At 39.6% G+C, this 72,089-nt stretch overlaps 1 long non-coding RNA gene across 4 annotated transcripts; it reads left to right on the forward strand.

The window, feature by feature from the left end:
• Positions 1-2,848: 2,848 nt before the first annotated feature.
• On the forward strand, positions 2,849-46,393 carry LOC103877070. Of its 4 annotated transcripts, XR_004178315.1 has the most exons (8): positions 2,849-2,970; positions 6,541-6,589; positions 7,110-7,211; positions 11,540-11,634; positions 14,782-14,919; positions 20,408-20,459; positions 21,594-21,625; positions 45,931-46,393. It is a non-coding gene; the product is annotated as an uncharacterized LOC103877070 (long non-coding RNA). The 4 variants fall into 4 exon arrangements; XR_004178313.1 differs by lacking the exon at positions 45,931-46,393 and having other exon boundaries at positions 21,594-22,017; XR_002516752.2 differs by lacking the exons at positions 20,408-20,459; positions 21,594-21,625 and having other exon boundaries at positions 2,854-2,970.
• The last annotated feature ends 25,696 nt before the right edge of the window (positions 46,394-72,089 follow it).

A 72,089-nucleotide genomic window follows, 5' to 3' on the forward strand; every position in this document is an offset into this window, starting at 1 on the left:
CTCAATTGTATCTTCAAACTCTTCTATTGCTTTTAAAAAATATGGCTATCCTTTTTGATGTCAGTTTTTTTGGTGGATTTTTAAATTTTATTTTGAAGACTTTAGAGCAATAACTAGTGATCCTAAGCTGTCCATTCATATTTAAGAATAAAGTGTTAAAAAACTAGGAAACTATTCCAAGTAATTTTAAAATGCAATACTTTGACCATACAACTGTAGTGGGGTATACTCCAAAGACAAAAAACTATTCCTAAATATATTTAAATAGTTTTCAGTAATCATATTGTTTGTAGAAATTGATATTGTTATTCTAAGTTGTAGAGTATGTATTACTACATAAAACAAATGAATAATTACATAAAATTCAAATTCTGTCATCCTCAGTGTTGTTGAAATCAGAATTTTCATCATGGGAGAAAGGGCACAATAGAAGAGATTAAATAATAAAAGCTGTAGTCTGAATTTAAATTGAAGCATCATTTTAAATTTGTCATGTATTTTATCTCTTTTAAAAAAATAAATCTTAGCCTTATCTACTGAAAAAGTAGAGAAATGATGACCGATCTAGTAGCAGTAAGTATCCCTAGCAGCCAAACGATAGTCTTATAATACCATTTCCCATTAAAAGCAGCCAGAGTTATTTAGAGAAATGACTGATTCCCGGCCCAGAACAAATTGTCCTACAGACAGCAAGAAAAACTATAAATGACTAATGGCATCATGTCAAAAGGACTCAGGAGCCCACTTTAAAAGGCCCTTATAGCCAAAGATGGGACAATTGAGCATAAAAAGGAAAATAAATGCAATGAATTGAGACACATTAGATATTTTTAAAATCATGAGCTCATAAGCATATCAAAGAAATCTAATTGATCAACATAAGAGAACACACTGGGGAACCAACTCATTATTTTTAAAAGCAGTAAATAAAAAGGAATCAAATAATTTATGGGGATGTTTATCTGTAAAAGTAGTTTACCTAATAAATAAAGACAAAATAATAGAGTTACAATATAGCAGTTTTGCAAAATAAATGAATCTAGGTATTGAGCATCAGTGGCTGCTAACACCATTCAAAAAAGACTCAATGAAACACCATGTACCTTCTGATGAGAGAATCCGACACCATCTAAGAAGTAGTTTGCCACACAAAAAAATCTGAATCTGATCAGCCTTCATTTCCCACTCTCAACTTAAAAGAAATACAGAGGACAGAGGTGCATGTTAAACTTGGCATGAACATTACTTCCAGTTTAGCCCTGAAAATCCTATGTCTCAGAAAACCCCTAATCCTAGGCAAACCTGTGGGGTTGTCACTCCATCTGGAAAAGTCATCAGGAAAACCCAGAATATGGGAAAGCCTGTCAGTGGGGTGGGCACAAAGATCTTGATTTTAGTTGATTTCTTCTGCTCTCAGTCCCAAGCTTCACCCCAGTAATTGGGCCCGAGTCTTTCTAGAGTTTGGCGAGACAAGCAGCCTGCTGCTTTAGGCTATTTTTGTCCTCAGGCACTCACACAAAGTTGTGCATTTTCTGGTCATCCTTCCATCTACTTTTTCTCTTTGGTTTTTAAAATTGTCATAAAATATACATAACAGAAAATTGATCATTTTAACAGTTTTAAAGAGTACATTTCAGTGACGTTAAGTACATTCACATTGTCGTGCAACAATTACCACTATCCATCTCCAGATCTTTTCACTATCTGCAATGGAAACTCTATACCCATTGAACAATAACTCCTCATTATCCTTTGGCCCCACGCTGGCAACCACAATTTCACTTTTTGTCTCTTTAGATTTGACTACTTTAGGTACTTCATAGAAGTAGAGTTATACAGTATTTGTCTTTTTGTGACTGGCTTTTTTCACTCAGCCTGATGTCTTCAAGGTTCAACTATATTTTAGTATGTATCAGAACTTCATTTCTTTTTGTGGCTGAATAATATTGCATATATATTTGCATATATATATGCTGTGTTGCTCTTCATACAGTGCATATGTAATATTGCATATGTATGCATATATATATATATGCTGTGTTGCTCTTTGTACAGTGACTAACAACAGAAAATCTATCAATATGTTACTACATCATATTGTTTGTGCCTAAACATTCATTACTAAGTACACATGTTAAAGGATGTTAAAAGATGTAAAAAGGATGTTTTCTTTTGTGGACTTTTAATTAAGATCTCAAACCCGGGGAAAATAGGTATTGAGTATCCCCTCATTCAAAAGCAAGTTACTTGACTATCTCGGCAGGACTTGCACAGAGAATGACCCGAAACTAATCTGTCTTTATACCTCCTATTGCCTCCAGGCTATGTAAGAACAAGCTAAGGATTTCCCAAGAGGTCCAGAGGGAGTTGGAGTGCTGGGACATTCCCCAACCACAGGGGAGATGAGAGCTTTTCAAAGAGTCCAAAGAGGTCTGTTCTGACAGCATAGAGACTGAGCCTGACTTCTAGTGGATAAGAGTGTGTGTTTCCTGTGGGACAGACAGGTGAGGACTCTGGGTTATCCTGGAGCAAGAGCCACTGGAAGCCAGGGCTTGACAGAGGAGTCATTGGTGGCCAATGAGGAGATACTGTCCATAACAGGGAGCTGCAGTTGGAGGTCTACAGCTGGGAATCTGCAACCCTGGAGAAGCCAAAGGCAGAGTCAGTGGGGAAGATGGGTAGAAGATCAAGGAAGGGAGAAATAATGAAGGAATTATCACAGTCCCTTTCCCTATTGCTGGTCTCAAAACATGATTCACAGCAGAGCTTAGGAACGGGGGAAGTTTTGGATTGGGTAAAAGACTGAAGTTTGGGTATATGGTATTGAAGTTTTAGAATTTTGAACTAATGGAAAAGTTCTGGAATTTGCCTGAGGTTCCATCCAGTGCCACAGAAGGAAGATTAAAGAGAGTCATTTTGCCAGAGGATGGTGAAAAATACAGTGGCATTCTGTTTACACACTTAGTTCAGGTCAGTTACATATATTAGTACTATTTCTTATTCATGGGTTTTCATCTATGTCCTATTATCTGTCTCTTCATCTATATGCCAGAAGTATATTGTGATGTCCATTGTAACTTTCAATGATGCTTTAATATTTGGCAGATTAAAAAAATAGTTTCCATTTGGTAAGGGTGTACTGTATACAGGATCATACATTATCTCATACAACCCTCACCACACACATGCAAGGTTACTATTTTCCCCATTTTAAAGCTGAGGCTTAAGGAACTTAAGATCACAAAGCCATTATGTGGCTGTCAGATCCTTAACCTACACTCTTGACATTGGACTGTGCCCAACCTGCTATGCCCCCTTATTAATCTTTTGTCAAGAACTTCATAGATACCCTTGTCTAGTTCTCCCTATTACCTTAGTATTAGTTTGTCAATGTATTTGGCTGAATGAGTAATTACCTGATCAAGTATATTCTCTTTCCAGGTTCTCTCTGCCAGAGGAGATTCTTCTAAGGGACAGTTATTTTTTTACATAGTAGTCAATCCAGATAGGCAGATTGTCACACTAGTAGGGAAAAATGCCCCATGTATTTTCCTACCTTAGTCTCTTCATTAGTTCCTTCCTCCCTGGGTTGTTTCCTTATAACATTTGCCCTCTAAAGTGTACCGTGTTTTTTCCTCAACTCTTCAGTGCTTATATTATTTTCCCTACATTAAACATTTGGAATTAACCATTCCCTTACCCTCCCACTTCCACTTCTTCAAATTACCCCTTTCTTTAAAGCCTAATTCATGTTTCAAATGCTCCACCATTATCCTAGTCAATAGCAGGCATCTTTTCAGTCTGAATTTATTGTGTGCTGCTTGATAATGTTATGAGCCTTCCTGTGATTTCACGTTTGCTATGAAAAGCATGGCTCTATCTCAAGGGTTCTTAGTAAGAACTGATGAGGGTGGGCAAACCTGTTCTATGGGGTGGTGATGGAATGGGGTGGAATGGACAGATCAACTTGTGTAATAGGTGTGGCCTGACAGCTAACTCTCCAAATTGTCAACAGTGAAGTGTGCTGCCAACCTGAGCCTGATTCTAGCCAGCATCTATCCCCAGGGCTAAATGGTCATGCCTTTCACACCCAATGCAGTCGCTCAATGCAGTCAGTGCAACTTGAACATGTTTCAATGTACTGAAAAATTAAATCTCCCAATCTCTCCCTTGATTCCAGGATGGAGGTAACCGGGCTGTCAGGCATTTAAAAATAAACCTCAAGTGTCTTTCCTCTGTCAAGTGTTGACCTAGAACTGAGATAGGGAAGACAAGCACCATGCCTTCATAGGGCTTATGACACCAGTGGAAGGAGAAAGAAAAGTAAGAAGTCAGAAGTTCATGATTGCAGTCATAGACTCACAGCCCAAGGACATCTTTCTGAGTCAATGGAGAGATGTAGAAGAACATTTAGAGCAAGAGTTCTCAACTGGGGGTAATTCTGACCTCTAAAGGACATTTGGTAATGTCTAAAGACACTTTTAATTGTCATAAGTGTGGGACTGGGGACTGCTAATGGTGTCTAGTGAGTAGAGGCTAGGGATGCTGCCAAACATCCCAAATGCACAGTATCAGGGAAAACCAGCCCTCGATATTTCAATGTGGGTTCTTTTCTATTTCTCTAAGTGTTGGCTGGTCTGAGAAATAAAGGGAAAGAGTACAAAAGAGAGAAATTTTAAAGCTGGGTGTCTGGGGCAGACATCACATGTTGGCAGGTTCTGTGATGTCCCTTGAGCCACAAAACCAGCAAGTTTTTATTAGTGATTTTTAAAGGGGAGGGAGTGTACAAATAGGATGTGGGTCACAGAGATCATATGCTTCACAAAGCAATAAAATATCACAAGGCAAATGGGGGCAGAGTGAGATCATAGGATCAGGGTGAAATTAAAATTGCTAATGAAGTTTCATGTCCCACTGGGCATGCATTTTCATTGATAACATCTTATAAGGAGACAGGGTTTGAGAGCAGACAACTGATCTGACTAAAATTTATTAGGCAGGAATTTCCTCATCCTTATAGGCCTGGGAGCGCTAAGGGAGACCGGGGCTTATTTCAACCCTTATCTGCAACTGTATAAGACAGACTCTCCCACAGCAGCCATTTTAGAGACCTATCCCTGGGAATGCATTCTCTTTCTCAGGGCTAAGAAAAAGAATTCAGCGATATTTCTCCTATTCACTCTTGTAAGAAGAGAAATATGGCTCTGTTCTGCCCAACTCCCAGGCACTCAGACCTAATGGTTATCTCCATTGTTCCCTGAACATTGCTGTTATCCTGTTCTTTTTTCAAGGTGCCCAGATTTCACATTGTTTAAACACACATGCTTTACGAAAAATTTGTGCACTTAATGCAATCATCACAGGGTCCTGAGGCAACATACATCCTTCTCAGTTTATGAAGATGACAGGATTAAGAGATTAAAGTAAAGATAGGCATAGGAAATCACAAGAGTATTGATTGGGGAAGTGATAAATGTCCATGAAATTGTCACAATTTATGTTCAGAGATTGCAGTAAAGACAGGTGTAAGAAATTATGAAAGTATTAATTTGGGGAACTAATAAATGTCCAAGAAATCTTCACAATTTATGTCCTTCTGCCACTGCTTCAGCTGGTCCCTCCATTCAGGGTCCCTGACTTCCTGCAACATCTCTCCTTTTCTTTTTATATAAATGTGCCATAGTGATGAAGGCTTGTTTGTTCTCTCGATTTTGACACAGGATTCTCTTACTGGTCCAGCACACTAAAGACAAGCCAATTAAACAGAGAAACATAATTCCAAAATTTACTACAGTGGAGCCCACAATAGACATAATCCAAGTTGTGGGGTTTAGTACAGAAAGATTTTCTGCCACCTGATCTAATGCCTCAGCTCCAGGCACAATGGATAAATGAGCTTGAGAGGCTTCAAAAATTTGTTTCTTTAATTTAGTTAGGTCCAATGATAAATTATCTTCCTTACCCAGAAGGTGTCCTTTGACCACTTCCCATGAATGATCAGTCTCATTATAGGAATACAGGGTGATACAGAAATCCGAAGTATTCCAATCACACTGCATTTGCATGTGATGTTCAAGACTTACTACCTGATCTCCAAGCCAAATAACAGACTGTCTTAAATTATTAATTTAGATTAGCCAATTTTTTATCAATGCCTTGTTGAGAATTCCACATTTGGGTAGAATTGGCTTGCCAATCATTAACAAAATGAACCATTTGAATAGATTGATGTAACGCCATTCCAGCAGTGGTGACCATTGCAGTGACTGTAATTAGACCCATGATCACAGTGATTAAAGTGAAAACAAATCTCTTAGATCTTTTTAGAATTCGCTGTAACACTTCTTTAATTAAATGTATTGAGGGGGAGGATTCCAAAGATCTGGGCAAAGTTACCAGAATCCAGATTCCTTCTTGAGCTCGAACCAACATTACACTTTTCCTGGAGTCAAAATGGGAGTTAATACAAGTGTATAAATGACAATTAATGCATTGGACTGTTTGATTGTTCATCCAAATTTTGATATTTCCCACTAACAGCATGTAAGGAGGCTTAACACAACTCTGCATGGGAATAATCAGGTTGGAGGTAAGCAAAGCAGAATATCTGGATTTATGTTGATACCGAGGGAGAGGGACGGTATCAGGGACAACAGACAGAATAGTTTCCACTTCCCATACTCACAGTCCAGATATGGCAATAGCCAATTTCCAAAGTTCTGGGTGTTCTGGGCTCAGAATGGGGATTATCATACGAGGTCTCGGGGGGGTAATGCCTTTATCTTCCCATTTTAAGGGAAAGAATGAGCTGAACCTCCTATGCAAAGTAGAATGATGATTCTCATTCTCCCAATAAGAAATAATATAAGTAGCCTCCAGGCATTCCCTTCCACTACAGGAGCAATTGTTTTTTAAATAGCCCTTTGGTGCCCAGTCTATTACTAAACCATATGAGTCATTTTTTAGTATTACTGCATGTGAGTTAACACAATCTTCCCAAATTAAAGTTTTAGATGTGCCCTCAAAATTTTTAGGGCATGGTTTTCCTGCAGGTTTATATTGAAAATATGGGGTATCTCCTATTACTCCCCCTTTCATTTGTTTTAAAGGAGAAAAGGAGAGGCCGGAGACCAAATGTCCCGGTTCCTTTGTAGCTGATCTCTCCAGAAGATAAGCAGCCCAGACTTGAGTTTCTAGATGGATATAACCAGGTACATGTCCAAGGCACAGAGGGGGGTATTCATAACTCATGGTAACATTAAATGCAGTGCCTTTTTCTCCTGGTTGAGCAGGGCAATGATCATCTGTAGCTCCAGGCATCCACACACTATCGTTAGTGTAGATTTCCACAGAAGTATCCATCCAGGTGAGAGGTCGAGTAAGTGGAGGAAAAGGCATATAAACCCAATAAGAATAATTTTGTGTAGCAGGTAAATCAGTGTGAGAGGAAACTGGTGAGACAGAAAGTATGAGGAGGAGAATCATTAAATAAAACCTAGTGTAAGCAAGATTCAGTGCTGAAGGAGGAAGAGAAGAACAGAGGGATGTTATCTTCAGGCTAATAGAAATGGTGAGATTTTTAGGTTTGTAAGGAGAAAAAGAAAGGTAATCAGGAGAAATGGAATTAGTTAGATGGGTCTCCATTGCCATCAGGGAGAATTGAATCAGACTCATTGTGATTTGGTGTGCCAGCTTCTAAGGAGTTGGCACAGATCTCACCACATCTGAGGATGGTCTCTGACACGGACGTCTTTTCTCTGTGGTTTTCATTGTCATTGTTCACCCAAAGCTTGAGTCTCCTGGTGGCTACCCAGACAGGGGATTGATGATCTCCTGGTGAAACACAAGCATATCCTCTTCCCAATGTTATAATTGTGCCAGGTTCCCAGGTATTGGTTTGGGAGTTTTTCCATAACACTGGTTTGCCTTCGTTTAGGGAGAATTTTTTGCCTGTATGATGGTGTTCGGCTGCAGTTAGATTATTATCTTTAGGAACATTTAAAAAATTTAAACAGTGCCAAATGCAATTGGGAGTAGGGGTAGTTAAATTATGTTTTTGTTTTTCAGACTCTTTGGACAATTGGGTTTTTAAAGTGTGATTGGCCTGTTCCACCATAGCCTGTCCCTGAGGATTGTAAGGGATTCCAGTAATATGGGAAATTCCCCACTGTTGCATAAATAAATAAAAAACTTTACTAACATATCCAGAATGAGGAAGAAAACACCACTCCATTATGTTGAACCACTAGGCCAGTAGGGGAGTGAAATGAAGTGAAAACCAGAAGCTGAAAAGGCTGAAATGGCTGTACTCTAGATAACTGGGTGGTCTGGATTCTTTTCTCTATGAATTCCAGTTCTAGTGAAGCCTCAGGGGTCAAAGTCCTGGGACTGGGACTGCGGAGATTGGAATCTCCCTGCAGCGTGGAAACAAGTTAGACAGTACATAGGTCCGGAATACCTAAAGTAGGTCTTAAATAGTTAATGTTACCCAAAAGTTTTTGGAAGTCATTTAAAGTTTTCAAAGAATCTTTCCTAATTTGAACTTTTTGAGGTTGAATACATTATCGACCACCATTCCTAAATATTGAACAGGAGTGGTCTCTTGAATTTTATTCTGAGCTATGTGTGATCCAGCCTCTGTAACAATGTGGCTCAAAATTTGCTAACAGTCAATTAATTCTTTATCAGTGGGGGCAGCGATTAAAATATCGTCAATATAAATTAACTTTCAATTCAGTTTAAAGGTAGCAAAGATTGTGCACCCACTCTATGTCAGACACTCAGTGCTTGTAGTCAGATGGGTGGAGTTGGATAGAAAGATGCTTTCAAGGAAGCTACACTTTAGCACAGAAAGCAAACTCACAACTGTCTATAATACAAGTCACAGTTAAATAGAACTAAGTGGAAGGGCTAGTTACATATTGTGAGAAGGAAAAAGAAGTTGTAATTAATTCTGTCTGGTGGAAGCAGACAGGAGGTGGAGGTGGCATGGAAATTGGAGAAGCTTCACATTGGCGGTTGTAGCATAGCTGGGTCTTGCAATATAGATTTAGAAGGGAGGTTAGGAATGGCATTTCAGCGTTAAAAAACAGCATAGACTTAGATTCAGAAAATGTTTTGTTATTAATAATTTCACTTAGAGTTCTCAAGGGGTAATGTTTTCCTAAATTCTTGTCACACTGAAAGACAAGAGTCTCACTCTTTTGTAATTATGCAGTTTGCAAAATTAGAAATGAACATTTCAAAAACTAAAGAACCAATATAAAAAGAATAAAAAAAAATATCATCAATATAATGAAGAACATAGGCCTGGGGAAATTGGGCTCTAACTGGTGAAAGCACTCGCCCAACATAAAACTGGCAGATTGTAGGGCTATTTAGCATTCCCTGAGGAAGTACTTTCCATTGATAATGAGCTGCAGGCTCCTGATTATTGATAGATGGTACAGTAAAAGCAAATTTTTCACAATCTGATTTATGTAAAGCAATATGAAAAAATAATCTTTAAGATCAATAACTATGAGAGGCCAGTTTTTAGGTATTAAAGCAGGGGCAGGCCTGCCAGGTTGGATAGCCCCCATAGGTTTAATTACAGCGTTAAGAGCCCTTAAATTGGTTACCATCCACCACTTGCCTGATTTCTTTTTTACTAGAAACACAGGAGAATTCCTGGGGGAAAGAGAAGGTTCCACATTTCCAAGTTGTAACTGTTCAGAAACCAAGTGGGTTAAAGCCTCCAGTTTTTCTTTAGAAAGCCGCCACTGCTGAATCCAAATGAGTATGTCAGATTTCCATTGTAAAGGGATAGGAACAGGGGGCGTGGCAGCGGCTGCCATTAAAAAGGATAACCTAAACCAGCCCTGCCTTCTTTTACAGTAATTGGGAGGGGTTTAGTAATCCCTTCATGTTTTGGATGGAGACTGAGTCCAGGAACAAACCCCATGTTTCCCATCATATGCTGACTGGGAGCACTATAAGAGTTATGTGGAATATTAATTTCAGCCCCCCATTGTGCCAGTAAATCTCCATCCCAAGATTAATGGGAATTGGCATTATATAGGGCTGAATTGTACCCTTTTGACCATCAGGGCCGGTGCAAGGCAAGATAAAGGTGCTCTCATAAACTTCCTCGGCTTTTCCAACACCTACTAGTCCCATGTTAGTGGGATGTTTAAGCTAGGAGGAAGGCCATAAACTAGAGTAAATAATAGAAACATCAGCCCCAGTATCTACTAGACCCTCAAACTTTTTTCCTTGAATGTGTATGGTGCAGGTGGGCCGTTGTTTAGAAATTACATTAATCCAATAAGCGGCCTTTTCACTGCCTGAGCCCATCCCAGGGCCACGTGTCTTGTCTCCTTTGTTTAAAACGATAGTAGGTAGTAAAAGCAATTGAGCAATTGACTCACTGGCCAGAATGGAGACAGGAACCTTGGCAGACACGATTAATTTAACCTCATCAATGGAATCAGAATTAATGAGATCAGTATGAATGATGATACCTTTAGCAGAGGTGGATCCCCTACCTAACACCAAGCCCACCGAACCTTGAGGTAAAGGGCCAGTGACCTACGTGGGGACAAAGGGCAGTAACTTCAGTGATGAATTACAGAACAGTTTCATTTAGCTCATTCCACCAAGAAAAAGCATCCCAGCAGGCTCTGGAGAAATGTATGTACCTTAATTTAAATTAGTGGATAATTTCAGATCAGCTATTTTACATATCTAGCTGCTTCTCCTTCCCTCTGTAGGCCACCTCTTGCCCTTTCTCTTCCTAGATCTGGCTCTCAAAGCTAAATATTCTAGAAGTTAAACATTGAAGTAGAAATCAGTGGACATGATTCATATCCCTACCCTCTCAACAGATGCCTAGCCTTGTTCCTTTTTGACAGAGCCTTGTTTTCACAATTGTCATGTTATCTCATGGAGGAAGTTGTTACCTCCTCCCATGATAGTTACATGACCATGGAGAACCCTAGAAGTCAGACAGACTTTACAATCCAAAGAAAATTACTCCTTGGTGGCAGGATTTTAGGCACCACAAAGGCAACTGTGGACAGAGAAAGCCTCTGACTGGCCCTAAAAATCACATCATATCTATAAATAAATAATGATGCCATTGCTTGATCATTAACTTCCCGTGGGACATTGGCCATGAAACTTCATCTTTTTGTGTCTCTATTTCTCCCTTCCTGATGATACTTGCTTTCCATTTGCCAATCCATAACTGGCAAGGAGATCATCGAATGCAGTGGGCAAAGGCAGAATTGCTCTCTTTTTCATAGTATTTGTTGTAATTCCACACATGGTGACTAAATTCCTGGAGCAGAGACCCTGGTGCACACTGAATTGGCCTCATTATATGATGAGCAAGATCTTCTATCACTGTTACTCCTTACCGTTGTGAAGACTTCTTTTATGTCAACTTTTAGTCAACTTAGCATTGTGATAGAAAACAGCTAAACTACTACAGTTTTCTAAGTTCAAATCAAGATTTCACTCACCCCCAACATCTTACTAAAACCTGGGTTTCCTATAGGGAAGGATAAATTGCCCACAAAGTTATGACTACCAGAATTGGGACTCTGTTCTGTGAAGTGGAAATAAATGTGGAGACCATTTTTTCATCCTGGAGTAAGTAGGAAAAAAGCAACAGTTATTTTCACTTTCTTTTGGCACACTTGGTTTGGCCTAAAACCATCAACTGTAGAGGTATATTGGTCTTGAAAAGAAAAAACAACCAAGGTGTACAGAAAAGGAAGTGCCTGCTTGCATAGTGGAGTTAGAGAAGGTTTCCCAGAGGGGCCATTTTACCCAGTCATTGAATGCTGGAAAAGTAGAACTTTTATAGACATACAAGTATCAGAGGCATGTGAACCAGAACAACTCCATCTTGAATAGGAGCTGGGCAAAATGAGGCTGAAACCTACTGGGCTGCATTCCCAGACAGTTAAGGCATTCTAAGTCACAGGATGAGATAGGAGGTCGGCACAAGATACAGGTCATAAAGATGTTGCTGATAAAACACGTTGCCGTAAAGAAGCTGACTAAATCCTACCAAAACCAAGATGGCCAGGAGAGTGACCTCTGGTCATCGTCACTGCTACACTTCCACCAGTGCCATGACAGTTTACAAATGCCATGGCGATGTCAGGAAGTTACCCTATATGGTCTAAAAAAGGGAGGCATGAATAATCCACCCCCTATTTAGCATATCATCAAGAAATAACCATAACAATAGGCAACCAGCAGCCCTCGGGTATGCTGTTTATGGAGTAGCCATTCTTTCATTCCTTTGCTTTCTTAATGAACTTGCTTTCACTTTGCACTGCGGACTCGCCCTGAATTCTTTCTTGTGCGAGATCCAAGAACCCTCTCTAGGGGTCTGGATAGGGACCCCTTTCCTGTAACATATTTCTCTTTCCTGTAACACTAAGAATAACAAAACATTACAGTTGTTTCTGTAATAAACAGCCAACAAACATTAACAGCTTAAAATGGTAAAGGTTTATTTCTTTATACTGTGTGTCCTTTCTGGGTTTGCAGGCACACTGTGTATTATTGTCATTCAGGAACCAAGGTTCAAAGTTGCTTGTTACCATGCCAGAGACAAAATTAAATATATCAAAACATACTGGCCCCAAAAGTGACACACAACACCTCTACTCAACTTCCGCTGGGGAACACAAGGCACATGGCCATGCCTAACTTCAAGTGGATGGGAGAGTCATTCTTCCATGTTCCCAGAGGGTAGGAAGCAGAATATTTGTGAATAGCCTTAATAACTATCCTGAGGCATGTGGCTAAGAAGAAAGGCATAAAAGAGCCTGGCATGTTTGAGGCATAGTGAAAACATGAAATCTTAGGTTGGAAACTACCAGCGAAAAATGTTGTATGCCATACAGTTTGGAATTTGTTCTGAAGGTGTGAAAAGTTTTTTTTTAAAAAGAACGTTAAGCATTTAACGTATTATATTTGTATTATATTTGTTTGAGGTAGCTGATAATCAGATTAAATCAGATTCCAGCACAATGATCCCCCTTGCCGCCACATGTGGAGAAATTCACAGATAACCTTGATGGGCTCCTCCATATGGGCTCCTAGGAAGAAAGAGTGAGCCACGGTTCATGATGGAGCAGCACTAATTTGCTTTCCTGATTTTATAACAGGAAAAGCAAAGTATTAGGCAGTATGAACTGATCATTTTGCATTGCAGCATACTTCTTAAAGTTCATTCAGGTACCATAGGCATTACCACGCGTTATGCTAGGAGCACTGCCTCATGGCCAGTAAACTGAAATGTTATTTCCAGACTCTGGTAAAAAGTGAGATTAGCAAATGTATTTACAATTTGCAATCCTAGCCCTTCACCCAGGAGCTGTGTTGAAACAACCTGAATCTAAGGGCATAATTACAGAGGACTCGGATTTATAGTTTGAGGCTTTTTGCCTGAGTACTTTCCCCAATTCACCCACTACTCTGAGCACAGAAATCCACAAATTTCCTGTCCTGAGGTGTCAGAGGGCAAAGGTCACAGTATCAGAGCAACCAGAATGTTTGAAAGTGTGTTGGTTTCCTATGGCTGCTGTAACAAGTGGCCATAAACTAGGTGGATTGCAACAGCAGAAATTTATTCTCTCACAGTTCTGGCTGCCAGCAGCCTGAAATCAGGGAGTCAGCAGAGTCATGCTCCCTCTGGAGGCTCTAGGGAAAATCCATTCCTTGCCTTTTTAAGTTTCTGGTGACTCTAGGCATTCTTTGGCTTGCAAATGTATCACTACACTCCCTGCTTCCAAAATCACATCGCCTCCTACTCTTCTGTATGTCTTCTTTTCTGTTTCTCTGTCCCAACACTCTCTTTGTCTTTCTCTTATTAGAATACATGTGATTGCATTTAGGGCACACCCAGATAATCCAGGATAAATTCCTGCTCTCAAGATTCTTAATCACATTTTTGCCCCATTCATTTCATTTATTCATTTTGAAGGTAACATTCATAGGTTGCAGGGATTAAGATGCAGAAACATATCTTGGTGGGTGCAGGGGGCTACCATTAAAGCTACTGCATAGTGGAAATCCTGGGAGGAAGGGTTCTTCAGAGGGATTGAGCCCCAAGATATGCATTTAAAATATGCACAAAACTTTGGCTAGTTGTCAAACTATACTATAAGGGTGGGACCTAAGACAGCCTGATCAAAAAGCAGCAGCTGAAAACTGAAAAAAACCGAGTGGAGATTCCAGCTGCTGCCAATGGAAAGAGAGCCCATTTGGAGTTTGATTCTACTTAAGTTAACTCTCTGCTAGAAAAAAAAAAAAATCATGCTCCAGAGAAATAACAGAATCTAAAGCCTCTATGGAGGAGGTGGCTTCAGGTGAAAATTGTATAACCATAAGCAATTACAAAGCTTTACCTGGCAGCCTGGCAAGGGGGAAAAGTTGCCCTCCCCTGCCCCATGCCAGACTTGATGCATAGTTAGTACATTGCAGTCTCTGAAGGAAGTTGAGACTCCTTCAGAGACTGAAGACTCTGAAGTAGAGGACTCTAGCACCCTCTCCGCCAACCCGAGTTAGCCATGCTCTCGTGCATATCTACATTTCCAGCCAAGCCACCTCTGTTCAGCAGCCTCCTTATGGGTAGGGTTGGGTAGAGTTCATCTTAGATACCATGCAGGCACCTCTGCCAAGATCTCCTTACCCTTGAGGGCAATTTTCACCACTCTGACTCAGTCTTTTTCATGCTTATCTTTTTCCTGTTTCTCTCATTCCATTCCCCGAGTCCAGAAAATGGCAGGAACCTTTTGTTTCCCAGCTGCAGTGATCCATCTGACCCTTACTTGGTGCCACTCCATGAGGAAAAATGGAGCATTGAGAGAACTGGTACTACTCTTCTCCTTTTGGCCTCTTGCTTAGACTAACACAGTAAGTGAATAAAGGCTTGATTGTTGCTTTTGGTTTGGCTGTTTTCTTAATTGATCATCTTGACACCTCATAGCTCTTAACATCTACTCTATATATTCATAATGTACAGTTTTCAATTAAAAAATGAGACATGTAGAAACATGAAAATGATGGTGATACTCAAGAAGAAGGAAGACAAGGATGAGGAGAAAAATACAAATGAGACCCAACATTGTCTAAATGCTGTAATTAGCAGACAAGGACTTTAATGCAGCTGTTATAAATATGGTCAAGGACTTAAAGGAAAATATATGTAAAATTAATAAGCAAATGGAGAATATCCATAGCAAAAAAAAAAACTATATTAAAGAACAAATTTGAATTCTAGAACTGAAAAAATAAAATTATTGAAATAAAAATTTATTGACAACTATAGATTGAAAATAGCAAAAGAATCAGTGAATTTGAAAATAGATCAATAGAAATGATCTAATCTGAAGAATAGAGAAAAAATGATGGAATTAAAATGAACAGTCTCTCAGAGAACTATCAAACCATTTATCAAGCAGCTTAATGTATATGCAATTGGAGTCCTGGAAACAGAAGAGATAAAAAATTGAGCAGAAAAAATACTTGAAGAAATACTGAATGAAACTTATGACAGAAATCAATTAAAGATCCAAAATACTCCCACAAACCCCAATAAATATAAATGCAAAGAAAATCACATGAAGACATATCACAGTCATACGGATAAAATGGAAAGATAAAAAAGAAATTTTGAAAGCAACCAGAGAAACAATGATGTATTACACACAGTGGAAAATGGATGCAGATCTTGGTTGGCTTCTTATCAGAAACGATAAAGAATTGAAAACAATCAGTGCTTTCCTGGCAAAACCTATGCTATGACTCATATCTCAGTCATATTATAAGCTATAGCTAATAGATAGAAATCTGCTCTAATCACCCACACAAAGTGTCATTATAGAGACTAGGGCCAGGTTTCTTACTCATTATGGAAATATTAGAACAAATGAGCAATCTCTTAAGGGTGGACAATAAAATTCTAGGCTTGGAAAGGGACATAGTAGTTCCAGTCCATTTCTAGATAGGTAAATCTAAAGAGAGATGTAATCCAGAGGACTAAATGGGAGTAAACATAGAAATGTAGTGCACTGATGGAATAAAAGACAGGCAGATAATGAAGACACTGTGTAACCCAGATGTGCCCAAGTTATCTAGCCTTCTGCACTCATCCTCCTTTTAATATTCAAATAAAACAACTTAAATCCCATTCCAAGAGTGTTTGTGAACTCATGGTCAGCTTTTCTTCCAAATTCCTGCTGCTCTTACTGAATCATTGGCATTTATTCGCTATCTCACCTGCAACAGCCGCTATCCTCTCTCCTTCTCTCATAACTTCAAGGGTGGAACCGATCCCTTTTTTATTCATATACCTAAGTGCCACTAACTCAAGGCTATTGTAAGAAACAGCTTTACTCAAGATAATAGAGAATAAATTTTACACAAACTGGTAAAACTGAAAGTAATCAAAGCTTATACAAAAGGTGCAAGAACAAACAACAAACATCCACAACTCTTCCAGATTTACCAATTTACCAATCGTTAACATCTTGTCACATTAGCTTTGTCTCTTTTATTCTCTCTCTCTCTCTCTCTCTCACACACACACACACACACACACACACACACACAGACACACTTTTGGAATCATGTGGGAGTAAATTGCAGACATCAGGACATTTCATCCTAGGCATTTCAGCATATATAAAATAAGGCTGTCTCTTAACTACAATACAACTATTAAACTCAGGAAATATAATATTGATATAACAGTATTATTTAATATAGAGCTTATATTTATATTTTGCCTGCTGTTCCAATAAGGCCTTTGTACACATTTTTAAAAAATTCAAGATACAATCAGAATTATGCATTGCATTTAGTTGTTATGTCTCCTTAGTCTCCTTTAATTTGAAACAGTACTTTTCCTTTTTAATAACTTGATTTTTTTGAGGAGCATTGGCCATTCGTTTTGTAGAATGTCCCTCCATTTGGGTTTGTCTGATTGTTTTCTTAGAATGAGATTCAGGCTATACATTCTTGGTAGTCATACAATATAAGTTGTATTGTGTCCTGTTGGGGATCTTAGGTATATTCATATTTGAGAACCGCTGCCAACTAGCTCAAATTGCAGGCAACTTTTAAAATAACGCTTTTAATATTTGTGCTAAAGAAAACAACTATTAAGATTTCACTGGCCGGGCATGGTGGCTCACGCCTGTAATCTCAGCAGTTTGGGAGGTCAAGGTGGGTGAATCACGATGTCAGGAGATTGAGACCATCCTGGCTAACACAGTGAAACCCCGTCTCTACTAAAAATATAAAAAATTAGCCTGGCATGATGGCGGGTACCTGTAGTCCCAGCTACTCGGGAGGCTGAGGCAGGAGAATGGTGTGAACCTGGGAGGCAGAACTTGTAGGTAGTGAGCCGAGATTGTGCCACTGCACTCCAGTCTGGGTGACAGAGTGAGACTCTGCCTCAAAAAAAAAAAAAAAAATTTCACCATAAGCAGAGATTTATTCTAGACCCTTCATATATTATCTCATTTAAGTTTCATAATAATGCTTTACTATTATTCCATCTTCAAAAATGAGAAAACAGTCTCAGAGAAGTATAAGCCTACAAGCAGCAGAGATGGGAGTCAAACCCAGGTCCATATAACTCCAGAGTCAATGCTCAATTCATATTGTTTGGCTCTATGTCTCCACTCAAATTTCATGTCAAATTGTAATTCACAATATTGGTGGGGGGGCCTGGTGGGAGGTGGTTGACCATGAGGGTAGACTCCCTCCTTGCTATTCTCATGATAGTGAATGAGCTCTCACAAGATCTGGTTGTTTGAAAGTGTGTAGCACTTCCTCCTTCTCTCTCTCTCTCCCCACTACTTCAGCCATGTAAGACATGCCTGCTTCCCCTTCACCTTCTATCATGATTGTAAGTTTCCTGAGGCCTCCCCAGCCTTGCTTCCTGTACAGCCTATGGAACTGTGAGCCAATTAAACTTCTTTTCTTTATAACTTACCCAGTCTCAGGTATTCTTTATAGCAATGCTAGAACAGAAAATTGGTACCTGTAGTGGGACATTGCTATAAAAATACCTGAAAATGTGGAAGCAGCTTCAGAATTTGGTAATGGGCAGATGTTGAAACTCTTTGGAGAGCTCAGAAGAAGGTAGGAAGATGAGAGAAAGTTTGGAACTTCCTGCAGACTTGTTGACTGATTGTGACCAAAATGCTGATAATGATAGCGACAGTGAAGTCCAGGCTGATGTGGTCTCAGATGGAGATGAGGAACTTATGGAGAACTAAGTAAAGGTCACTGTTGCTATGCTTTAGCAAAGAGACTGGCAGTATTGTGTCCCTGCTTTAGGAATCCATGGAACTTTGAAGTTGAGAGAGATGATTTAGGGTATCTGGTGAAAGAAATTGTTAAGCAGCAAAGTGTTCAAGAAGTGGCCTGGCTACTTCTAACAGCATATGTTCATATGCTATGCATGAACAAAGAGATGATTTTAAAATGGAACTTCTATTTAATAGAGAAGTAAAGTATAAAAGTTTGGAAAATTTGCAGCCTGACTATGTGGTAGAAAAGAAAACCCCAAATTCAAGCCAGCTACAGAAATTTACATAAGTAAAGAGGAGCTGAATGTTAACAGCCAAGACAATGGGGAAAATGTCTCAAAGGCATTTTAGAGACCTTCTAGCTAGCCCCTCCCATCACAAGCCTGGAGACCTAGGAGGGAAAAATAGCTCCCTGGGCTGGGCCCGGGGTCCCACTGTCCTGTACAACCTCAGGACACCACTCCTTTTGTTCCAGCCACTCTAGCTGCAGCCATGGCTAAAAGGGTCCCAGATGTGTTTCAGGTCACTGCTCCAGAGGGTGCAAGCTGTGAGCCTTGGTGGTTTCCATATGATGTTAAGCCTGTGGGTACACAGAGGGCAAGATATGAGGCTTAGTGGCCTCTGCCTAGATTTTGGAGGATGTACAAAAACACCTGGATGTCCAGGCAGAAGTCTGCTGCAGGGGTGGAGCCCTCGTGGCGAGCCTCTACTAGGGCAGTACAGAGGAGAGATGTGGGTTTGAAGTCTCCACACAGAGTCCCCACTGGAACACTGCCCAGTGGAACTGTGAGTGAGGAGAGGACCACTGTTCTCCAGAATACAGGTGGTAGAGCTACTGACAGCTTGCACTGTGCACCTGGAAAAGCTACAGACACTCAACACGAGTCTATGAAAGCAGCTGTGGGGGCTGTACACTGCAGTCACAGGGGCAGAGCTACCCAAGGCCTTGCAAGTCCACCCCTTGCATCAGTGTTGCCTGGATGTGAGACATGAAGTCAAAGGAGATTGTTTTGGAACTCTGAGATTTAATGATTGACCTGCTGGATTTTGGACTTGCATGAAGCCTGTGGACCCTTTGCTTTGGCCAATTTCTCCCTTTTGGAATGGCAGCATTTACTCAATGCCTGTACCTTGATTGTATCTTGGAAGTGATCAACTTGTTTTTTACAGGCTCATAGGTGGAAGGGACTTGCCTTGTCTCAGATGAGCCTTTGGACTTGAACTTTTGAGTTAGTGCTGGAATGAGTTAAGACTTTGAGGGATGGTTGGGAAGACATAATTGTGTTTTGAAATGTGAGAAGAACTTGAGAATTGAGAGGGGCCATGGGTGGAATGATATGTTTGGGCTCTGTGTTCCCACCTAAATCTCATGTCAAATTGTAATTCTCAGTGTTGGAGGAATGGCCTGGTAGGAGGTGATTGAATCATGGAAGTGGACATCCCCCCTGCTGTTCTCATGATAGTGAGTGGTTCTCATGAGATCTGGTTGTTTAAAATTGTACATAACTTTCCCCTTCTCTCTCTCTTCCTCCTGTTCCAGCCATGTAAGATGTGCCTGCTTCTTCTTCACCTTCTGCCATGATTGCAAATTTCCTGAGGCCTCCCCAGTCATGCTTTCTGTACAGCCTGTAGAATTGTGAGCCAATTAAATCTATTTTCTTTATAAATTACCCTGTCTCAGGTAGTTCATTCTAGCAATGTGAGGACAGAATAATACATCAATCCACTCCTCTGTACCAAAGTAAGGTCATCCTGGAAATCTACCTTAAAACCAGTTAGGAGAGGATGAGTCACGGTCTACCTTGGGGGCAGAGCTAGAAGGAATAAAGCAGGAACATAGGTTGAGCAGAGCTTCTTTGCTGGGCACAAGTGCCCTTGAGTGAAGTGGAACAAAGAGGTTCCTAAAAGCCCCAAGTAAAAGTAACCAAGCAAGGCCCGGCCTTACTAGAGACATATTCATGTATAGTGGGAGTACTTGGAACTTCTGCTCCTAGGCATAGGCAAAAGTCTGTCTGTGCCACTCACCAATACATGAACAAGAATTTCAAATATGCTTAACAGGTGACTTTTTTTGCTTTCAGGAGAACAATGGGTCAACCTATAGGTGACTGAATAAACCATTAAAACAGCCAGGTAAAATCAGAATATAATACAGTGGCCTACAACATAAAAGACTGGGCTGGTCAAGACAGGTCTAGTTAATGTAAATGTCTACTAAGACCTCCCTCTCCAGTAATCAGATGCTTGCTTATGGAAAGGCGATCACAATGATCAATGTAGACAAGCTTTGACTAGGTTAAGATATTAGGAGAAGTAGAAGAGGCAATGTATAGGCTTCTTGGGATCCTAACTAAAAGACACTGGGACCAAGCCTTCAAAGAAACAATGTCAAGCTGGGAAAAAGAGGCCTCAGAATTGTGGAAGTCAAAAGACTAAAAATGCAGTACCAGCTGTTTACAGTAGGCCCACTGCCATCTCAAACCTACAGTAGGGCTTGAGCAGGCACATTGGCTTCAGGATCTGATTTTTATGATGGAGATGGCAAGAATAGGGTTGTAGCCTCTAAGATTAGGCCTACAAGTCACCTTAACAAGAGTAGTTGCTCTAATAATTGATTCTTTACGATAGACCAACAACTTGGGGATTCAATTATTCATTAAACAAATGTTTATCATGCACCTATTCTGTTAGGCAATTTTAGGTGCTGGAGATACATCAATAAAAAATAAGACAAATCTTATTGCTCTTATGTTGCTCATATTCCAGTGGAAAGAAAGAAAAAAATTATGATAAATAAATAAATTATGTTATATTAGCAAGTAATAATTAGTATGGAAAAAACAAACAATTGTAAGTGTGGAAGGAGTATGGAAATTTTAAATGGGATAGTCAGGGTAGGCTTCACTTAGAAGGTGACATTTGAGCAAAGAGTTTAATGATAAGGAAACATTGTGAATATCTTGGGAAAGAGTTTTGCAGGCAGAGATAACAGCCAGTGAAAAGACCCTGAGGCAAGAACGTGCTTTGGGCACAAGGCCTAGTTCATGCATCCAAACAAGAGGTTGGAGCAGTTTATTTCCTCTCTTTGAGGTCGGGATAGATTTTGGGAACTGATATGAACAGAGCCAGCAAGGCAGGAGTCAATATCCAGTAGCTATAAGGAGAAGTGGGGAATGCAGAGGCTGAGACTAGGACTGGACCTGAGAACAGTAGTATGAACTCTGCCACTTCTCACTCAAACTATTGTCTCCTTTTCTCTTTTTCCAGGATCTTCTTTCTGCCTAATCAACATGTTATTTGTAAGCATGAAATCTGACTTTATGAACTCTGTGATAATGTACAATGTTTTCAAATTGTTTCACTAAAGGAGTAATTATAAAGCCTTAATTGCTTATCTTTTATATCAAAACATTGAAATAACATTTAAATAGATCAAAGTGTTTACAGAAAGATGCAAATTGACTTTATCACAAGAATGTGCTAGAATCTGGACTTTGCCTTGGTATATAAGTCAGGCTGCCTGTTCAGTGCTACCTTAACTCCTGAAAAATAGGGACTCCTGCTCAAACTGAGGCTGTACATATCACAAACACCAATGAATGTGGTAAATAACACGTAATACTTTTGGCAACTAGTCAGTGCTTGTTCATTGTTACCCATAACTCAACATTTGCTCTTGTGGTAACACCACTCAGGCCCCAAGGAAATGCTTCAGTACATTTCTTGTTCTATGTGCTCAAAGTACAAAGTAACTGTTTCAATAATACTGTAAGGTTTATGGGTTATGCTGCTGTTGATATTGGACACAAATGGCTTTGAAGTCAAGAGAACTGGAGCAGTGAAAGTGGCTAGTTAAGTGAAAGGATAAATTAATTGACTTATCAAATCTCTGCTCTCAGATAGCATGCATACAATGATTTCTTGTGCAACGAACTATCATTTCTCTATAATGCTGAGTGTCTACATTTTTGCTTCTGTTTGATTTCATGTTTTCAGAGTTTCTCATATATTAGTATGAAATCCCAACAAATGCAAATGGCAGCTGAGGAATATTTTATAATATCAAATAATTCACATCACTTAAATTTTTATATATGTAGGTCTATACATAACTTTTGTAGTGCATAACACAAATTTTTACTTTGACAATTAGATGGATATGGTATATGATAATTGTGAATTCTTTCATGTAAAAAAGTTTGATAAGATTAATTTCAAAAAGTAAAATAAAAGTTGATATTCACCAGTTGTAGTTGTATTTCTTATATTTTAGGAGAAAATTTAATCTGAGAGCACATAATATAGTTTTAATTAATTTTTTACATTTGCTTTAATTAAGATTTTTAACTAAAATTTACACAGATTTTTAGAGTTCAAATATATGTCTCAGCTTTACATTCTCAAATCATTGCTATCAATAGAACAGGATTTTTCCAGAATGGAGACAAAAAAAAATGAATGTAATGAAATACATACATAGTAAATTTTAAATTATGTATGTCTTAATATTGTTGTTTATCCAAACATTGCCAGACTATTCACAGGCACCCAGATGCAGCAATAACTAAATGTAATCACTTTTGATATTTGATTCATTTAAATTAAAATCATAACTTTATACGTATTTTTTGATTTTATCTTTATGAAGATACATTTGTCAAGATTAGAAGTAACATTTTATTCAATGATTGGTTTATAACTTTTACATATTTAAACAAAATATATGTTCCTCCATTTGTACTCTTGCCCTCGGCCTTTGAAATATTAGGACAGCTTCTCCACTGGCCTTCTATCTACAGGATTTTTCAGTATGATGATATGAAGCCCAGGGCTCCACATATAATTTTTGAAGAGATCATCACAAACAAGTCACACTCTGGGTGTGAAATATACATTATTTAGATCCCAGAAGAATCAGATTTGGGGATTCCTTCACCTAATGGTAGCTTGTTAGAACAGTGGCTCTGTAATGAAAAGGGGTGAGGACCTGGTGTTACAAGTCTCAGGTCTATGTCCCAGCCTCATTAGTTACTTCCTTTGTGATCTTAGACACAATAACTCACTTAGAACATCAATTTCTTCATCTACATGGTAATCAAGTGCTACTAAATAAGATGACATGTAAAAGCACACAGAACAGAAGAAAATATTGCATTTTGATAGTTGGATTAATAGCCAATCCCAGAAGCAATTTGTGGCAAACACTGTGTGTGCTTGTTTACCTGATGGGCATTTTCTGGCTCTTTGCCCTGTAGTGCTAAAACAGGAAAGAATATTTCAAACACACACAAAAGGGTAAAAAATAGTAGAATAAGTTTTGAATGACTTACCTATACTCCTCTAGTCCTCTCCTTTCCTATGGAGAATTTTGAAGCAAATTTCAGATGTTGTGTTATTAAATTAATAAGTATACTTTTTTATTTCAGGAAGTCTTTTTACTACATAAGAATTAACATATTTTAGAGTTTGCCTTTGGCATAGATCTTAGGTCTGACATTTGGCAGTTTTTCAAAAGTCTTTCTTTCTTTCTTCTCATCAGAGACTCTAGAAATGAATTGAGCAGAGAGTTAATAGATTATCACCTATGTCACCTGAACACATAGCACTAGTGTCAGTGCTCTTTGGGCATTCCGTAATTTCTAGTAATTGTCACTCTAGCATTATTTCTTCATGCTAAGCATTGTCAACAGAAACGCCAATAGAGTCAATTTCTATACCTGCTGGGTTATTAAACATTTTATATGTGGTTGATTTCTCTCTAATTACTAGCAGTAAAACTCCTATTAAAATAGAAAGCTTATTTGTATGCATGTTGTTTCACAAACTGCAGGGTACAGAACAAATTAAGACACTCTCTTCTGCTTCCCAGAGAGCTAGTGCATTAGCTTCTTACTGCTGCTGTAACAAACTGTCACAAATACAGTGGCTTGAAACAACACAAATTTATTATCTTATGGTACAGAAGGTCAGAGTTTAAAGTGGGTTGGCAGGACTGGGATCCTTCTGGTAGGTCTAGAGGAGAATCTGTTTACTTGGCTTTTCTAGAAGCCACATACATTTCTTGGCTGTTGGCCTCTTCCTCCATCATCAAAGCAGCAGCATAGCATCTTCTGTCTCTGTTTCTGTTTATCACATTGCCTTCTGTCTTTTATCTTCCTTCCTCCCTTTTATGAGGACCCTGGTGGTTACATTGAACCCACTCAGATAATCCAGAATAATCTCTTCATCTCAAGATATTTGATTTAATCACACCTACAAAGCTCTTTTCTTTTCTTTTTCCTTTTTTTTTCTTGAGACAGAGTCTCTCTCTATCCCCAAGGCTGGAGTGCAGTGGTGTGATCTCCACTCACTACAGCCTCCATCTCCCAGGTTCAAGCGATTCTCATGCCTCAGCCTCCCGAATAGCTGGGACTACAGGCGTGCACCACCACACCTGGCTAATTTTTGTATTTTTAGTAGTGACAGGGTTTCCCCATGCTGGCCAGGCTGGTCTGGAACTCCTGACCTCAGGTGATCCATCCACCTCAGCCTCCCAAAGTGCTGGGATTACAGGCATAAGCCACTGCATCTGGCCTTCTTTTCTTTTAAATGTAAGAAAACATTTCATAGATTTTGGGGATTTGAGTATAGACATCTTTGGGAGACCATTATTCAGCCTACCACACTCAGCCAGCTTAGGGATAGAGAAAAAGTGAAAAGGAAGGATAAAGCAAGCAAGAAAAACAGAGGGAGGCAGCTGGTGGAGAGATGACCACAGGTTTGCAGCAAGTTGGTGCAGAGAAGCAAGAGAAGCATCCCTAGGTGTCTGACTTGTAGAAAAGTGCTATGGCTTGAATGTGTCTCCTAAAAGTTTTTGTGTTGGAAACATAAGCCCTCTACCTTATGAATAGTTTAACAAATTAATGAGGGCTCTTCCCTCGTGAATAAATTAATGTCACTATCACAGAAGTGGGTTCCTTGTTGAGAGAGTAGCTTTGTTTCAAAAGTGGGCTCTGACTTTCTTGTTCTTGCCCTCTTGTCATATGATGCCCTGTGCCATGTTATGACACAGCAAGAAGGCCCTCATCAGATGCCAGTGCTATGCTTTTGGACTCCCCAGCCTCCATAACTGTACACTAAATACATTTCTTTTCTTTATATGCTATCCCATCTGTGGTATTCTATTATAGCAACAGAAAATGGACTAAGACAGAAGGTACTCTTCAACAGCTGACAAATTAGTGGATGGAACCTTCTATCTACAACCTGCTGAAAGCTTTAGAAAAGTGAAAAAATCACAGAGAAATGCAGGAATAAGGACTGTTTCGGTGTTTTTTTTCCTGTGGGTACATATATTCTTAATATTTATAAATGTGCCTTTTAACGATGAATAATTTTTATAATATTTGTTTATTCTGAGTGTATGCAAACATTTAGACCCTAAGAACCCTAAAATAAAAATAAAAATATTAGCCAGGTGTATTAGTCTTCTAGGGCTGTCATAACAAAATAGCACAGACTGGGTAACTTAAATGAGAGAAATTTATTTCTCACAGTTCTAGAGGCTGGAAGTTCAAGATCAAGGTGTCAGTTTTGGTTTCTCCTGAGGTCTCTCCCCTTGGCTTGCAAATAGCTGCTTTCTTGCTATGTCCTCATATGGTCTTTTCTTTGATGTCTCTTCCCTTTTTTTTTTTTTTTTAAAGGGACACCATTCCCATTGGATTAAAGCCCCACCTACATGATCTCATTTAACATGAATTATCTCAAGGGCCTTTTCTCCAAACACAGCTACTTTGGGAGTTAGGCTTCAACCTATATATTTGAGAGGAACACAATTATTCTGTAACATCAGGAATCAGCATGTGCTGGATAAGACAATCTTCCAGATACTATGTTTGGTACTGAGAGTACATATCAGATAACATTGTAGTAAGTACAGTTTGAAAGAGACAATTACTAAAATGGAACAAATAAAGTGAAGGCCTAACTACAAACCATCCAGCAATGCCTGCCTCCATAGTTGGAGTGCTCTGAGCAGAAAGAAACACAAGTGCAAAGGTCCTGAGAAGGAGAAGATGCTTAGTAGAGTTGAGGAGCAGAGAGAAGATCTCTCTAACTGGACATGGGACAAGAGGGAGGAGGGTAGGAAGGTAATTTTTTATTAATAGGGAAAAATCATGTGGGGCTTTGCAGGACATGGTAAGGACTTTAGGTTTTTATTTTATGCAGAAAATAAAATTTTATCTGATTGCCACAGTGTGGCTGATGAACTTGGGGTGGAGTGGTAAAAGAGCATCTAGGAGACTGTCTATGAGGCTACTGTGTTTCTTCAGATGGGGGGAAGAGATGGTTTACACCAAAGTCATAACAGTGTAGTGGTATTCAATGGTCATATTTGTAATGTATTTTGAAGGTGATCTGAAGGGGCTTACTACTAAATTTAAATTGGGGTGTGAAGAAAAAGAAAAAACTCAAGCTTGTAGAAAAAGCCCTAGAGAACCTATTTTGAGAGCTGATTTGGCATGAGATGCCCAAAGGAGATAATAATGCAGAGTGCCCCCTCCACTGAAGATCAGGACTGAAGACTGGGGCTACTGGGCAGATTGTGGAGAAACTAGGAAAATAGTTATCTTCCTTAAAATGGAATTAGAATGTGATTTTCCAAGTATATTTAATTCCTGAAGAGGGAGAGACTGACTATAGGGATAAACTGGGTTGCACTCTTCATAGCTATGCAGTAATTGTACATGTCAGCCACAGCAAGAGTTATGCCATGATCTCCTGTGATATTGTAGTGGATAAAATGGAAAAGTATAGCATAGACAATATAAAGATTTGTAATTTATTGAGAAAATTTGCTCCAAATGACAAATAACTCAACTGCAGCTTAGAAGTACCTTTCTTACAACTATAGAAACCTGCCCGTAGCTTAGATGAGAACATAGAGGGCTTGCTCATTAAATTTGTGTATGATATGAAGCTGCAAAGAGACATGAATACATAAAAGACAAAATCATGACCCCAAACCATTTGCATTTATATCTAAAAAGTTTAATTTAATGAGGATTTATGTAAGGTCTTGTACATGGTCCAAAAAAGCCCCACAAACAACTGAACAAATGCAAGTGTGGAGAGTCATGAGTGGACAGACACAGCCATAAAAGACATAGCAGTTTTAGCATTCAGAGAGGCCAATATTAGCCTGCAGTGTGATATGGCTGCCAAATAAATTAATGCAATCCCAGGTGGTATGCATGATATATTATCCAGGATATATATATATACACCAGTCAGACCACATTTAATCTCTTTGAAGTCACAACTTAAGAACATCGACAAATGGAAATAAAGTTTAACCGAGAGAGAGACTGAAAAACACATCTAAGATATGGAAGACCTAGGTTAGGTTTAATTCATTCAACAAATATTTGCTGTATGATTAGTTTGTGTCAGGTGTCTTTATAGGCCCAGGAGCTACAGTGGGAAAAAATTGCTCATAAAAGGATGAGATTCTAGAAAGGAGTAATAGCTAATAACTGCTATGTAGAAGAGATATAAGATGTATTCTGGATGGATCGAAGGAGAAGATGTTATAATGATTAGGAGCTTTGGGAAAATCTAATTTTAATATTTAAAAACTAACAAAATCCTTAACAGCTTTCTAAGAAAAATGAATTATTTTGACATAGTAAGTTCTCTTTTACTAGACTTGTTAGGAAAAATAGGAAGCCATACATTTAATCTTTCCTAAAGGCGTTTTATATGCACATTTTAGAAAAGTAGAAGTACAAAAAGAAATAAAAATCACCCTTAATTCAATAACTTTGTAGTAGTCATTATTTCTCCCCCTTTCTCTAAATATGTGTCTCCTTACACACACACACACACACGACTAATCCTATAACTCTATTTACATATTAGATGGTTGAGATCTTCCTCTGACATAGCTTTATGTTCCTTTTTACTAAACATTATAAGTATTTCCATAACACTTAAAGTTCTCTGTGAATATCATATTAATGATGGAACAATATTATATCATATGTGCCATGGATGTTTAAACCATTCCTCTGGCACTGGAAATTTATGATGTTTTAATTTATTTGGTCCTAAATGATTCTGTGGTATCTTTGTGCTCACTGTGCTCTCATCTTATTATTTACTTGGAACAGAGTTAGGAAAGTGTAATTACTATGCAAAAAGCTATGGGATTTTTTAAGATTTTAGATGTAAGTTATAAAATTAATTTCAGAAATATTAAACCCATTTACACACCTATTAGCTTGAGAATTCCAACCTCACCTCACTCTTAGCCAACATTATTTTTTTTAATCTTTTCTAATTTCATGGGCAAAAATTAGTGTTACATTTTAATTTACTCTGCTTAGATGACTAATGAGGTTGAACATGTACTTCAGATGCTTATTAACTACTTGTCTTTTCTGTAAGTTTTCTTATGCACAAGTTTTCCAATGGGGGTGTAGAATTTTCCCATTGATTTGAATATACTCTCTATACAGTAAGAATATTACTTTTTAAATCTTTATTATGTCTTTGTGGCAATTTTTCTTCCTTGTTTTCCTTCTTTGGTTTTGATTATTATGTTTACATAGAAGAGAAAAATATTGATAAATTTGATGATGAAAAATAAGATTTAGTGAATATTATAAAATAATATCAAAACAAAATGCATAAACCTTTGAGACATCGAATCAAATGTTTCCAACAAAATATTAACATGCCTAATATTTAACACTTCAAACAAATCTATTAAAATACCAAAATGCAATAAATAGGTCCTGAAAGAACAAAAACACATAATGAATCCAAGAAACAGTTTAATCTCTATAGCAATGAAATAAATCAAAACAAAACATCAACGATGAAATTTCATCTATCATATTATCAAATATTAAAATAAATGATAATACTACTGTCTGCATGGTGATACAGATGTATGCAAATTTTGGGAAAGCATTTTGGTAATATGCTATATATTAAGAACTTCAAAATATTCTCATTTTTGTTTCAGTAAGTGTAGTTTTGGAAAATTGTATTGAATCAGAGACATGACATAGGCATGTTTATTGCATCATGATCTGTAAGCAGTCTACATGTGTAATATAAAGAGATGATTTAAGTAAATTATGTTTATAAAGTGAAATATGAAGTAAATCTGTTTATAAAGTGAAATTTCATGCTGCTAATGAGTGAGACTATCATTTTGGAAATCAAAATAGGACAGCTGAGAAAACATTCAGTAAAATGTTGAAAGATAAAACTGTGGATATCCCTCGAAAGTAGAAGAAAAAGGAGACAAATATATGGAAATCCTGGAATCTGTTTGGGAAGGCTAACATTCAATTAATAGATTTCCAAAAGGAAGAATAAGTAAATTAGTGGGAAAGGAAATCACCAAGGAGTAAAAAATGCAAGGACATTTTCCAGAACTAAAAGATATTTGTTTCCAGATTTCTGGGCCCTCATGGCCATCATAATGAATGGGAGGGGTATGTGGGGAAGAGACCCACACCAACATAATCATGACATTTCAGAACACTCTGGAGATAAAGATCGTAAATATTTCCAGAGAGCCCCTTTGCCTGGAACAAGAAGGCAGCAGATTTTTCTCAACAACAACAACACTGGATTCTAGAAGACAAAAATGCCTTGGAAAATCTGAGAGAAAAGAATCTTCGATCTAGAGTTCTGTATCCAGCCAAACTATCAATCATACAGAATAGTAGAGTAATGGCATTTTTTTGGCCAGCAAAATTTCAAAAAATATACCTACATTTATCTTCATTGAAATCCTCTCAAGAAACTACGAGAGGCTGTTTTGTACCAAAGCTAGGATTTATAGTAAGAGAAAAGCATAGAGTTCAGGAAGCAAAGGTCTCTAACAGGAGGGAGGCAAGCAAAATCCAAGAATGATGGCAAGGTAGCTGCCACAGGTCAGCTGTGCAGTAGGCAAAAGGGAAGCCTGTCTTAATAACATTGGGCAGACAGAGAAACTCTCGATGGATATCTCTTTCCATTTATCATAATCACCACTACTCCTTATAAATTTCCCAACTGTGATCGGCTACCTAATAGATTTGAACGTGAAGAACATTGTGGTAAGAGGTGTTTTATGTAATTGTTGAAGAGTATCAGAAGACTAAGAGATTAAAAGAAATGAAGAAAAAATTTCAATGAGGCAACATTAACTCCAAGATAAAGAAAAAGGTAGTAATAACCGTTGCTATTTTTTTTTATATTTTATTGACTACTTCCATCGTATGACTTAATGTTCTCAGCCCTTTTACACATATTATCTCATTTAATTGTAAATATCACCTTAGCAAGTTGGTACTATTGATATCCCCATTATTCAGGAGGGAAAAAATAGGAAGACTGGCCTGAGGTGCCAGAATGGGATTCAAGCAGCCTGTTAGGCTCTGAACTGCCTCTCTAAGAAAGCAAATGTAATCACAGCTTTCAATTTCATTTGGCAGTGAGCAATATTTGCATAGTCAAAATGATAAAACCACTGAGTACAGATTGAACCAAAACTGTCATGTAATCATATCAGGAGGATGAGGGAGTGGAAAAAACTAACAAAAAACTCTGCCTGCAATAAAAGTCAATAAATAACACCTAAACACACACATATGTGTGCATATATATGTACATATGTGTTCATGTGTGTATTTACGTATTTATGAACTTCCTGTTATTGCAGGTGATATATGTGTATATATATGTATATATGTGTGTATGTGAATAATATGGAGGAAAATATTGGAAGAAAAAAATTGAGAGTAATAGCTTCTAGTAGCGACTTAGCAGCATTTGATTTTTAATTTAAAACTATGTGCGTATATTACACACACATACATATCTATACCTATAATGTATCTATATCTATGTATATTTCATGCTGACAAAGATTTTTAAAAGTCTTGGTCATGGTTAATAGCCTGTGGACCTGAGTGCACCTCTGCTCTTCTCGCTGTCTGGAACCTCCCCTGCCTCTCAAACCTACCTACAACCCCACAATCTAAAGGGTGCAGGTGTCTTAGAGCCTGGGACTCCAGGACTCCCTCTACTCCACAGCCAGCCTGGCATGGACCTCATCCCCATTGGGTCTGTGCTTATGTCCTCCTAGTTGTTAAATATTTCTTAATATTATCCTTGCTTATGAAATTACATTAAATGAAAAAAGAAGATACAAATTACGTCTATAAAGTCAATAAAAATGGGTTTATGTGGGAAATAATATATTGTTTTACTCTTTATACTTGTCTGGATTTTAGAAGTATTTCACATAAAAAGCACAGATTAATTTTAAGACTGACAACAAATGTAACAAAAAGTACAAAATGAAACTCATAGATGGGTAAAGTCATTGATCCATAATGTGCCTAACTATGCCTCTGCATTACAGAAGCTGGTACAGGCCAATCCTCACTTTCATAAATAGCCCCTGAAATCATTTGAAAGGCAAATGTTTGCATCAAAGTATGGACATAAGTGTTATGAAAGGGATCTTCAGCCTAGATAATTTAAACTAATTAAAAATCTCTATTTATCACCCTTACGATTATAGGAAAAGACAACCTCCTTTGGACCCAGGAGGCCAGGTAGACAGATGACAGCTTTCATGAGTGCCCGGTCAGATAGGAGGGAGGAGCCAATAGTCCTAGGCCGGGTTAGACGGTTGGCCACTCTCAATCATTAAATCCTTGTTCAGCTGTATTAGATATACAGAGCAGGGCAAGAAGTGGTCTAATTTGTTTAATTTTCCCAGCCCAACAGAAAGACAAGTTACATCTTAAATTGCTCCCCTGTCTGCCAGCATATATGAGTTCTTACTGCAGGCTGCCTATAACTTCTCTTCATGACCCTTTGACCTTTCTGAGCCCAAAAGTCTGCTCCAGAGCCAGATGCCCACAGTGTCCAATGCCAGAGCCCCTTTATCCGGATGAAGATAGGCTGACCAACGGTCCCATCTCGCTCTTGCTTGGGCCTGGGTGGAAAGAGAGTTTCCAGGATATGAGATTTTCAGTGCCCAAATCCATCTTGGGCAAACTAGGATGAGTTGGTCACCCTAGCTGGAGGTCACCCTAGCTGTGGATTATTATTGGATAAGATGTAACTGTCATCCACTGGGGCTGTAGAGGAGGGGATCAATGGGTGTCTCTGCTAGGTGACCAAGGCCTACCTGTGAACACTCTCTGTCCCCTTAACTTTTTCCAGAGGGACAGTGGGTGGAAGACAGAGCCCTCTCCATGAGAGTGAGAAATTACCTTTCCTTAAATGAGAAGTGAAGGAAAGGTCAGCTGACACAGGGGGCAGCTTTTAAATATTACATGCAAGACCAAAAGCTTCAGGGGCCTGAAGTAGTGGTTGGGAACTCAAATGGACAGAGGGAGTGGTAGAGATCATAGCAACCTAAGAAGCCTCTCTGAGGGCAGGTGATCCTCAGCTCCCACTGAGATCTCAAGTTGGAAACAGGATCTAGTTTGGTAGATCTTCCCATTTTTTAGGGGAAGCCAGTAACCAGAATTTGTATGTGATATTGCAACTTTTCAACGTGGAAGACCAATTCGAAAACGTGTAAGCACTGTGCAGTGTTTCTCAACTCACGTCTGTGAGTAACTGTGATGCATGCTCTCTGCAAAAGTAAGATGTGTGTCTCAGTTACACTAATTAAGCGTTCACCATGTGGTATAGAAGAGACCTGGAGTGAGGATCAGAGAATATCCACAAGACTTGCCATTCGGCGTCAGCTGCTTTGCATTCTGGTTCTCTCTCTCCTTTTCTCTCCAGGTGTGCAAGTCACTCCACCTCCCCCCAACTCCCCCCATCCAAGTACTGGGCATAGTAAATGGGAGAGATCTTCTTTGATTTGTTTCTTTGCTTCTTCCTCATCTCTCCCTCACCCAACCAACTTTGAATATTGAACTGGCCATTTCTCTCTAAGGTGGCACATGGCATTAGAGCAATTAGAAAAGTTCAAACTTATGGGTTCATTATTAGTATCTTGCAGTTTAGAAATTCCTGCTGCAGAATCAAATTCCCTGGGCTCCTATTTGGCCTTTAAAACCAATACTCTATCTAGACACAACGAAGGGGAACAACCTTGGCTGGGGCTTACTAATGGGGAAGAGCAAGTCCCTAGAGCTGTTGGTGTCTAAGGGCACATTCTACGACTCCTGATTAGTGACTCAGAAATTAATTTTTGTTTTGTAGATTAAAGTAGCTTTTGTAAATTAACACATATAAGCCTTCTGGCATATCAGTGAAGGGGGAATCCACCCAGCACTGAACTACCGAGTTCTAGCAGCACCGAAATGCCCAAATAGTGTGAGAAGTTAGGAAGGTCCCAAGGACAGTGCTTCTGAAAGTCTCATCTGAAGCTCACTTGCATCAAATGAAGCATTTCAGGAGGTATTTAAAAAATACAGCTTCAAGGCTGGGCACGGTGGCTGTAGTCCCGGTACTTTGGGAGGCCGAGGCGGGAGGATCACCTGAGGTTGGGAGTTCAAGACCAACCTGACCAACATGGAGAAACCTTGTCTCTACTAAACATACAAAAATTAGCTGGGCAAGGTGGTGCATGACTGTAATCCCAGCTACTTGGGAGGCTGAGGCAGGAGAACCACCTGAATCCGGCAGGCAGAGGTTGTGGTGAGCCAAGATCATGCCATTGCACTCCAGCCTGGGCAACAAGTGCGAAACGCTGTCTCAAAAAAATAAATAAATAAATAAAAATAAAAATACAGATTCACGGGCCTAACTCTCAACCTATTGAATCACATTATGTAATCGGAAGGCCCAGGACTCAACTTTAACAAGCTCCCCACATCGTTCTCATGCACAATGCATTAGAAGACCCACCGCTACAGGGCCTTTATTTCTGATTTCTAAGCAGCCACCAAAGCCTCAGATTCCAGGCTGGCAAAGCAGGATGGAGGTTAGTCTTGTCTCACCTTTTGGTCAGATAAAAGAGACTAATAATAAATAGGATAAAAGAATACAAGGGAAGAGGAACCACTCATATGAGAATTAGAAAATCATGTTTGAAATGAGGGCAGTTTTCAAAGAGCCAATTATGAAAGGAGACAGCCCAGTCTCATAACCGCAAGGAATTCTGAAAGGAAGGCAAGATTTATTTCAAATGTACCTCATGTCAAGAACTCCGCTAGGCAGTGACATTCATTACTTCAGCAACATTTACTGAACACCTATATATAAAAAATTCAAGCCAAAATACGTTACATAGAATATATAGGGTAATTTAATATTGATAACCTGAAGATATAACAGTCATTATACTTTCTGTGCAAATAGCCTATGCTGTTAGTAATATACGTGCAAGCAGAAAGACAATATATATTTTGACATACCATCAATCAATCTGGTAAACTAAGTAGATAAAACTTAATGTTAGAGAACTTTAATAATGTGACCAATAGGTTGGAGTTACTAGATACATGGCAAAGCATATAACCTAAAACAGATGATCTATGTGTGTCCTCAAACATTGATAGTGTAAATAGGCGCAGTTTTTCCAGAGGGAAATTTGGTAGTGTGTATCCAAAATCTTTGAAATGTGAGTATCTTTAATCTTGAAATTTTATACCTGAGAATTTTTACTATGGAGAAAGATGTATGCACAAAGGTGGCAGCTGAAACATATACAAGTCCCAAAAATGGGGGACTCCTCAAATAAATCAGTGCCTTTGGCATACAGGCATACCTCATTTTATTGTGCTTTAATTTTTTTGAGCTTCGTAGGTATTGCATTTTCTACAAATTGAAGGTTTGTGGCAACCCTGTGTTGAGCAAGTCTATCAGCACCATTTTTCCAATAGCATGTGCTCACATGTGTAACATTTTAGTAATTCCCATAACATTTCAAATGTTTTCATTATTATTATATCTGTGATGATGATCTGTGACCAGTGATCTTTGATATAACCGTTGTATTTGTTTTGGAGTGCCACGGACTGCACCCATATAAGACAATAAAGGCCAATTAATAGTTCTACAATGGCCTCTAAGTGTTCAAATGAAAGCAAGAGTTACACATCTCCCACTTTAAATCAAAAGCTGGAAATGACTAAGCCCAACAAGAAAGGCTGGTCAAGAGTAAAGACAGGCCAATAGCTAGGCCTCTTGGACCAGTCAGCCAAGTTATAAATGCAAAGGAAAAGTTCTTGAAGGAAATTAAAAGAGCTTTTCCAATGAATACACAAGTGATAAGAATGCAAAACAGCCTTGTTGCTGATATGAAGAAGGTTTTAGTGGTCTGAATAGAAGGTCAAACCAGCAACAAAATTCTCTTCATTCAAAACCTAATACAGAGCAAAGTTCTAACTCTCTCCAGTTCTGTGAAGACTGAGAGAGGTGACAAAGCTGCAAAAGAAAAGTTGGTGGCTAGCTGAGGTTGGTTTCTGAGGTTTAGCGAAAGAAGCTACCTCCAGAACATAAAAGTGCACAGTGAAGCAGCAAGTGCTGATGTAGAAAAGCTGCAGCAAGTTATCCAGAAGACCTAGCTGAGACATTGATGAAGATGGTCACATTAACAACAGATTTTCAATGTAGACAAAACAACCTTCTATTAGAAGATGCCATCTAAGGCTTTCATAGCTAGAGAGGAAAAGTCAATGCCTAGTTTCAAAGCTTCAAAGAACACGCTGACTCTTTCGTTAGGGGCTAATGCGGTTGGAGACTTTAAGTTGAAGCCAATGCTCATTTGCCATTTGGAAAATTCTGGGGTGTTTAAGAATTATGCCAAAGCTACTACTCCTGTCTGCTATAAATGAAGAAACAAAGCCTGTATGACAGCATGTTTGTTTATGGCATGGTTTACTAAATATATTGAGCCCACTATTGAGATCTATTGCTCAGAAAAAAAATCCTTTTGAAATATTACTGCTCACTGACAGTGCATCTGGTAACTTAAGAACCCTGAGATATACAAGGGAATTAACGTTTTCATGCCTAACACAATATCCATTTCACGGCCCATGGATCAAGGAATGATTTAGACTTTCAAATCTACTATTTAAGAAATACATTTTGTAAGGCTGCAGATGCCATAGATAATGATCCCTCCGATGGATCTAGGCAAAGGAAATGGAAACCCTTCTGGAAAAAAATTATATATATATATTTTTTTGAGACAGAGTCTCTTGCTCTGTCACCCAGGCTGGAGTGCAGTGGCGCAATCTTGGTTCACTGCAACCTCCCTCTCCTGGGTTCAAGCGATTCTCCTGCCTCAGCCTCCTGAGTAGCTGGGACTACAGGCATGAACAACCTCACCCAGCAAATTTTTGTATTTTTAGTAGAGATGGGGTTTCATATGTTGTCCAGGCTGGTCTTGAACTCCTGACCTCAAGTGATCCATCCTCCTCAGCCTCCAGAAGTGCTGGGATTACAGGCGTGAGCCATGCACTCAGCCGGGAATTTATAATTCTTGATGCCATTTAAAATATCTGTGATTCATAAGAGGAGGTCAAAATGTTAACATTAATAGGAGTTTGGAAGAAGTTAATTTCAACCCTCATGGATGACTTGGAGAAGTTCAAGACTTCAGTGGAGGAAGTCACCGCGGATATGGAATAAATAGAGAACTACAATTAGAAGTGGGGCCTGAAGATGCAACTGAATTGCTGCAATCTCATGATAAAACTTGAGTGGATAAGGAGTTGCTCCAAAGAAAGTGGTTTCTTGAGATGGAATCTATTACTGGGGAAGATGCTGTGCACATTGGTGAAATGACAACAAAGAATTTAGAATAGTACATAAACCCTAAGTTGATAAAGCATTGGCACAGTCTGAGAGAATTTACTCCAATTTTGAAAGGAGTTCTAGTGTGGGTAAAATGCTATCAAACAGCATCACATGTTACAGATAAATCTTTTGCAAAAGGAAGAGTCCATTGATACAACAAATTTCATTGTTGTCTTCTTTTAGAAAATGGCTACAGCCACCCCAAACTTCAGAAACCACCACCCTGATTAGTCAGCAGCCATCAATATCAAGCAAGACCCTCCATTAGCAAAAAGAGTATGACTCACTGAAGGTTCAGATGATTGTTAGCATTTTTTAGCAATAAAAAATTTAATTATGATACATACTTTTTTCTTAGATATAATGCTATTGCACATTTAAGAGACTAGAATTTAGTGTAAACATAACTTTTACATGTACCAGAAAACAAAAACATTTATGCAACTCAAGTTACTGTGATACTTGCATTATGGCAGTGGTCTGGAACCAAATCTACAGTATCTCTGAGGAAGTATACCTGTATTTTTATCAAAGCAACTGTTTCTCCAGATGAAACTAGAAAGCACGATTTATGAAATTCTGGATGAATTGGAATAGTAAACTCCTAGAGCTTCGTACATCCCCAAGAGAGGTTCCCATTTTCAGTGAAACAAGGTGAGGAGCCCCGAGGCCCACAGAGGCTCATAACCAGCAGTAGACGTGAATTGGTGTGGGCTGGCTAGACATCTGAAAGTCCTCCATCATGAAGGCTGGCCAGGTCTCAGGATCAGATGAGAGGCTTAGAAGCCAGGTATTCAGTTGTAAATCAAGACCATACACATTCCTCCATTATCTGGCATTATGTAATGGAGGGACCAAGATATCACTGGGGTAAAGGAGGACCAGGAAAAACATCCAAAATTTGACTGAGATGATTTGAAAGTAAGTGGAAGAAGAAGAATAAGAAAAATTAAGAAATATGTGTCAACAAAATCAGAATAGTGGTTTCCCTCTGGAAGAATGAATAATCAGGAGGAACACATGGGTCTTCAAATGCATGCATAGCATTATACATATTAAGTCAGATAGATGGTAGGTACCTCCTCGAGTGTCTAGATGATTCCATAATACAGTTTTTAGAAGACATGTGTTACTCTTCTGGGCTGAAGAGATAAGCTGTCTGGACATAAGACTCTAGACAGATTTAAGAAGGGTGGAGCGATTTCTTCACAAAAGGAAACTAAACTCAATTTTTCACAAAAAAATGAAACTAAACTAGTGTCCCAAGAGGGAGATGAGTAATGGTGAAGCCATCTGTAAACATCAGCAGAGGTTGCTGGAAGCAGGGAATGGACTGCTTTCAAATAGCAGGATAGAAGTTTTCTGTCCTCAGGTTGCAGAGGCAGCAGCTCCCACTGCCCAAGAACTCTGCTCTCAGGTTGGTGGTACATGAAGTCTCAAAATTATCTGTTCCCATAAGCTTGGGGGTGTGTGTGTCCTTCTGTGTGTTCTCTGCCATTCCACAGGCTGTGTGTGTTGTTGTTGTTGTTGTTGTTGTTGCTGTTGTGTGTGGTTGGGGGGTGGGCCAGAGGGAATTCAGAGGGGGCTTAGAGGCTCCAAAATAAATAAGCAGATGAATGTCTAGTTGCCCCCTTCACCCCTGAAGTGGAAGACAGATTCTTTTAGTATCCTCTTTGCTCTATCTTTAGCAATAAAAAATTTATGCTGCATACATTTTTCTTAGATATAATGCTATTGCACATTTGAGAGGCTAGTGTAAGCATAACTTTTATATGTAACAGAAAACAAAAACATTTATGTGACTCACTTTACTGTGACCATTACATCAGTGGTCTGGAACGAAATCTACAGTATCTCTGAGGAAGTATACCTGTATTTTAATCATAGCAACTGTTTCTCTAAATGAAATTGGAAAGCACAATTCATGAAATTCTGGTTGAATTGGGATAGCGACCTCTCAGAGCTCTGCACATCCCCAAGAGAGGTTCCCATTTTCAGTGAGGCAAGGTGGGGCATCCCAGGGCCCGCAGAGGCTTATGTCCTTGTTCCAGCCAAGGCAGAGAAACACAGTAGAGAACTGGACATTTGACTGTGCTCTGGCCAAAGGTGGTGAAAATGAGTAAGAGTCCTGATCCATAGCTAACTGGGATGTCCTCGTTCCAAGCGGCACTGCTACAGTTTCTCAGGTGCATCTCACCCAAGGACACAGTCAGGCATCAGGGACCAGGGGGCAGAGCGATCTGGCCAATAGTAGGTGTGCAGGAGGCAGCAGCCTGCAGTATCTGGGGACAGCCACAGGGGTTCCCTGTATGGCCAGTGTGAAAGGCAGGAAGAGGATGTGAAACTGCTCATAGGAACACAGCCCTCTCACTGATTGCTGAGGCCAGGTGGTGGAGGGTGATAATATAGGATCATGCCCTAGAAAACACCAGGTAATCACATGTATCAGTATAACCTTTGTCTATTTCTCCCAACACATGTCTGAGCAACATACTGAGTTTAATTTAGTGTTGCATCGAAAGGAAGGAAAATATGATCTATACATGTAGATTCAAAGGGATCTTTGCTAAAATTATTACTAGATGAAGACTAGTGTCTTTTATACAGGTTGGTACTAAATCTATGAATGAGTATATTAAGAGGAATTAAAATGGCATGTCTGAATAGAACTAAGGGGAAGAGTTAATTTATGCATCATTTTTTACTAAACAATGAAGTCTAGACATGTTATTTGTGCTCAGTCGTGAATAAAATGCAGCTTTCAATTTCTCCGTGATCGAAGGATGATTATTTCCACAGGCTTATTTAATACTGGTCTGACATCATTTAGCATAATATAATTACCTGAATTGAAATTTCATTTAAAGAAATTAACGGGGTCATGACCCCACAAAATGTTTTGTAGCCAAGATGCACTTTTTGTTGAGAAAAATGATTCTTACAGTGTGAACCACCAATGTGACCCACATCTGTCCTGTTGTATCTTCACGATACATATTGATATTAGGATCCTTGTAGGATAGCAGCATTTTGTGAAGGTGCACCAAAATGAGACTTTTTTTCAAGCTTGCTGTTGAAGAATTGAAAAACTAAATTGTTCCCAGCATTGGAGTTTGACTGTAAATAAGTCACACCCTAGAAAGTGAGAAAAATTGGATGGAAGTGGAAGAAGACACATACTTTCAGGACCCCTCATGGGAAGGGACAGTCCTAGGGCTGTGTAGGCCATCTGCGGAAATTCCATCAAGCCACAGAAGACATATGCTTACCTGGGAGAAGGGCCAGGGTTGGATGAACTACATGCCAAACAGAAGGGATGAGGCAAGGGTGTGGATGGCAGAAGCAGTGGGATTTGGTGGTTAAGGTAGGCAGCTCAGGATATAAATTCACAGACACTAAGCCCATGGTGGCTGTTCCTCTTACATGTGGCCCGGGGTATCTTGCTGGAACAGGAGCTGGATTGAGTAGAAACTTTGCTCCCAGAAGGTTGACTAATGTCCATAGTTCCGGCAGCTAAATGGTAGATCAAGGAATGAACATCTCTTACAACCTCCTCCTGGTGTGCCTTTCTCTATTACAGAGTATGGAAAGCTGAAAACTATATATCCCAGACTTCCTTGCACCAAGATAACCAGAGGCACTCGTGTGAGACCTGAATGTAGAATCAAGTTCTGCAAGGAGGGAAGTGGCAAAATGCGAGGCATCTTTTTTGTGGATGTGGTTCTAGTCAGCATGTGATGGCTCTGGAACCAGCTCCCCCGGTGGTGGCTTCTTGACCCCCAGTTAGACATGGAGTGATGTGTGATCCTGGAGCCAACAGGGGTACACTAGCTTCCTCATCCGCCAACATTCTAATTATAGAAAAAGTCCCTATGCTTTTAGTCAGTTTTCTTCCAAAAGTCATTTCTGGAGACCACCCTAGACCCTGCTTCTCTAACTCTTCCAGAAACTTGGAAGTGCCTAATTTCCTATACTAAATTCCTTTCTATTTATAGTCAAGGGGACCCTGACTGCTACCAGAGCCCTCTCATTTGACCAGGTATTCCGGTTAATCTTTCTGGTGCCTGGAAGCAAAAATCAATACTTCCTAAACCAGAAATATATGTTGAAATATTAATAGTTTGTTTTTCTCTGCTCTGTACTCTACCTTACCTCCCTTTTCAAGCATGAAGGATAACATTATTTTCAAATGATAACCAGAGGAAGCCAACACAAAGACAACTAACGGTCATTTTCTTGACTTTGGGGTTGTTAAACAGACTTGCAAATCTTTGTTTGAGAGCACAGTCTTGAAGGCCAGTATACTACTGATTTACAAGAGCTGGGTGCAACTGAGAAGCTAATGAGGCTTATGTTCAGGGCCTCTCACAAAGCCCGGGGATGGGCCCAGCTGTGTGCTCACAAAGAGCAAATCTCGGGTGCAATCAGTGAAGACAACTGTTTCTTTCTTCTCCACCTGCCCCTCCATCCATCTTCCCTTCATGTTGGGTGGCACTGGAGTGGCATAAAGTGCTTGGGATCTGTATAAAAAAAACCTGTGTTGAGGACACATCCCAGTTGAATATGTTGCGATACATGTATGTAGCTTGCAGATGCTTCTTGTGTCACCAATCCTGTGTAGGAAGAGCCTCCAGGAATAATACTACTCCTTTAAACTATGCTAAATTGTCTAGAGTAATAAGAGGAGGACAAAGAGTCAAAGGTCATATGGTAATATAAATATGTACCATGGTACTCAGAAGTACTGGAAATACACGGGTAGAGAAGGAGAAACAATATCTGTACTGATACTACCAACAGAGAGTATATCTCTGTGTGAAGACATGTGGTTTATCAACTGAGACAGAGGAAAGACTTATTATCTTTCCTGTCTATTAAAAATATATACTCTAAAAGTTGTCATGTAAGAGGTAATTGAAAAATATGCAAATAATACCAGACAAAAGAATCACCAAGTGAACTAAGACAGCTTTTTATGTTAAGCAATTCTTAAAAGAGTTGTCATTTCCTGACATAGGGAAGATTGGAGGAAGAACACACTTTGGGCAAGGAAATGAAGAATTATTTTTGCACATACTCAATTTTGCACATATTAATTTTGAGATAGATATTAGATATCAAAGTAAAGATTTCAAGTAAGTAGTTGGGTATAAAAGAACTGAGTTCAGAGGGGAGGATGGGGAGAGAAAGAAAAATTGGGGAATCATTGATGTATAAATGTCTTTGAAGCTCTGGGCCTGGATGAGATCACCTAGTGCGTGAGAATATATAGAAAAAAGAGATATGAGACACGAGGCTAGGGATACTGGGATATTTGGAAGCCGGGGAGATGGGGAAGAAGCAGGCTAGGGATACTGGGATATTTGGAAGCCGGGAGATGGGGAAGAAGCAACAAAGGAGTTGAGGAGTGGCTGGAGTTGAGGAGTGGTGCCACATAAATGGAGAGAGTTTTTCTATAAATGGAGACAGTTCCTCCATTTACGTGACAACTTCCCATCACCAGCTGGGGGCTGAAGGAAGCTGTTGGAATTCTTTGCATTGAAGGATTTCCTATCATTTTCTTAGGGGACTCATCATTCCTCAAAGTGCTGATTGGGAACTGGAGTGGAGCTGGTGCTGAGTGATTTCTATTCTGACTTCAGCCTGACATATTTTCAAAGCACGCTCCCACCACAGCGAGTGCACTGTTCAGAGCGGTCTCCATAGAAACAACTCCTGTTTTGCCCAACCTACTCCTTTATCTTCCTATCTAGGTTGGACACCTTAGTTTTAGCTGTTTCTCATTTGTAATCCCTGTGCAGACCCACAGCCTTTATAGGTTGACTAACTCCTTAACAAGAGGTGCAGCAGTTTTTGCTACCTCAAATGGCCAATAACATTCCATATTGAGTTCTTATCTCCCACAAAACAGAGGACCCTGTTATACAGCACGAAGAGGACGCAAGCAGGCAGATAACCGGGTGAGAGTTTGCATCATCAGAGGGCACGGCCTCCACCACTTCCTTACTGGTTCCCTCATACCTTATACTCGATGTTCGCAGGGGCTTTGAATTGTAAAATGAGAGGTCACTTTACATGTTAATGTCCAGGCAGAGCAGCGTCAGAAAAACCAATACCCAGGAATGATGAGGAAATGGAAACCATAGAAAATTAACTTTCAATAAAAAGAAAAGAATTTTCTGCCTGCCTGCTGAACTGAAAGTGACAGGAACTTGCTTCTGGATTTATGCTCAATGGATTTCAAGACATCAGATATTTTTAAGGATAAAGTCTTGATCCAGAGGATTCTATACGTCAACTTAGACCAAGTGGATATTTATTGGAGGTGTGTGTCCACTGCTGAGGAACATGTTAATCCAAGAACCGTTCCCAAACAATTCAGGCAGGCAGGACATATTGTGTATCAATTCTATAGTCATAAACTTTAAAATCTTGATGAGTCGGGTTATTTAAAATATAAATGATGATAACTGGCTAAGAAATAGTAGAACTTGAATTGTATTGAGTAGTAATGACAGAAAAAATTTTTTAAGTTTGAGAATTATACCCCAAAAATGCTCTGAGCCAAATAATTGTAATTTTTAAAATCCATTCAATCCTTTAAGGAACAGGCAATTCCCATACCATATATAAAATCTCCTGAAAATATACTAAGATAAAAGCTACTTACTTCATTATATTAAGATAGGATAATTTCTGCTACTGAAACCTGAAAACTATAACACACACACAAAAGAAAATACACAAGCCACGTCCCCTACATTAACACATTTAAAAATTTCAATAAAAGAGTGATCTGATATCATTATAGCAGTCCTTTCTGGACCAAAGTGGTGTCTTCTTCAAGTCATACTCCTTGGGTTGCTGGCTCTAGACCTATGGGGCTACATCAAGAACACAGATGAGCCAGAGTGTCACAGGTTCTTGAAAAACGGGCCGTACGTCTCAGAATTATCTGAGCCAGCCCAGCCCCACCTGCTATTTCTGTTTATGTTCTAGAAATTGCAGACTATGAAAGTTTATCATGATGGTGGAAGAATAAAGGGTGGGAGGGACAAGAGGGCAAAAGTGCTCAGGCTACCTCAAAATCCACACCTATGGGTTACAGAGACTGGGGACAGAGAGTGAACATAGGACAAAGAGTCTGCTTTTCTATTTTCAGGGTGTGTCTGTATAACTAAGTGAAGTCTTTTCTGTTTTTGCTTTGTTTTAAACATTAATTCAGTGGCATTTCCCTTATAATCTGCAAAACTTCCACTAACATTCTGGCATTAGTCTGCCTGTTACTTTGGTGGTGTGTATTTCTTTTTTTTTTTTTTTTTGAGACAGAATCTCGCTCTGTCACCCAGGCTGGAGAGCAGTGCTGCAATCTCGGGTCACTGCAAGCTCTGCCTCCTGGGTTCACGCCATTCTCCTGCCTCAGCCTCCCGAGTAGCAGGGACTACAGGCGCCTGCCACCAGGCCCAGATAATTTTTGGTACTTTTAGTAGAAATGGGGTTTCATCGTGTTAGCCAGGATGGTCTCGATCTGCTGACCTCGTGATCCACCTGCCTCAGACTCCCAAAGTGCTGGGATTACAGGCGTGAGCCATCGCGGCCAGCCGGTGTTGTGTATTTCTTTACATTTCCTTATTGCATTATTTATGGCAAAGTTTGAAGGAGCCATAGAGGAACTGCTGCCCAAATGCCATTTTGAGCTGGAAGTTGAGGCCACTGAATTTTTTTTTAACCAAATCGGTTCACCCATTCTTATTAAAGCCACTACTTTTTTAGGATGCAGCCTTGATACCCAGAGGATGCCAAGAGACATGAGGTGGCCAGTCCAGCCTGAAATGCGATTTCCCTCTGGCTCGCTAGTTGCTCTCCCTAACCCTGTCAGGAGCCTGACACTTCATGTTCCTTCTTATTTCTGACTTGGCCATGTTTTATGAGCTCAGCTTATTGAATTAGTATTTCCACTCCCTTCCCAGTTATGTGTTACACATTCTCCAAAGGGTATGGCTAATAACAAGGTTGGAGCTAGAAATGTGTCCTCAAGCAAGAATCCCTTTGTGTCAACCACAAAATAAATATGGCTCCAGCCGCTGAAAAGAGAAAAATGTCAAGATTTTCCTTTATTTCCTAGAAAGACCTGAACCCCTGGGGGAAATCAGCCTAGTTCAAGCAGACACTTTTCATTAGGTAAAAATAATTAGCCCAAGTGCGTCTTGTTCTTGTTTGGAAAAGCAAGATTTAGGAGACATGCCAAAAGCCTTAATAACACTCTGGATGTAATCCAGAAGAAAGGGGGAGGTCTCCTTATGTTGAGGACCCTGACTTTGCAGGCCTTGGGGTGGGATCAGGTGGTAAATACATGAATATATTACTTCCCAGATTCGCTTTGAGCAGCAACAGGGAGCAGAGCCAGTGTGAGTAAAGAAAACAGCAAAGAAAAATTTGCAGCTTGCAGCCTGCATCTCTGGTTATCAGGCTACTGTGCCTGCTGTCAATGAGAGGGGACGTTGCCCTCCTCCCTCAGCCTCCCTGCAGCCTTTCCTTGCTCTGCAGCCCAGGACATCACCAGCATATAATCAATAGCAGCCCGCAGGCCACACAGGTGGTCCTCCAGTCCCTTGAGCATTTAGTGGCACTAATCAATGCAGTGTTCCCACTAATGACAAGAGACAGCTGCCCTTGATTGACCTAGGTCACACTGGTTGTGCCACCTTGTCCTGCCATTTGGGTCCCGAGAAACTACTTCAAAGATAGTATAATATAGTGCTTGCTGTGTTTATTCTTTAGGTTTACTTTCCCTTAACTCTAGAGTGAATCCTCTTTGCTGTTTGCCGTCTTTTCTCAGATGCCTTGGTGTTGAGACAACACAGAAGGACGTGGTAAACTGAAAAGCTGGACCACTATACAGCTGATGTTATCCTAGACAACGTGTAATCTTTCCTACTGCTCTGCATTCCATCTTAGCCCCTTTTCCACCTCTTTCCACATCTCCCTGTTTCTCTAAAATTCTGGGCAAAATACATCATCAGCTAATTGCCTTTGCTACTTATTTGTAAAAAGGGATTCCAGTGTTTAAAGAGGAAATAGTGTGGTCGAGGGTAATGCACACACATTTAGGAAACATCAAATGCAGTCTTCAGGCCTGGCCCTGCCATTCAGTAACTGAAGACTTGGTAAAGTCATTGAACCTCTCTGAACCTCTGTTCCCTTATTTGTAAACTGGGAAACAAGTCATTACAATGCCGAGTCATCTTTCAGCGACAATGTATGCATGGTGCTTAACATCATTGCTATTACCATCACCAGCTGATTTGTGTTATATTCCTTTTTTTGGTGAAAACTAAATGAGATGTGAAAGTACATTGAATACATTGATAAATAAGTTTTAAAATATTTGCCTACTTTTGGCCAGATGTGGTGGCTCATGTCTGTAATCCCAGCACTTTGGGAGGCTAAGGCAGGTAGATGCCTTGAGGTCAGGAGTTCGAGACCAACCTGGCCAACATGACGAAATCCCATCTCTACAAAAAATACAAAAGTTAGTTGGGTGTGGTGCTGCGCACCTGTAATCTCAGGTACTTGGGAGGCTGAGGCAGGAGAATCACTTGAGCCCAGGAGTGGGAGGTTACAGTGAGCCAAGATCGTGCCATTGCACTTCAGCCTGGGTGATGGAGTGAGACTCTGTCTCAAAAAAAAAAATTGCCTACTTTTTACATATAATAATGTTACATGCATTATAACAACTTTTAGTCTCTCATGACATCCTATGTAAACTTTTTTAAATGCAGTGCTATATTGATTTAAATAACACATGTTATAGGGGAACTGTACATTTTTATGAATCATTTTGATCATTCTATAACTAGTTATAGCTTCTAGGCTATATTATATAGTACATTTTTGGTTTCAAGTGAAGGAAACTAATTTCCTATACAGTGGTCCCCCCTTATCTGTGGGGAAACACCTAGAACTCCTATTGATTGCCTGAAATCATGTTTAGTACCAGATTCTACATACACTGTTTTTTCCATGTGATAACCAAAATAGACATCAGGTGACTAATAGGCAGGTGGTGTATACAGGGTAGATACAGTGGACACAGGGGTGATTCATGTCTGGGGCCAGACAAAGCACCGTGGCGAGAGGTTTTATGGTGCTATTCAGAATGGTGCACAATTTAAACCTCATGAATTGTTTATTTCTGGAATTTTCCATTTAATATTTTCAAACTTTATCTGACCATGGGTAACTAAAACCATGAAAAGCAAAACCACAAATAAGGAAGAACCACTGTATTTTACACACACACACACACACACACACACACAGAATTATATGTATAATATATGTGTCTAGTGACCCTTGAACAACATGGGTTTGAACTGTGCAGGTCCACTTATTCATGAATGTTCTTCTACCTCTGCCAACCCTCAGACAGCAGGACCAAACCTTCTCCCTCCTCTTCCTCAGCCTACTCAAGGTAAAGACAGCAAGGATGAAGACCTTTATGCTGATGAACCACTTTCAGTTAATAAATAGGAAATAAATTTTCCGTTCCTTATGGTTTTTATTATTAACATTTTATTTTTTCTAGCTTACTTTACTGTAAGAATACAGTATGTAATACATAAAATATACAATATATGTGTTAATGACTGTTTATGTTATTGATAAGGCTTTTAATCAACAGTAGGCTATTAACTTTTGGGGGAGTCAAAAGTTATATATAAATTCTTGACTGTGCAGAAAGTTGGTGCCCCAACCCCTGTATTGTTCAAAGGTCAACTGTACTTACATATTCATATATATGAACTATACATAGAATTACACATAGAATTCTATGTAAGTATATATAGAGTGTGTGTGCGTGTGTGTGTGTGTAAAGAACGATGCAGAGGTAGCTTACAAAAACGTTGAAAAAATTGCGGAAACTAGGAATTCGGACCTTGGGATTTGAAATTGGGGATTCGGTACCACTAGTATTGTCCTTGTCCAGTTCTCGTCTCTTCTCCACAGGGTGGAAACCATGGTCACTGGTGTGGTCACCAAGCCACAATCAGCTGGGAAAGTGTATTTCTCCCAGAGTCTGCATGAGTCACATGCCCATGCCAGAAGAAATCACTTCCCTAGGCAATGGAGGCTCATGATTGGCCAGGCCTGGTGAGAGGTGAAGCTCTTACTAGAAGGCGGAAGGAATGTTTCTTAGGCAGATAAGTGCAGCTACCATAATCTCTTACATTCCACTTCATGGCTGCCAGGGCTTACACTCACTGTCTTTTTTTCCATACCCACAATTCTAGAATTCCTAGTGTAACACAGATACCCCATGTGAAATCATATATGCATGCCCCACCACCCCTAAAAGGGGTAGCCTCATCTAGCCTGAGACCCGGATGCTGGCTGATGAGCATGTACAGATACAGCTTCTTATAGTCTGTCAATTTATGGCTAATTGGTCAATCTAACCATCCCCAGCACAGTGAATAACCAATAGTGAAGGGAAAACAGGAAAACCACAACAGGAACTCTCATCTGTAAAGGGGGAACATGAAAACATATGAGATGTTCTCTCCCGGTCTATTGCAGATCCTCTGCATCTGCGCTTGATTGGCTGGTCTGGCTGCCCTGATTCTCCTGCTGGGAGAATTTTCCCTACTTGTTGACCTCCAAGACCATGACTGAGAAACATGTAAGGATATTTCCTCATCAGGGAGCTGCTTTAGCAATGCCCTTCCTGTTGACATGATTTTGGAGCCTGGGAATTGTTTCAGAAGTGGAGTATTATGGGCTGCTTCTTTCTAAGCTGGGTTTTCTTTGTCACTTTAACTTCCTTAAAACCTACTAAACTGCCAGTCTATTCAATTCCTGGGAAAACTTACAGCTAGTAACCAAAGCAATAAATTTTTAAAATCATGATCCTTAACTCCAGATCTTACTCATTCCTTTGCAGTTTTCATCTCTTAGCAACAGGTCTGGGGGCTCTGTCCACTGGACCAGACCTCAGCCTGGCACTGCTATGGTGCAGGATGAAGCAGTGAGCCCTGGTGGGAGGCAGAACCAAGCTCCCACTCTTACAGAAAGTATCAGAAAATAAAGACACAGCAACAGCCTCATGTGTGGGAAGGGGGACAGGGGACTGGTCAGGCTTCGCCCACTTCTGAGGACACTCCCATCCCCCTGTCTTACAGATGCTCTGTTCCCACTATCGCCTTGCTTTTACTCACAAACAGAATTTAACTCCTACCCTCACAGGTCCTGGATTGCTGGTCACAGGAGAAAGATCAGCTGCATTCTGCTCTCTTTCTGCTTCTATTACATGGGTTAAGTTGGACAAGGGCTTGTTTCTTTCTTGCAAGGTCTTCCTGCAGGCCAGAAGTGATACGTAACTAGTACGCCTGTAGGCCCAAAACTGTTTATAAATATTAAAAAACCTACAGCCTTAAGCTTCTTTCCAGTATCTAAACTACCCTCTACCCTTCCCCACTGCCCTGGCCCTTCCCCAGGACCTCCTGAGGACATCACAATTAGCAATTAAGGGGCTGGTGTGAGCCAGTCAGGGCCTCAGGGCCCAGCTGCTCATCCCACATACATCCTGATTGGTGGATTGAGAGCCGTATGAGTTGTTGAAGGTATTTTGAATATCACTCCTGCTGAAAGCCACAAGTAGTCAATATCCATTAAGAATCAGAAATTTTCTGCCAAATCCCCTGCAGTTCCATGTAGGCATATCATCTCAATGCCAATAAACAGGTAACAGTTTAGCTGGGTTTTTTTTTTTTTTTTTCCTGTAGTGCATAAATGTATCTGAGCCAGAATAGACCACAGTCTACGCCTCCATATCTTGAGCCAGCCAAGTTTTGTATTTAAGGTCATCTTTTAAAATCTGTTATTTGAACACTTCAGGCTCCAATTTTTTAAATTAATTAGTAGTCTCTGACTTTTAGTAACATAAGCCAACTTCTGTCTAATTTAGGCGTAAGACAATATTTATTGGAAACATACTGATAGTTTTCAGGCAATGGAACAATAAGAAAATTACACTAAGTTTTTAACAAACATACCAGAATTTTTGTATTCAAAAGAATGTTGTATTTGAAAGTGGTCACTTTGAATGATTTTGCATTTATTCCAACCTCACCATCATTGCTCAGACTCGGTTTTGGACTGTCTGACTTTGAATTGCTTCCCAAAACCTACATTGCATTCTATTGAATATTTAAACTATGCCAGATTTTTGCCCTTTGAAGGTGGATTTAATTTGCTTAGAAAATCATTTGAAAGCACATTTTGTGGCTGAGGTGACTTATCAGTGGTTTGGGTAATAATTTTTGTAAAGTCTTTTTTTGTAGCAGAGACTGAAAAGTAGGGGTGAAATGTTTTCTTTAATATTATCTAAGGTTCTTCCTCCCTTTGCCTGGTTGAAAACAGGTTCTTCCTCTTTTCACTAACAGGTTAATGATGACAATTGGTTAGTAATTGACTGACAATCTTCAGCCAACGGAATGTGTGACCAAAAGAGTGACTTTCAGAGTCCAGAGTCAACTGGATGCTGCAAACTGACCCAAGGGAATAAGGGAAGGGAGCTATTAAGGGAAATAACTAAAGACTGCCATTCTACCTAAGAGACTAATTTAACCATAAGATAGGGAAGTTGGACAAGGGCTTGTTTCTTTCTTGCAAGGTCTTCCTGCAGGCCAGAAGTGATATTTAACCAGTACACCTGTAGACCCAAAACTTTATAAATATTAAAAGAGCTATAGCCTTAAGCCTCTTTCCAGTCTCTGAACTACCCTTACCTTTCCCCACTTGTGACTTGGAAGTCACAAGTAGTGACTTCTGTGAGTATGCTGTTTTGAGAGTATGGCTATGGCAGACAGGGCAAGTGGACCTGAGTTCAAATCCTGCCTTCCCCGTGTGGCCTTGAGCAAGTTACATTACCCTCCTGGGAGCCAGCTGCCCAGTCCACAAAGGAAGGATTATCACACCCATCTTGTGGGTTGTTATAAGAATTACATGTGTATCTTAATTTGAAAAGCCTAGGACAATGCTTAACGCATAATAAATACATGGTGACACTATTGTCTCACCCACAACAGCAGAAATGAGTGTATGTGTTTATTTGCTCTTAAACCCATGCTTGAGCAAAACACGAGAAGGTTTGAGGAAATGCCACACTATATTCCAAAGTAGTAGCATAAAGAATCCATGCATAGGAAACCATATACAAATAAATTCAGGAAGTTTAATATTCTATGTAAAAATGTGTCAAAAGCATGACAAGTATGAGGTGACAAGAAAGGAAATTGCAGCCGAGCGTAGTGGCTCATGCCTATGATCCCAGCACTTTGGGAGGCCGAGGTGGGTGGATCACGAGGTCAGGAGATCAAGACCATCCTGGTTAACACGGTGAAACCCCGTCTCTACTAAAAATACAAAACATTAGCTGGGCGTGGTGGCAGGCGCTTGTAGTCCTGACTATTCAGGAGACTGAGGCAGGAGAATGGCATGAAGCTGGGAGGCAGAGCTTGCAGTGAGCCGAGATCGCGCCACTGCACTCCAGCCTGGCCTGGGCTGTAGAGCAAGATTCTGTCTCAAAAAAAAAAAAAAAAAAAAAAAGAAAGAAAAAAAGAGAAATTGCTTCCAGTGTGACCACCCCCACCTCTTTTATTTTGCTTTTCCTCACCCTGGCTTCCCACTGCTGTCAGTGCTGATTTCCCTGAAGGCTCTGTCCACTCCAGTTGCCAGATCTTCATGTCACTGCATCAGCCTCCCAGGTAGACAGATCTGACTCACAGGGACCCAGCAGGGGCCTCTGGGTTCCCACAGTGTTCAAGTTGACGTGGTATAAAGAGGTGTAATTTAGTGTTCGACCTCTCATCCCTGGGAGCTTCCGCTTTGTCAATGAAGAGTCAACCAGATGCATTTTATTTTAAAATTCTATTTCCTATGTAGCAAGTAACTTTCAAAGATGTGCTCTTTCTGAGCCTTCAAATCATTGTCTTACCTGAATTTTTTTTCTTAGAACCCATGTTTGCTTATTTTATATTTTTTTTTAGTTAACTAATGCTTTATGGAGAGCTATCCTGAGATTTATCATCTCGAGAATTGTAGGTGATATCGTTCCCCTGTTTCTAGCCACACGGGGTGCTGCAGCTTCCCTCTTCCAACCTGGACTGAGAGGCAATTTTGATGAGTACTGCACCTGGCCCAGATACTGGGGCCTGACCTGATGTCCCCCAGAGGAGCTCTGCTGGACTCAGATGGGCCTTCCCCGCTTTCTGCCTCACAAGTTCTCTGATGATGGAGGTGTATCAGCTACTTGTTGTATGGATGTGGCACATGAACCTTCATGGAACATATTCCGGAACGCAGTGTGCCACAGCCAGATCTCTCATCTGGGTCTTTTTTTTTTTAAAGTTGTGCCTGAATGGAAATAGAGATGCTGCTGTGTGGTAGGTGGGGGGAGTGACAGGGCCCTGACTGCTCAGAAGAAAGTCCCCTTTGTGTGGCAAGTGACACACTCTCGGGGTGTGTCTGCTGGAGCAGGTGGTGGGGATGAGGTAAGGCAGGGTATCTGCAGTTCAATGTGTTTCTCAATCTAATGGCGAGGCAGTCATTAAAAATTCTCCAGACTGTGTCGTGCAGGTTTCTTGCATCTCTGAATTCAGTACTTTTGCCAGTTTTTCTTTCTTGTTCTATATATTCTTGGGTATTAAAATACAGTGGTGAGACGAGATAAAGAAAGCAATATTAGTCTACTACCATCTTCTGGTGCAATACTTTATTATAAATTTGTTTTCTTTTGGTTGGTCTGCAGTTTCTGTATCACCATCTGCTAAACATCGATATAAGGTAATCTGCTACTTAGTTTATTTTGAGAACTCTCTGTTCAGAAAAGCATTGAACACACATCAAGTTTGTTGTTAAAGGTACCTGGTATATTTTTTACAAATATATATCTATAGAGAGAGAAATGACTCATGTCCAGTGATTCATGACCACTAGACCAGCCTCTGGATATCAATATTTGAAAGAGATCTTGTCTCTCAGAAACCAAACACGCACTGGTTTGTGGATGATAAAGACTTTTTTTCCACGTGTACATTCTGCCGCCTTCTCCCTGCCAACCTCCCAACCTCTGCCTGAGAATTAGGTAGCACATCATGATAATTACAGACAGCCTCCAGCTTATCCTGGCCTCTTCTAACATGATCCAGGCTTCAGATATCTGAATAGTTCTTAGAGATACCTTTTATTTATACGTTATTTCAATGTGGTTGAAAACAAAGGCCACCGGGCACGGTGCCTCGCGCCTGTAATCCTAACACTTTGTGAGGCTCAGGCAGGCAGATTAACTGAGCTCAGGAATTTGAGACCAGCCTAGGCAACATGGCGAAACTCCGTTTCTACTAAAATGCATAAAAGAAAAAAATATATTAGCCGGGCATGGTGGAGTGTGCCAGCTACTTGGGAGGCTGAGGTATGAGAAGCTCTTGAACCCGGGAGAGGGAGATTGTAGTGAGCTGAGATTGTGCTTCTGTGCTCCAGCCTGGATGACAGAGTAAGGCTCTGTCTCCGAAAACATAAAAGAAAATAAAAAGAAAATAGAAAAGAAAACAAAGGCCATTCACTAAACAGAATGTTTTGCTCTAGATAATTACAGAGCACAGGCAGACTGTGGTGTTTATCAGCTATGAGACCTTGCAGTTGATCTATTATGATGTAACACATTTTGGAAAGATGATTTTTAAAAACATGTGTCCCTGGACTCATGGTAAAATGGTTCCAGGCCTATTATCACAAATTTGCTCCTTTCCGGTGTCATGCATGGTCATTTGAAAGCTACATAATCCTCAGGTGTGAGGGAGTTTTATTCTGGAAAAGCTCTCTTAGATTGTATTATGTACCAGCTTATTTATCATCTAAGTAAAAATGAGCCAGGCATCCAAGGATCTATTAAGCACTTTCACATTGGTCCATTCAAATCCACAGACTTTCAGGCATTAACCCCACAACAGACTTCATGAAATGGCTCATCAAATGCCTGGCAACAGAGGAAGCCATCTGGTGAAGGGTGGATTGTGATTATAACCCATCCAGATTTGCCTTCTCATCAGCAACATCACTGTCGTGTACCTTACTCCTGTAATTGGTCGTGAAAGCCTAGGGACAAAAGATTAAACATAAACCAATCTGACCGCCAGGTTTTTTTTGTGCACCTTTTTTTTTTTTTTTTTTTTTTTTTTTTCTTTTTTTTCTTTTTTAAGTTGGGAGCATCCAATCACACTCATGTCTGAGGTTAGAAAAATTTACCTTGTGGAAATCCCCTTTGTCATTGAAGATGAATCTTGCTCAGCTAACTATTTCCCAGCTGCTGGGCAGCTGGAATATTCACCATTACACCTACCCCTCAGCAAAATCTCCCCACGGCTGAAGGCAAAGCAGTTTAACAGGAATCCTATGGAACAACCACTGCAAAGCTCATTTAGTGGACTTCCGAGCATTTTCACGCCCACAGGAAACTGTAAGAACCACAAAGCCATGCTGAGGAATATACGATGTCAGGCGCAGGTCAGTGCTGATTTCACCAGAGCTCTGTTCAGATCACTTGTGCTGCCATTCCTGTGAAAACACTGTTCCAGTCACGTGGCTGAGCGGTGTGTAGATGAACTAGGCTTCCAAATCTTGGCTGAGGGAGACCACTGGGTCTGACACCTGAGGTTGTTTCCTCATGTGGTTCTACTACGCAGCCGATGCTAACTACTCCAAGCCTAGTTAGCAGACCAGCAGCAGAAGTGGCATGTGGGAGCTTGTTAGAAATGCAGAATCTCAGCCCTACCTAGACTTTCTGAATCAAAATCTGCCTTCTTAAAAGATTCCCAGGGGATATGCATGAACGTACCATTTGCGAATCATGTAAGTAGAGTATGGCCTCCCAGAACATGCGACTTATTGGAATCACTAGGAGAGCCTAGACTTACAACATTAGGGTAGAACTTAGAAGTCTCTATTTAAAACAAACGTTCTAGGTGCTTTATATTGTGACCTGACACAAGCCTATGGAGAGCACCATGGACCAGAGTCTCCCAAATATCCTTAATAATGAGAACAACCTGGAGGAAGAGGCTTATTATTATTATTTTTTTAATATCCTATGCTGGGCTTAATATCTAGGTGACGGGTTGATCTGTGCAGCAAACCACGGTGGCACACATTTACCTATGTAACAAACCTGCACATCCTGCACATGTACCCCTGAACTTAAAAAGTTGAAGGAAAAAACCCCTAGGCCACTTCCCAGAAATTCTATTTCAGTTGGAGCTTGGGGTGAGACACAGAATCTGTATTTACTCCCCACACACATATGCACACATACGGTGATTCTTGAAAAATTTGGGAAACACAGGAGTGGTCTATAGCAGTGACTCTTCAATGTTGTTGTGCAATGGCATTGTCTGGGGAGGCTGCTAAATGTACTGATTCCTGGAACCTTTGAAAATAAGTGAAGACTACCCAAATAGGAACAAGCGAAAGCTATTTATTCAGAGCTCATTACAGCAAGGAAGCCAGCCACTATCACTTGCATTTGGCAGTAACACAAAGTCAGGCAGGGAAGTGTAAAAGCTTTATAGTGAGAAAAAGGGAAGGGTTCAAGTGTGCCCTGACTGGAGGGTGTTGGCAGGGGCATGCCATAGATGATCTGACTAAAAGCAGAGCATCCCATGCGATTGGTTAGGGGTACATATTTGGCTTTCTCCAGTTGGTCCTAAGTTGGAAGGAAGACATACATTAGGGAAGCTAACTAAATCCTGGCCATTTTGGGCTGATTGCTACAGAGGTTATGGTTTGTTTTCCTGGATTGGTTGCTATAGAGGTTGCGGGTCAGAATTCTATTTTTATGTAGCTCTGGCCATTGTCCATTTGTATGTTCAGTCTCTCAACATCTACTCCAGAATTATTAATTAAAAACAATGTAAGGAGGCCTGGACACCAATATTTTAATAAACTCCCCAGGTTTTCAAATTGGCTGGCCACCCGTTTATAGATATCCTGAGTTTTTGCTAACCATCCTACTGCAGTTTCAAAGGTGTCAGGCAGTTTTTACTCCAACTCTGATTACCACACACCATTTGAAACGAGAACTTCACAATCAGAGGGGGCTTCTTGGCAGCTTCCCACCATTTATACACATACCCTATGGGTGGTCAGTATGATACCTGAATGCCAGGGTTGTCAGCGATCTTACTTTGGGAGGAAACAGGGGAGAAGAATTGAAATAAAGACATCAAGATGCTTTTCAATAAATCTCATCTAAAGACCAGAATATGAATAAGGAGTTGAATATGAATGAGGAGTTCTCTACTAGATAATTACATCAGAATTTCCTAGACAACAATTGTAATCAGATAGGGCCTCCAGAGGGGCAGGCATCCCAGAATCATCCACGTGGAAGGACGTGTAGTTTGAAGAAGCCACCTGGTTGACTGTGATATTCCTCTGTACCCCTTCGTTGAGAATCACTGATGTAGAGAATGTAATAATTCAGGGGTTACAAACTCCAACACCCACATGAGCCACGAGGGTAACATAAATGGGTAGCATAGCTGGGAACCTTAAGCTGTCTTCTTTTGACACAGACCTAACTTGTTTGTTTATTAAGCAAATGGATATATTTTTCACTTCCACAAGAAAACATGTTCTCTCATTTACCTTGGGGGAAAAAGTTCTCAATCTGCCTTTCATTTTCTGACTTTTGAGATATAATTTTTTAATGATTACGGAGAAAAGCAGCAGCAAAAAAACATGATGCTAAATGGCAAAGGAAACTCAATATCAAAGGAAGAGCTGTAAATGGTGAGACTGGGCCCTACTGGAGGCTGGACAGCTGCTACTCAGCTCTGGGAAATTGGAGTTTGTTGCCTTTTCTTTTTTTTTTTTTTTTTTTTTTTTTTTTTTTTTAAAAAAAAGGCAGAAATAGGAGATTTAAAATGTAATTGTCTCATCTTTAAATGTTGGCTTAATTTTTATTTAAGACTGTGAAGGTCAAACAAATAAGTCTGATGGGCTAGACACAGGCCTCAAACCACCAGGTTTGCAACCTTGGCATTATAGCACTGCCTGCAAATGAGGTGTTAGCACAGGATCCAGTTCATGCTAAGGGTACCACAATGCTCTCTAACCAAGCACGCACCAAGAGCAGGACCACATTAACTCTACCCAACCTCCATCTCCATCCGCAGTTCATCATTTCCGTAGTGGAACTTAACTTTGCTATCTTTAGAAAGTAGATACCAAACAGATCTGCCCATAGCTTCCTTTTCAATAATGAACTCAATCTCTCTTGTTTCTTTCCCTCTTTAATTCACAAAACCTAGTGGTTAGGCAGCCTAAGCAGGGAAAATGTGGGAGTAGGATGTAACTGGTCCCTTGTCAACAATCACTGGGGTGGCTAAGTTGTTTATTTCTTAAATTTAGTTTAAAATGGATGCAGGCAGCAGTTTCTAATTCCTGTCTGGGCTAAAGAAAAAAAAAATGTTTGCATTTTTACTTTTCCAAGAGTTTTCAGCCTTATTTGGAATCAACTGACTCACATTTGGGTCAGGATCAAAGGGTTGCTGATCTGGGAGTCAGAAAGGAAAAGTAGATAAATTTTAAAATGCTTTAATAAAATCTTTTTACAAAAGATGTTGGAATTACTGAAATTTTTAGTCTTTTCAGAATCAGAGTCAAGCAAAAGTGGGCTTAGAAAGGTAGAGGTAGGTGGCTTGAGATTAATGTTTTTAGTGGGGACTTGATTAAAATTTATATTTTAGGTGAATGGGTTGATTCACTTAAGCAATACTTTGGCAGGTAATATCTTTTTAAAAAATATTACTGATGCAGATCTGAATAATGGTGTCAATTAATTCAGTCTTCTCAGTAGTGAAATATAAATTGGAACCTCTCTCCACCAACCCTCATGGAAATTTTTGGGAGCATGCTCCTCACCAGCACCATCTCTATTTGTTGGCCATTTCTGTAATGCAGTTGTGTAAGTTTCATGGTGCATCCCAAGGACAAACGCTACCTCCAAGACCAGTGAAGCCAGAGGTCAGGCGAGCTACAATTCTGAAACTAAGTGATGCATAACAAAAAGCTGATTGCCTGAAAAAGGCAATAAGCTGAATTAGCCATAATTTTAACTGGTTTAATATGCTTTACTCAGAAACTGTCTGGTCTGAAAAACAACATGTAATACATTCCTTAATTGTAACATAAAACATGGAGTATAACACTTTTATTAGTAGTAAATTAGGTTGTTTTCTTCTTCACTAAGAATTGAATAAATGTTTATATGTAAAAAGTGCTTTGGTATGCTTCCACAAAGTTTGAGTGTGGTTTCATGTGATCACTCCAGCCAATAATCATTCAAGGCCTCAGCACTCACGGGCAAACCCATGCCTGTTCATTATTAAGCACTGAAAATGATGAGCCAATGAAGAATACAATAAGGCAATCTTTAGAATCGTTTATGAGTATGAGCATTGATTTACCAAATAAAGACTTAAAATTTAATGGCCCTGAAAATGGAAAGACGGTGTGTAAGAACCTTTAGAAACTGTAAGAGAAGAATGGTAATAAGCTGTAAAGGGGAGACCAAATTCATCAGAATAAAAAAAATTGAGATGGGCTGAAGACGCTAAGGAACAATTGGAATGAGAAGAATCACCAAACGTGGAGCGCTTAATCAGAAAGAGAACCAGAAATTAATAATCAACAAGGAGCTGTAATCAACACAGGAGAAGCAAACAAGAAAAGACGGGCTGGGAAAGCAAGCCTTGAGGGAAGCTGGAGAATATTCTATCGTGTGTATTTTGCATTTCAAAATCTCATAGAAATATGCTTTTCTTATCCAAAAGAAGAGTTTCCTATCTGCTTCGCTTTTTCAATGGTTATCACATCACAAGGACAGACTTTTGAAGAAAGGTGCTGAAACTTGTAATTTGCTCTCCACTCTATGATGTTTTGACAAGCACTGTCATTGGTTTCCTTAACAGTCATAACTGAGAAAAAATGGTTATTTGACTGCACAATGAAATTAGACATATGTATATATAAACTTAAATATAATTTGCTAATATATTATCAATGGCTACTCAGTTCAGTCTGAGTGGGTTATTTTACATCAGGGAAAGCTAATGAAAACATATCAGTTTGAAGGGTGCCAAATTATTAGCCCTCCTGTGGCACCTCGTGAAAAGTCTCATTGCAGTCTGTGTTAACTTTTCTCATGATTCTTCCCTTCTTTTATTCACCCTCTTCCACCCAGATTCTACTGGGCTTGAAAGCTTTGGACCCCATTCTCTGTGCCTTCTACTTTTAGATCCTAATTTTCCCTGAGTTCTCCTCTCCTCTAGCAGCCACTTACACTCATAACCTATGGAGGCTTGCAACCTTGTCCATAGACTAATTTTTCTGCCTTAAGTAGAACCATTAATGGTAATAAAATTTCATATTTAAACAAATGTTTTTCAGAAATTTGACAATAAAATTCCAAATTTGTGCTTTGATTCCTTCTCTTTGTTATACAGTTAAGACCCATTATTCCCTGTAGCTATCGGGAGCTGCAAATCATCCTTTATTCTCCGAACACTTCTTATTCAAGTTAGATAAAAATATTCCAGGTTCTGCCCTCCTCTGCTGTAACTTCCAGTTCACTTTTCCATTCACACAGGGAAACACAGAAAGTAGGGATAATGCAAAAGGCAGCCTACTTTCCTGCATCCGTATATTCAGTAAAAAGGATTAGCTCAAAACAAAATGGCAAAGTATTGAGCTTGTGCTGGGGGTTCTGCTCACTTGCTGCCTTCTACTACTTCTAGAAATCTACTTCCAGGTGATGTTCTTAGGCCACTTCTGGTTGTGCTGAGGATCCTGCCCAGACCTACTTCCTCATACAGAATACCGTGTGTCATTCCTAGTCCTCCGTCCTCCATTTAAGCAGAAAAAATGTTCCAGAAACTATATCATCTGATATAGTGATGATTTATAAGATGTTGATGCCTTTAGTCTCTCAAAGGTGTTTCAGTTTCAACAGAGTTATCTTACTCCAGAAGAGTTTAAGGCCAATTAATGAAATCCTCTTTTGGGGAAGACAAGGACACCTTTTCTGATACCCTCTAATAACCCCATGCAACTGAAAGTGTCCTGTGTTTATACCAATCCTTTAGTCAGTGTGGTTGCATCTAGAGTGGGTATAAAGTCTTCCTTATGCATCTCAGGCCACCCTTGAAGGCTTCCTTTACTGACTCTCTCTACCAACAACCATTGGGATCTTTCCTCCAGTATAGAGGTGACCTTGTACTATGTTCATTAATCACATGGTCAGTCCCATTTTCTGAGCCCCTGTCTCATGTCAGGACCGTGTAAGGCACTAAGAATGGAATAACAATAAGAATAGTTTCTGTCCCCAGAGAACTTACCTTATATGTGAATGAGGCAAATGTGTAAACAAATAATTATTGCAATGCACTGAGTATAGTAATGGGGCTTGGATAAGGGCTTGATTCTGCCTGGAAAGATCAGGGAAGTCTTTCCTGAAGAGCTCTCCATTGCCTGCTTCATCCTTATCTGTTTTGTTTATGTCGTGTTATCTTCCCAAATAGGTTTTGAACTGTCATTTTGTATTACTTACACGATAAATGCTTATCTACTTACTGAATAACCATAACTAAATACAACTTTGCCCAACTTTTCATTAACCACCTCTTGAGAATCAAAAGTACAGCCACGGAGAGCATTACCCAAAGGGCTATGACTTCCAATCCAGTCCTTACACATTTAGTGATTAATTTTGATGACTCCCCATGCTGCCAATACATACTCCACCCACACTATCCACCACACACATACCATGCATGATGCACATACGTTATGCTGACATGCTGGAATGTTTAACAATCTGAAAATGAGGAAATTGTGTCTCAAGACTAAATAAATAAAGTGAGCCCTCATCAAGTCATCAGCATTTGCCCCATAGGATTCCCCCAGGGGGTGGCTCTCCAGCATTTGTCATAAACAGAATGGAGGTCATTAAAGCTTAGCAAAACCTAATAACGTATCTAATTATAGGTTTGAAATAGCAGAACCAAGCAGTAACTACAGGGCATGCTGAGTTTAGTTACTTCTGAACACGCTTTATTGCTCTGCTTGGGTAAATCATTCCCCATACTTAAAAAGAAGTGGAGATTTTTTGCATCATCTCCAGAGGGGCAGTCAGTAGGGCAGCATCCTCGGGCAGAAATAAAGAGTTTTGAAGTTTTCTAAATGGACTCTTCAATGCAGTTGAACAAAAAGCGCAACCCTTACCAGCAGGCAAAACTAATCTTGAGGTCATGTGGAAAGAGTATCTGACAATTTACATTTATCTGATAAATCTGTCCCCTCTTCAAGTTCTTACCAGCCACGAGGGAGCTGCCAATACTTCCTTAAATTACTGGGGCAAATTGGGTAATTTGGTGACTAAGAAAGAAAATAAAATCATGGCTATGGTTTCGGTTTGCACTTTGTTTCTGGGGAAAAAACCACATTTTTTATACATGGTGTTTGTTGTTCTATGGTTTAAAAAATAGATCGGAAGAAAAAATCTTAGAACAATGACTGTGAGCCGGACGCGGGGGCTTACGCCTGTAATCCCAGCACTTTGGAAGGCCGAGGCGGGTGGATCACGAGGTCAGGAGATCCAGACCATCCTGGCTAACACGGTGAAACCCCGTCTCCACTAAAGAAATAAAAAAAAATTAGCCGGGCGAGGTGGCGGGCGCCTGTAGTCCCAGCTACTTAGGAGGCTGAGGCAGGAGAATGGCGTGAACCCAGAAGGCGGAGCTTGCAGTAAGCCGAGATTGCGCCACTGCACTCCAGCCTGGGCGACAGAGCGAGACTCCGTCTCAGAAACAATAAAAATAAAAATAAATAAATAAATAAATAAACAATGACTGTGTAGCTGTTATACAATATAAGATGTGAAAATTTAAACACATTTTCAAGACTTATTGATTGGTCTTTTTTTTTCTTTTTTTAATAAATCAAGGAACATACCACTTCGAGCAATCATATTGGTATAAATATAAAAATGCATAATTTGTTATTCTTTTCAACCAAAATAAGTTTGAGTGATCTTCTCTGTAGTGAGTGCACACAGATTATTGGTAAATTAAATGTTTTTTAAATACATAAAATAAAAATAATTATTTTCAAAATAATTTTTATTATCTTGTAAGACAAATAATTTTATTAGTCTTCTTTTCCAAAATATTATTGGACATTCTTGCCCTTTTATTCATTCAGGAAAGTCTGAGTATATATGTCAAATTCCTAAAATCTCCCTTTAGAATTTTGACTAAAAAGTATAATAGATATAATTTGGTGAAAATTGTAAATTTTAAAAAATTAAATCTTTTTCATTCAGTTAAATGTTGGACTTTTAATTCAAAGTCTTTTTGTTTCTTTGTTTTTGTTTTAAATGTTACTCACAAAGGTTCTACACAATTCTAACTATGCTTATTTCTAAGTATTATAATTTTTATATTTGAATTGTTCTCTTAGTAATCAGTCTACTTTTTTATACTGCCATCATTGCTAAGGAGAAATGTTAACCATGGTAAATAAATTCTTCTATATGAATAAATAATTTCACATAGAAATGACCATGTGAGAAGCAGTTTGAACATAATTAGGGTCTGCAGTTTGGAAAGATTCCCCTATGAGTTCTGACTTGGAGTATTTCTTGACATCACCATTATGTTGTCTGTTTTCCTGTGTGTGTGTGCATCTTGCTCCTCTCTGCCTGTCATTGTACTCTCCACAGGATTTTTCTCCTGACATTCACATATGCACCCCCACACATCTTGGCTTATGTAGAAAATCACTGCTCATGTCTTTGAGATGCATTCTTGGAACACCCAGAACAAATGCTCTTTATACCCAAAAGTCTTAGTTTAAAATCAGACAATTCAAACAGAGCCTCTAGATTTGTGGAAATCCAATTATCCACTTTTGTGAGATATCATCACAAACAGATGAAAATATATTCATACGCTTTAATATATATTCATAGGTAAGATTTGTTTGTAATTTTCTTTTTTTGCTGTCTATGGTTTTGTTCCAGATAATGCTGGTTTCATAAAATAGATTGTACACCTTACTGTCATTTTCTGAACTCTGAAACAATTCGAATAGTGTGGTAGATGTTAAGCCCTTGAAAGTCTGAATTGACTTCTCGTGAAAAATCATTTACAAGTTGTACTTTGACACCTGTTCCAATTCCTCTCTGTTCATGCACTCCAGTTGTTGAATGCCTGCCCTCTGCCAGAAACCATATTAGGTATGTTTCAGTTTCTACTTATCCTTGATTCAGTTTGAAGTAATTATTTTGTCCCAGAGATTCATGAGTTTCATTGAGATATTCAAATTGAGTGAAGTTATGCATAATCTTCTTTTATAATTTTTGAATGTCTTCTAATTTTGATTTTCGTGTTTTCACTTTTCTTTTTGATTAGACTTGTCATATTTGTATATTCTATTGCTTATATGCAGAGAATTTGTCCTGAATATCTCAGTTCTGCTTTTTCCCTCTATTTTTTTTTTTTTTTTTGAGACAGAATCTCGCTGTCACCCAGGCTGGAGTGCAGTGGTGCGATTTTGGCTCACTGCAAGCTCCGCCTCCCGGGTTCACGCCATTCTCCTGCCTCAGCCTCCTGAGTAGCTGGGACCACAGGCGCCTGCCACCATGCCCAGCTAATTTTTTGTATTTTTAGTAGAGCTGATGTTTCACCGTGTTAGCCAGGATGGTCTCGATCTCCTGACCTCGTGATCCACCCGCCTCGGCCTCCCAAAGTGCTGGGATTACAGGCATGAGCCACCGTGCCCGGCCTTTCCCTCTATTTTTAAGTATATTAGCTTCTGATCTTATTATTTACATTTGTCTTGTGTCTTTATACTTATTTTCTAATTTCTTAATTAATCCATAGTAATTGTTTTCTTTAATAATGACAGTATTTACAGCAAAAAAATTTATCTTTGGTAACTGCTCTGGCTGCATTTTCATATATTTTTATATGTAATGTTCTATGTTTTTATTTTATAAATAGTTTGTATTTTTATTGTAAGCTTAAAATATATTCAGTCATTTTATGTGTCACAAAAGAAACAGATACATTTAAGCTAACAAAAAACTTTTCATACAAAGCCTGTGTGTCTTCTGGCTTTGAATAATAACCACAGTCACTTGAAATACTTTAAAATTTATGTGATTAAAATTAAGGCCTAGATATTTATTAATGGAATATATCCAACCTAAATTTTATTTTTAAGAGTCTTTATCCTCCTAGACTGATTTTTTTTTGACTAATTGTGTTCTCTATTAAGACATAAATTAAGTTTTATTCATCTTTTTATTATCTAAGACCTGTATGGTTACAGGAACATAATAGGTTTGGATAAATTTTATTAAACACATAAAGGCAGTCTATAGAAAATATCGTTTTCAGGACAAGAAATAATCATCTACTTTAGGAATCTGAGTAACCACTGGAAATCTCTGTGTTCTATTAATTTGAACAGTTGCTATTACAGGCAACAGAAATGCAAATTTGTTTGAGTAAATAGAGGGGACTTAGGGTGGAATATGTGGGTTGACAGGTCCCAGGCAAACACAACAGGATCACAAACAATGTTTTCAGGATCTATTGTTCTTGCTCCATCTTTTGAATCTGCTTTCTTCTGTGTTAGAGTTCTTAAGGCCCTCTGCTCATGTCGGGAAAGATGTCAATAGTAGCTACAAGCATATGGGACTTAACCAGCTAACAATTCTAAGAAATAGTATATTTCCCAAGTAAAGCCACTAGGAAGACTCAATTCAGCCCATTTCTGACTCAATTCCTGAGGCGGGGAGGATGAGCTGCTCTAAGATTCCAGGCCTGGGCATGTTCACACCTCTGTAATGAGGGTGAAGATGGGGGCAGCTCTCCTCCGCCACCTGGACTGGTGCCCATCACATAGGAAGGTTTGTTTCAGAAGACCAGAGGCTGAATACTGAGGCAGGCAACAGGTAAGAGATGTTTGCAAAATCATTGTTTTTATAATTTTGAATGTCCTGTACTTTCAGTTGTAACATGATTGCCTGACATCAGTTCAAAACCCTGAGCTCCCTGGAGAGCTCAGTTGGTATTGCTGTTCTCTATCCTCTTTCTTTAGCCATCGCTTCAACTAGTTCTCAGCTCAAGTCTTGCAGCTCCTCTTTTGTTTCTTTATGTTGAGGAGCGGGGGAAGATTACATTCAACTTCAGACAGCTTGGGAAAAGTTAGAAGCAAAAGATGAATCTGAATGCTGTCTGATAGTCCATTTTTAATCAGAGGAGAGCAATTTTCCCCTCTCAAAGAATGTCTCTTCACATCAGGTATTTGGCTTCTAGGTGCTTGCTGATTAATTACTTACATTTACATAACATTAATCTCCTTTCTAACAATTTAGCAGGCTTCCAGCCGTTTTCCCCGCCTCATCAGTCTGGCAGAACATCCTTGATCTTAAAAGAGCCAGAACTACTTTTGCAATGCATAGATTTTGAAAACATACTTAAGCAAAACAGAATAAAAACCTTAAGCCAAGCTGTAAATGATTATATCCTCCATGTATATTAGGTAGATATCTGAATTAAATGCTTGGTCTGCACACTTTATTTTGAGTTGTATATGTGTATATGGAAAATGTCTTTCCTTCTGTTTTTAACTTCCTTCCTTGAATTTTTTTCCCAGAATCTTATTCATTCATTCTAAGCTCAGCTCCAATAACACCTCCTTTTGGAAGACCTCCTGGAGCCTCCTGGTCATTTGACATCTTTCATTACAATTCCACATCACTATTTGGGATTACATTCATGCATTCATTCAAGAGAAGTTTATTGAGCTCTTCCAATGTTAACCCCTGTGTAGGTGCTGGAGGCAAAAATGTGATGAAAAAAAAAGAAATAGTCCCTGCTTTCCAGAACCCTCAGTCAAAAGGGATGTGTAAGGTATAGTGACTGTGATGTCACAAAGATAGGAATTTAGCCAGGAGGAAATATTTGCATTAGATCTTGAGGAATAAGCCCAAGTTCACCACACAAGTAAAGAATGGGGTTGGCAGTACTGTCCTTAGATGGACCAAGAAGAGTACCCCATGCTTTCAGGATCCTGCTGTGGCCTTTCTCTAGCTCTGCATCACCTTATGTTTCCACTTTCTAGACCCGGTTCCAACCACCCAGTGCCCCAGAGTTCCCTACCCAAACATCCCCAGACTCCCTTCCAGGCCTGCACTGGCCTTTTCCGCAAGTCCATGCTCTTAAAGGCCAGAATGTGCTGATAGTGTGTGTCCTCTAGGCCCAAGCTGTGGGGTGATGTTGGGAGGTGTGGGTGGGGCTTAGATTAAGTGGTCCATATATCTATACCCAAAAGCCTTTGTTGAATTGGAGAAAGCCAGGGAGCAGAGAGAAGTGGGGTGGACTGGCATATTCTACACCAGTAAGTTCCAGCATGGAAAAACCCAAGGAGCCTGAAAATTCTAAATCTGAGCTTGGCCTTCAGGTCATTATGAAGATGTATTTGTCACACAGGAAGATAGAATGCATTTTACATTACAGTTTGTTGGCTTGATTTATAACTCTTAAATGTATGCATGTTTGATAGGTGTGCTTCCATTTATGCTCTTGCCTTGGGCTGCAGAAATGTTAGGGCAGGCCTGGAAGCAGGGCACAGAGATGGTTCTGAGGTGACAGAAGAGAGACAGAAAGGCCCAGAGGTGTAATTTGGGAATCCAACCACAAGCAGGTTGGTGTGACCACAGAATGACTTGGAAATTGGCTAGTTATGCATGTGTTCATCTCTCCCTCCAGACTGTATATTCTTTGAGGTCAAATGCCATGGAACATTCACTCCTGTGTTTGGCAGCACATTTTATACAGAGTAAGCACTCAATTTATGGTAGATGAATTCATGTTGAACTAATGAGGTGATATACATTACTTAGAGGGAAACCACAAATACACTTACACTTTCCACCATTTACTTATCATTAAGACAGCTGTAATTAAATGAATAATACAACCTTAATTTATATCAACTGATACATGTTATATGTGGAGTGGTTATGCTGTTTTGGTTTAGTTACAGATAACAGGTAATAAGTAAAATAAGAAAAACAAAAATGTGGCTAATATGCAAGTGTTGTGTCTCAGTTTAATTTTTTTAAAAATGGAGGTCTATTGTACTAACCCAAGCCACTGTAGGCAGGAACATGACCATGCACTGAGCACTCAGAGGGGCAGGCCTTCTAGCGGATAGATCGCCAGTGAGAGCTTGGCACCCTCTGACCCTCTGACCTGTTCACAAGGCCAAGCCATGTTCATTGTTGATGCAGAGTCTTGCCAACACAGTTTAGAATGAATTGTATATGTAAGATTTCTAAGTTTTTGAATGGTCTTTTTTTCTTTCACAGACATGAGGCAGCCAAGACGGATGAGCCGGTGATCTCTGCAGTCTGCCCATAACTCCACACAAAACTTTACCCATCGTCACAGGAGAGTATAGGCATAGCATAAAGATCCTCATAGATGGGCTTTCAGCTCCATGCTTAAAGCAACTGACAAGAATCCATTTCTTTCAATATTCCATTGAAGGAGTGCTCTGTAGTCTCCACCTACTATGAAGTCCTTCCATCTCCTTGCACACATCATTTCTCTCAGCTCTGCACTTTGGCATATGGAGTTCCCTTTTCTCCTCTCTTCCTCCCACCTGCTTCTTCAAATGGTGACATCTTACTTACCCCTCCCATCTGATCACAATGCTCAGGGATGCTCCCTTTGGTCTTTCGACCCTAGGTAGTTGCCCTTTTGCCTGCTTCCATAGTTTCCTATATTTCCCCCATAATAGCATTAGGACATGATATTGCAAATTTCTACTTACTTCTGTGTATCTTGCACTAGACTGAAAGCTCTGTGAAGGTAAGGAACTGTGCCCTCACAGCCTTGCTCATGTTCTCCACAGATATTTGTCCATTCACTTGTTGAAGAAATGGTTAAATGAAGGAATGAATGACTAAAGGCCAGGTTGGCAGGTAAGCTTATGGTGGGATGCTGTGGTTTGAATGTTTATGTCCCCATAAAATGCATATGTTAAAATCCTATCTGCCAAGGTGATAGTATTAGAAAGTGGGATCTTTAGGGAGGTCATTAGGTCATGAGAACTGAGCTTCATGAATGGTATTAGTGTCCTTATAAAATGAGCCAAGAGAGTTGTTTGCCCTTCTGCCATGCAGACACAGTGAGAAGGCACCATCTATGAACCAGAGAATGGGCCCTCACCAGACACCAAATCTGTTAGTTTCTTGATCTTGGACTTCCTAGCCTCTGGAACAGTTAGAAATAAATTTCTGTTGTTTGTAAACTACCTACTTTTTGGTACTAGGTGTTTTGTTATAGCAGCCCAAGTAGTCTAAGATTCGGAGCCTAAACTTTACATTCATTTATTCAGGTGAAAGCCAGGCCAGGGGCCTGCAGCAGGTAGAGACACGTCTCACACAAATGCAGGAGGATGGTGAATCAGGCACACGTCTGTTCTTCAAAGGACACAGAAAAGTTTTATTGACCCATCTATACATGTGGTGGTTTTCATCCTGGAGGAGAAGGGCATATCCACACCTACTGAATATCTATTTCACAGGCAATATGCCAATTATTTATATGCATAATCTCATTAAATCCTTAGAACAACTCTGTGGAGGCAATTACTGATATGTCCATTTTACCCAGGAGGACACTGAGGTCCAGAGAGATTAAACCATTTGAGGTCACACGGTCAGTGAATTTTTGATGCAGGATTTAAATCCAAGTCTGTCTCTTACCACGGTATTATGCTGTTTCCAGAGGTGAAGGGAGATGTCTTAAAAGCACCATAAAGCTTCTACCACTTGGGAGACCGTTGTCAAATTCCAAGAGGAAGATGATGAGGGTCTCAACTGAATTACTGAACGGGAGATGGTGTGAGAAGAGACAGATTTAAGACCTATCTGCGGGATAGAAATTGGATTGGTGAACTTAATAGAATGTTTCTTTATTCATTAATTTATTCATTTCAACATTCATTGAGTTTTATTATGTGTCAAGACGCTGTGTTTAGTTGGCCCAGGGAAAATGAATGTGACTAGAACACTGCATTCAATGAATGCTGGTTCCAGAATGAGCAGTAAACTAAATCCGGTAATGATACTACAGCATCACCACATCCTTTCAATTCTACCTTTTAAATATCTCAATCTATTTCTTCTTTTCTACCCTCACTGACATGTGGTTCACAGACCTCATCATCTCTCACCCATTGCTGTAGCAATCTCATACCAGGCCTTCCTGTCTTGCGTGTGGCACTAGCTCGGGTATAAGGCCATTTCATGGTTTTCTGCCAAGAACTGTTTTCTCAGCTCATCGGCAAAACAAACACAGCTTCAGTTCCTAACCTGAAAAGTTTTTGCATGAATAATTTAAAATATTAGTAATCTTTTATTCAACATATATTTTTTGAATACCTACTATGTGTGAAGCCTTGAGCAGGCACCAAGTGTATCACTGCAAGAGTCATGGCCTGCCTTTGAGGGAGATACAGACAAGTAAATAGGCAACCCTAATACAGTGCGATAAATGTAAATGCCTAAAATAGTTTAATGGGGTAAATTATGGTAGTATATAGGAGGGGCATTTCTTCCAAACTAAGAGTCAGATGGAGGAAGTGACATTTAAAAAAAAAAAAAAAAAAGAGAGAGAAATATGTATGTTTGGAGATGCTCTCCAACAGAACCTTTCATCCTACTCAAAAATAGTTTGAATTTATCTTTGGAGATATAGGGGGCTAGAAACACTAGAGAAAATATTGTGCTATTTTTTTCTGGAACTTGAAAACAGAACAGATTGTAAGATGGGGAATGTTTCCTCACTAATGTCTTTAATAAAAGACTCAAAATCTACTTGTCAGCTTTAATATTCAGAGGCATGTTATGAGGGCACCAACTACATTGTATCTTTCTAATCCTGTTCTCAGTCATCTTTTATCCTTCCTTTCTGCTTTGTTGAAAGAACTGTCAAAGCTACATTCCCGATCCTGGAGTTTAGGTTGATAAATGGAAAGATTATTTCCACTGGGAATATTGATAGTCTCCAGGTCTTGACTCTTGGGTTTTGAAAGAGGATGCTGCTTTTGTTAATGGAAATTCATGAGTACTTGGAACACACTGATGCGACGATTCCTAAGTCTGGGGTCAACAGGGACCTATATTTGTTGGCACGAGGCACTGGCTCAAATCAAATCAGCAGTAACCTTAAGACCATCAAAATCAAGAGCTCTTAAAGTGGTGCCATATACAAGTTTGATACATAGCTATAAGTGATGTTGCCACTTGAAGTCACAGAATCTGTCTGTGGTGCTTTTGTTACCTCTACTTTCTCCATCTGAACTGAGCTGCACACCACCTAAGTCTGATCATGAATTTTCTGTTCCATAATGGGACCAACGCCAAAGACTCTGTCCACTGGTTTGCTGCAACCATAACACTTGTTCCCCGCTTCTCTTTTTCAAGTATTTCCCACAATAAAATAAGTACTTATCCACTCCACAGTTGGGATATATATTCAAAGAGTTGAGATATATTTCTCAACTGTATAATGACAAGTGACTTTTTCACTTATTTTATAAACTGAGGTTGAAAAGTTAACTAATATGGAGAGGAGTATATGCCTACTAAGTTGGATCTGGGATTCAAATCCAAGGCGTTTGACTTCATATCGTGTGCACTGACTTGGTTACTCCAATATAGGTTGGCTAGCAAGCCAGACAAAAGTCCCAGGTTCAATTTCTGGCTCATAAGGTTGACCAACAATATTTAAGTTAAAATCAGTGAGCAGGATGGTAGCACGCAGGACTTAGCACACCAGATTTCCTATCAAACTGGTGGTTTACACTGTTTTCTATAACATGGGTAAGTGGCTGGCTCATTAAATTTCTCACTTTCTATTCTTTTGTTTGTTTTCCAACAAGGATTAAAGTCATTTATGTTATTGTTCTTTTGCTTTCATTCATTAAATAATAATAATGATGATAATTATAATGAGATGAAGTGGCACATTGGATGTAGGACTATTATTTCATGTCATTGCCCTTCTAATGGTGGGCAGTCTTGAAGAATGGTCTTTCCCAGGCCTAGCAGGCCAGTTGGTATAATAACTACCTCTGAATTCAGGATTTTAGACACAGTCACTATAATGAGCAAGGTCAACCAGATGTCTGTTTAATGATGGTCTACCAGATGCTGATTGGATAGTGATTAGTCACATGGAAGGATAGGTAAGATCAGTTGGAAAAAGATTCAGATTTACAGAGATAATCAACCTTTGTATGTTTGTGGGATGTGTTTAGTAGTCAGTTTGGGAGGAAAGAGAACCAGGGAGAAGCCTGCAAATATATATACATTCCCATTCATATGAATTATCTCTCTCTCTCTATTTCTATCTTCCATCTGTCATCTGAGAATCCCATCCCTAGACATCTCAGAGTCCAGCAATAACCTGAACTTTAAGATCATTCCCAGTCTTGGGAGATTTATCTGGGATACTCTGAAATTACCATGAGCTTTCCAGGAGCTCCCTTGCCAAGAAAACATGACTGGGATCTGACATTGCATAGTTTGATCTGATGAGCCCTAGATTCCTAAGTCATTTTGACATTACTTCTAACATACAGTTTGATAAAGGAGAAGAGAGAGGTGCAACCCAGATAGCATCTTAGAAACTCACACAATTAGATTCATAATTCTATTTTCTGAAGAACTGTAAGGTAAGTGGAGAAAGAGAAAGGGACTCCTTCCTTCTACAATGGAATAGAATTCCAAATTCAAACTAACTAGACTGCTTACTAGCGATACTGGAATCAAACTAATTGGTTGTTTTACTT

Source organism: Papio anubis, chromosome 14 (assembly GCF_008728515.1).
Source record: "Papio anubis isolate 15944 chromosome 14, Panubis1.0, whole genome shotgun sequence".
Classification (NCBI taxonomy): Eukaryota; Metazoa; Chordata; class Mammalia; order Primates; family Cercopithecidae; genus Papio; species Papio anubis.